Here is a 72,089-nt window from a genome sequence, read left to right as displayed (position 1 = left end):
TTTCAAGAACCCAACATCCCCTTGAAACCGGTATATTCAGTATTCGGAAGTTTGAAGGAATATTTCAGTGTCATTAAAGTGGGTTTATTTGGGGGCACTAAGTGTGTTACCTTATGGAGATGGCGGTCAGTGCAGTCACTATAAGGAGTTTAGGGGAGACGTCAGGGCTAGAAGAAAAACCTTTTTCATATATAAATGCTTTCACAAAACCCACGTATCCCTTTTATTGTACGCTAAACTGAGATTGTTTTACACAGCCTTAGTTTGCAGCTGCTTGACTGGGGGCAAATTAAAGTGGCGGATACAATCGCAGTTTAGTGTACAATTGAACCAATATTTATGTTTTAGGTTAGCATTTATATATGTGGAGAGAAAACGTATTTCTTCTGGCCCTGTCTACAACAGTACAATGCTGACTTCTGCTACAGCAACATCTCCACAAAACACATTATACTGACGTCCGCGCTGATCCCCATATCATTAAGGTAACACACTTACCATGCCTATACCTAAAACAACCCCACTTCAAAACTACTGAACTATCGCTATAAGGCTTCCACCTAGGTAAAGCAGTATTGACTGGGACTTTACCCATGCTTTCTGTTGTAAGCAGAGACAAGTCCCTCCATTGATCCTCTTGGGCTGATTAAGAGCCAACTCAGCAGTGATGTCATAATCCACAGCCTGACGCTTACATCATAGCTGAACCCTGATGGGTGGTCTCTAGTTTACTTGGCTGGCCCCTGCCCACCTCGGGTAATAGCTGATTCAAAAGAGGTGAAATCATAATAGGGCACTATAAGGTATATTCTCTTGATTATTATTTTTAAAGGTCACATATTATACAAATTTTAAGGTTCACAATTGTAATTCAGGTATCTACTAGAAACTGTTTTCATGGTGTGCTGTGCTGTTTATATGTAAATATGAAATAAGAGCCTGTCTCTTTAACCCCCCTCCAGCCTGCTCCAGTTGGCCCTGAATATTACTGCTGGTTAATATCGAAGTGCCTGTTAGAATCAGGGGTATCTGGGTGCATGGCTTATCACAGGTGGAGGCAGTGCTAATGCTGGGCTTACACTAGAGGACTTTTAAAAGACTGAAGACTGAAACCCTCTTACATCTAAAGACAATCAACTCACACCTGAAGACAACTAGTCATTAGTTTTCAGTCACAGAGTGAGATTTTGAAAAGAAAGGGGGTCTCATATTGCAAGAGTACAACTAGATTCCTTTTGAGATTAATATTATTTCTGATAGCATTTTAATTTCTAAACATTAATGATGTTATAACCCCCATCATTTAATGCATTTACTCCATGTAACTTATATAACCTAACTAACAATTAAGCACATTTATAATATGTTATGTGTATGTCGTAAAACTCTGTAGGGAAAGGACAGAGACAAAACACAGGATTGTAGAAATTATTTATGTACTTTCCCACAGCTTGAGGCTAAAGATGTATCCTCTTCTTCAACAATGGCCCTCTGTAAACTCTCATCAGCAGACCTGACCATAGGTTAGCTACACTGTTGCATTAGAAGGAACATCAGCAAGTCAGTGTAGGCGTCTCCGCATAGTGCAGGTCAAACCACCAGGAAGATACCAGCATATTGGATGAACGAGATGAATGACAGCTAAATAATCCAATGACATGTATAACTGAACTTGTTAAATATGCTCTGCTGTCCAGACTCGACACTCTTTTTGACTTCTTTTTGTCTGCCTGACAACTGCATAAGCTGTAATTGCCGACATCACTTTTTCATTAAACCATCCATTGTAACTTTTCATCCTCGCCTCCTCAACATTTTTGCATCCTCTAATTCCTTTTAAGAAACGAACATGTGTATTATTATTAGTTTTAATAATTCCGCAAACGCGATAGTAATTATTTAATAAAAAAAAGAAAATAATTCAATATTCCGAGCGGGGGACTTCCTTTAGTTATTTGACCATCTTTATTTGCTGATCTCGTCCCCCAATAACTTTAACTCCTAACCCTGTATTTGACGGTAAAGTGTTAAGGTTGCGCGGCTGTCTGTTGGTGCGAGAGTGTGACAGTGTTTACGTCATTTCGCTTGAGCCTTAAGACTAACGATAATATCAAACCCGTTTGATAATGTCGGAATGTCAAGATGGGAAATCGGGTCGGAAGACCACCTCACACCAAACGACTGAGATTACGGGCGTGCGCCACAACTCCAGCACGACTTCTGTGATTTCAGTCCGACATTGGAAGATTGTCTGCGACTGTCAAATCACGTGAAAAGTCGTGTAGTGTAAGCCCAGCATAAGTTAGGTTGATAATGATGGGGTGTGGCTTCTCCTCATATTACGTCGTAAGGGGTGAGCAATCTGATGGGGTTGTTAAAAAAAAGAAAAGAAAAGTACTTAAATTTGCCATGTTTTGTTGTACTTTAATATATTTTGATGAGAAGTATTTCTTTTGGGGGTAAATTATATCGGTTGAAATATAGCCAACGTTAGTGATGGTGTTACAATATTTAAAGTTAGTGTCTAGGGTTAAGGTTGATTCTTTATATCGTGCCACTCTGGATTACCATCTTCAATACTGGGTTGCATTACAGAAAACCTCCCACAAGTCAAAGATATTGGGAAGTTTTCATCCGGTTTGTGCTGCTCCAAATCTTGTAGAATGTGTATTAGAAGTGCAACCCTCTGGGGGTGTATCATTCAAGAACACAATGTGTCCTTTCATTTATACACCGATGATGTTGTTATCGCAATGACATTTTGTCTCTGAAGCCAAATTGATTTTAAATGCTGGTTGAAAGCAGTGGCACATGTTGTTTAGATGATTAAAAACAAAACTGTGTTTCTTTTCTCTGTGCTTTGAGTCTTTAGGAGGGAAACCTCAGGTTGCTACAGTCTTAAAGTACCGGCCAGAAATCAAAGTGTGATATAACTCCACCTTTCCACTCTTCACTGTGCATGGTCCGTTCACTTGATTGTTTCACTTGTCCTTGGCTCACGGGCTGTTGATTTTAAGGTTCTATCATGGTTTATGAAACCTTTCAGATCACGTAGAAAGTACATTGTTTGTCCATATCTCAATAAGGTCACGTAATTGCTGCAGCAAGTACATTGGTTTTCATTATCTGACAGGACAATGGTTCCAGTTTGGATACAGCATGTGTATAAAACATCACTTAAGCATAGCAGCATCAGCTTCCAGCCTATACAGTATACAGTATGTCTACACATGATGTGTTCAGGCAACGTATTGAACGTAGGTCACCCGGAGTGTTGGCAGAGAAACAAAGACACTGTGGTTACTTGCATTAAAGATGGAGTCAGCGATTCTGGAGAACGCTTGTTGTCAAAATCGGTGAATAGTAGTGAGTGTGTGTGTGTGTGTGTGTGTGTGTGTGTGTGTGTGTGTGCGCGCCTGTGTGTGCTGAAAATAATTTGGTGTTAATACACAGCCTAGGCTCTGTAAACGGGTATGTAAACAAAATGGGCCCACTGAAGCTATAGCAACATGCCCGTTTTGCCAACGAGCTATCCCTAGAATCGCTGACTCGACCTTTTTAAATGGAAGATAACAGACTTGAAGTGTAAGGATATGCCTCAGGTGACTGAAGCGTGACAGAGTGTGGAGAAATGTATTGATTCTAATAGAAGTGCATACGTTCTGTCACACTCGGGCAAGCAAGTGACAGAAAAACAAGGCTTAAAGACTTTGTGTGAGGACAAGCCATTACGGTAGGGACAGATCATTGTTAGGGTTAAAACAAATGTCATGGTTAAAATGAACACTCCTCAGAAGCTTTACCTTCTTTAAGTTAAAACATTGCTTACAGCCACTGTACTTTCACCTTTCGGTAACGTATGCCAATGTATTGCACAATTAATCTATTGTAATTTGAATGGTCTTTGGGGCGGCAGTGGCGAAGTCGGTAGGGAGATCGCCTCTGGAGTGCAGGGTCGGAGGTTCGATCCCCCGTCTCCCCGCCACATGTCGAAGTGTCCCTGAGCAAGACACTGAACCCCAAATTGCTCCCGATGGTTCAGAGAGCGCCTTGCATGGCAGCTTCTACCATCGGTGTATGAGTGTGTGTATGAATGGGTGAATGTGGTAACATATGTAAAGCGCTTTGGGGCTGAGAAAATCGGCTAGAAAGCGCTATATAAGTCAAGTCCATTTACCATTTACCCTTTCTTTCTTTCTTTCTTTCTTTCTTTCTTTCTTTCTTTCTTTCTTTCTTTCTTTCTTTCTTTCTTTCTTTCTTTCTTTCTTTCTTTCTTTCTTTCTTTCTTTCTGTCATTTAACAATGATCTGTGATTAACTAGCAGTGTACTTCATTGTTCTGCATCTATAAGTATAGTCCCTGCTATGTTTAACCAGTGAATGTACAAGTTGTTATAATCAGGCTACTTCTGCTACTTTAAATGGATGTTTTCTTAACCCCTTCTTTAAATAGTGCAGGGCGCATATTTAACAAGTACCAAAGAAATAATGGAACATGTTTTCATACTGTGGCATATAGCACGCTGCCCCTCATGGTTCTTGTACCCTGAAGCAGATCTCAGCTGAATCCTGGAACTCTTAGGGGTTTGTCTTTTTTCTCTGGCTTACAGCAAAGCATGAGGCATCTTCATGTGTTTTTTTCTGTCATGCTGGAGAGGGAGAGAGAGAGACTGAAGTCTTGGAAAAAAATGATAAGATGGCCTTTAAAAACAGTATGTCAATCTACTTTAACTCTCTTACGGTCTCACAACAGATTGGCCTGTAGTTGTATCGTTTGGTGGCCTCTCCTGTGTCTAATTATGAGGCTATTGTTTTAGTGAGCGGGCCTGCATAAAAAAAGCAGCCGATTGACGTGCTTTTCATACTGAGATGTGGCAGCACTGTTGGACAAATCGCAACCCTTTCAAAACTCCATTTTTCTTTTGATCTAGTCTCTGCTAAAAGCAGGCTCCTCTAGGATGTAAGCATAGCAGGAGAGAGAGAGAGAGAGAGAGAGAGAGAGAGAGAGAGAGAGAGAGAGAGAGAGAGAGAGAGAGAGAGAGAGAGAGAGAGAGAGAGAGAGAGAGAGAGAGAGAGAGAGAGAGAGAGAGAGAGAGAGAGAGAGAGAGAGAGAGAGAGAGAGAGAGAGAGAGAGAGAGAGAGAGAGAGAGAGGAGACCAACACAGGTTGTAAACGTTGATAAATGACAGGGGAAGATACAGCCAGGGCCACAGAAACGGATAAAAGAAGAAACAGCCTTGGTAAATCTGTCTGTGCATCTGGAAGTATCCCTTCTACTCCAAACATGACATGAGCCAGTGGGCACGGTTTCGGGGAAACCACTAAAAACCAGCAGGGCCCGCTGATTGATGGCGCCAAAAAAAAAATCCATGCAAATGCCCCTCGTATGTTCCATGTCCCCCCCCCCCCCCCCCCCCCCCCACGCAGCAGCTGTCCCATATTAATCTAACGTAATGAACAATAAACACCCCATCATGATCGGAATTGCAATTTAAAAAGTTTGCAGTGATCTGTTTTTTCTTCGAGAGGAATTACAACCACATGTATAGGCTACTCCTCCTCCTCCTCCCGTAAGAGAGTGGGAGAGCTGCGAGAAAACAACGAGTTTTTCCTCATGAAAACACATGTTGTTATTGGATTTTCTTTATTTTAGGGAGGGGGGGGTTTAGTGGTGGGGGGGGGGGGTTAGTGGAGTGTCTGAGTTAAGAGGAGAAGAATGATATTACACTCATGTTTGCAACGTGAATGCACAGCTACAGCCAAAGCAACCACGAGGGTCTTTTAACATGTTGTTTTTTTGTACAGTTATTAAGATTGCTGTGTTGATTAGTGTGCTGTAGCGGTATACTAGCAGAGATGGGGACTCCAGTCGTACTTAAGTCAAATACGCAGTGACCTGAGACTTGACTTGAGACTCGGACTTGAGCTCTGTAACTTCACAGAGTCTTAACACATATAAATAGCCTACTGGTTTTACTAATGACTCACCAGAATAAATATTGGTGAATATATACACCAGACAACACGTGGAGATTAATATATTACCACCTTTAATTTACAATTCAAAATCTTTTCATATTATAATTATATCCACAGTCATAGCCCACTAGAGCCCCATCACTCTTCACCAGCCCATTTTTGCTATCACGGCCTATCAGACATGGTAAGGGGAATTCTGGGTTGGCAAGGCAGCAGAGACAATGAGGCATTTCTTTGTTAACAGACCGGCCCAGGGCCTGAGCACGTCTCGTAGATATTATTAAGGCCGACTGACAGATCTAATTATCACCTCCCCACTTCTTCTGCTTCAAACTCTGATGAAAAGTGCTACGTTACACCAGCCATCCCTATGCCCTCAAACTAACTTTCACCTTTTGTTAATAACTAAAGAGTGTAGTTATCTGGAATGCCCGCTGAGGGGACATGCCACAGTGTAGGCATAAAGGGATTTGCAATAAGGCTGGATATATGAAAGGGGGAGACCACCATTATTCCAATGCTTGCTACAGTGACTGTGCAACTGTGCCCCCTATACTCATTTTCTTCCACCTTTTCCCCCTCTCCTCTCCGCTTTCAATGTTTCTCATTTTCTCTTCTTCACTTTACCTAAATTCACCTTTTGTAAAAAATGCAGAGGGTGTCACAGTCCTCACAAACAGACCTCAGATCAAGTGGTGTAATGTAACTAAGCACATTTACTTTTTGATTATTTAAGTTTGAGGCTCTTGTACTCTTTTCTTTCTATTTCTACTCCACTACAATTCAGTGGGAAATACTCTACTCTTTAACTCCACTCCATTTTTCTGATACCTTAAGTGAGTTGCTTAGGAATTAAGATTTTTGCTCACAAAACATATTTAGTTTATACAATGTCGTATACTACCCAACAGTATACAGGCCTATAATAACACATTCGATAAGTCGATTTTTAAGGTATTTCTACTCTCAAAGGAATACTTCACCCATACGGAACCGGTGTTCTATCATTATTAAATCGCTATTCTAATATGATGAATGAGGTTTTTTTACCATGTGTGATGTCACACATGGGAAAATGTAGGGTTAGACATTTAGGCCTTTCACACCGCAGCAAAATCGGAGCCGGTTCTGGGCTAGTTCGGAGCTAGAGACAGTGTTTTGGTTTCACAACGCCAAAGAACCGGCTCCGGCCTGTAAAAACCGGTTCAACTCAAACACCAGGATTGAGCAGGGTCTAAATCAAGAACTGCTTTTCCGCCAGGGGCAGGCGGCGGGGTTATCCTTACCTTCATGGAGGGATTATCCTGACCAACCAGACCAACTCAAAGCTCAAACCTCATGCCCGCCATATTTAAAAACACCGCTACTACGAGACGTAAACATAACATAATTACCGAACGTAGCGATCAAATTGACCGGGGAAAATACGCTGTATGGGTCCTGTTTGCACCAGATGTGGGACAAAGACTACGTTTGTGCGGGACAATGTCCCGTTTTTTTTTTAGCAAAATAAACTTGTGTCACCACCGGTAATGCCAGAGACACGGCTTTCTATATTAAAAAACACTATCTTTAGATCAGTGCGCAGCAGTTAAGTTACTGTTAAACAAATAGAGCATTAAGGCTGCGGCTTCACATTAAAAGCATTTCACTGGCTTCACATTAGGATTTCACTGGACAAACGTGAGTTGGCTTTTATTTTGAAGTAACAGGAAAGTAAACCCACTGAGCCGAGCAGGGCGACACAGACAAACGGAGACACACACACACACACAGACAAACGGAGAGACGCACACTCACTCACTCACACACACACACACACACACACACACACAAACGGAGACATGTAAAAATAACGTATTCGCCGCTGTTGTTGGGCTTAAAGCTAGCGGTAGCTTTAGCGTTAGCCACAAGAGCAGCGGCGTCGGGCGACGTACACACACGTTTACAGTGACGTCATGTTGTTGCTCTCTTGCCGGCTCCCTGGTTGGCTCTGGTAGTTGTGAAACCAACCGGTTCATAACTGGGATAAGGCTGTAACCAGTTTTGAACTGGCCCCAGCACCAGCCCGGAACTGGCTCATGGTTCTTTTTGGTGTGAAAGGCCTAATTGAGACCGTAAAACACTCTTTCTGCCTTTTTCTCAGGCTAGGATGAACCAATTTGTAAAATGTTTGCACATTTATACTACACATGATCTCAGAGTTCAATACACCTTCATATTTCCACCGGTGAAGTAGGTCTTTAAGTATATTGTTTTCAGGTTCTCTTCATACCACTTCTCTTCCCCTGCCTCTCTCTCTCTCTCTCCATGTTGTCCTGAGTGTGGATGGTATGAGGTTTCACGGTTGCTCTTTGTTAATGGCCTTGTGATGGGGCTCCGGAGGCTACGCTCAATGGGAGTTTGTGTTTCACGCACGCGCCAAGCAGCTCTCTCTCTCTCTCTCTCTCTCTCTCTCTGACAATACACACTACAGGAGAGCCACTCCCCTGACCTCGCCGATATACTCGGCATCTGCTGCCAGATTCTCTTTCACCTCCATACAAATCACTTAGGAGGCAGCCCTCCCCATTCTGCTGGAAGGGTTGTTATGTTGCCCCTGTGGATTGGTATACACACACATTGCTTACACCATTCTCTTCTATTATCACAAGAGTATTTATTTTTTTAATTTATTTAAATTTTTCTGGTACAGAATAGAAAAATCTTCTATTTCAGACTCAAACAGTTAATGACAACAAAATATATTCATTATATAAAAACTTTACATCACAACAATGTCATATAATAGTTTACATACAAATGTATCATTAAACATGTACATACATTTTCATAATCAATAACTTACAAAGCAGCTCTACAGTTGTACATGACGTCCCTTGATAGACCAAGTGTCCCCAACCTATTCTTGGAAGGCGTTAACTGAACGCAACCTCACCACATCTTCTTGAAGTTTGTTCTATGTTTTACCGCAAGACTTGTAGAGACATTTGTATTATTATATTATACTAACACTGTAATACTTTTCTGATGTCAATATTATATAACATATCATATACTCCAGTCACTTCCAGTCCTTACATTGTGTACATATTGCAGAACAATCTTCATACTAACTTAATTCTTTACTTCTTATTCAATCTTATTTTAATTGTTGGCTAAACCTTGTGGCATTAAGCACATACTGCCTCATGTAAAAACAAACAGAAGCACTGACATATGTTGTGCCAAGGTGTATATGGTTGATTAACAGGTTGAATCCAGGTAAAGCCACCCTAAAGTATGCATTATGCACTTTGAATGTTTGTTTTTTTTATCTTTTGTATTGTCTGTTTTTTGTTTGGTTTGGTTTTTGTCTTTTTATTCTGTCTGTCATTCTGTCTGTCAGTGTCTCAGTCTGTATTTATTTGTGCTTGTTTGTGCTGTTTGTGCTTATGTATCGTTTATGTTCCTAAGTGCAAGACAAATTCCCCTTGGGTCAATAAAGGTTTATGTCATCTCATCTAATATTCTTTACACTGGCTTTATCCCATGTGTGTTTCTATTCTTAACTGGAGCAACAACTGATTTATTGATACCCCCCCCCCCCCCCCCTTAATAAAGTATTTCTGATTCTGATTATCAGTCGACTAAAATGCTGCTCTGTTGTGTTGTCTCTGTGTGTCTCTCTGTATGCTTACTGTCAGTGGTGTGTCATCAGGCTAATGGACTCTGTGTGTGTTCTGTGTCCCCGTGCTTTACATACTGTATGCATCCGGACCATAATTCCTTTCAAGCTGTGGTTGTCGTGGAAACCTTGTTCCTTTCTGGTGTCCAGCTGCTCTTCAGAGAGTGAAGCATGCTGGTATATGCGGTGCTGGGGGGGGGGGTGTTGGTTAATCATCAGCCACTATGTCATATCTGCAGCCACGTGACGTGCATGAAAACACTTGTGTTTCTCAGACATGTGTTAGGAATTGAATAGGTCACATCTAGAATTGTGACAATACTGGGAAATTGGCTATACTGACATTTCAAATCAGTGATGACAGTGAGACAGCTAAGAGCAACATATTCTATCAAGTCATTCTGTATATAGTGCAGTCACAAAACGTCATGGAAATGAGCTGTAGATTAGTAATTATGCATGTGATACACAAAAACGTTTGGCAAAGCAAACAACAATATTATCAGAAACTAGTGTGCGGTCCTTTTGAATATTTCCTGTGGACACTGATAATGCCATGGAGCTGTGACTGAGCCGGAGGCGCGCTTGTCACTTATTAACCAACAATCCTCCAGTCTAAATGACAGAATGCAAACACATATAAAAAGTATGTATACCAATTTCAGATCTGCCATTTCTATGATTGAGGTTTGATAAGGTGTAGGCTTCTTATAGTCTATTTTAATGGTAGGGAATTAATGATTGTGTTCATCAGAGGTCCAGGGTTAGGGACAGTGTTGACCATTGGTGCGGGTTGGGGAACGGGATTTGAGTAGTCTCTTTTTGCTTTGCTGCACTTCAACAATGCAACCCTAGTGTAGGTGTGTTACAGCGAATGGCTTCTGCTGTCAATTGTCCGTTGACAATACACTTTGATACATTGAATCCATCCATATGTCTGCATCCTTTTTTTCTTGGGCAAACACCAGATAACTCTGAAGGAATTTTCAGAACCTATACAAAACAGAGCATAATAATACAGTATGTTGATGATGCTATTGGTATTAGCCATAAGCTGAAACATTGGAGGGAATGAACGGCACACAGAAAAACATAAACCCTGCGTTCCGAATCACATACTCTTTTTTTTAATATATTCTACATCCTACATCTGACGATAAAAATAATCTAGTTAGGATGCAGTATATGCTACAATTGGGACATACTTTTACATACTTATTTCATCATAACAGTGCGCCTTGATCTTGCCTCTTGCTTTTATATCCGCCGCGTCCCCGTTTGTTTTCATATGGAGGCTCTCGGCAATGTGACGTCACTGGATTATAGGTCAGAATCGCCCAAATAGAATGCTGTTTTCAACACTAAAAATCTCGGACGGATCTAGTAGTCATCTGGGTCTTTCTAACCATCCTAAATCTGGTCACAAGAATCAGGACATCTTAAATCTTTTTTTCCTACCATACTAAATAATAGAAAGTATGCGATTCGGAACGCAGGGACAAACATCTAACCTGCAAGCAAACCATGAGCCAGACAGCCATTATCATAGAGTGAGTTATGTAATGCAATTTTATGTACAGACTCTTTAGAGATGTACCACACAATAGTGTATTGCAGAGAGCACTTGCTGGCCAAAGGATGCTTTCAACTTTAAAAAGGTTAAGGGCAACCACAGGATGTAAAAAGGTTACTGTACAAAGGGAAGGATGTTCCAGCAATGCATTCACGTACAGCACCAACATCGAGCCAGGCAAAGGAAGTGCACTTCACTTCAGCTCTTCCTCTCGTGTGCGTCTGCAAGGTTACACGACAGGGCTAACGGTAAAGTCCCTCGTCTGATGTTGCTTCCTGAAAGATTTCTGGTCAGCGTCCAAATCAGTGCTCCTCTTAACAGTATTGTCCCTGCTGTTACTCCTTAATAACTATAAGACTTTTCTGTTTCCATTTTAACCTGCACTTTTTATTTCATTTAAATGTTCTATTTCTATTCATTAGCTTTTAAATGTTTTATTTCTATTCATTCGCTTTTCTAATGTGTATTATGTTTTTTAATCTTGCCCCTGTAAAGCACTTTGAATGGCCTTGTGTCTGAATTGTGCTATATGAATAAACTTGCCTTGCCTTGCCTTAACAATGATGTCAACCATTGAGATAGTTTTAAGACTCACCAGAGTTTATCGGTGATGACCTTTTCACAGCTTTTTGTCTGAATTGATATAGTTAGGATCAAAATGTAATCTCTTGTCCTTCTATGCTGTCAACTAATTATCCATACGCTAGATTTGCCTCACTCATCAAACCTAGCATTAGCCTACTGATGAATGCAAGATGGGATCTAATTTGAAAGGTCACATATTGTACTAATTTTCAGGTTCAAAATTGTAATTTGGGTTCCTATTACACTGTTTTCATGATGTAGTGTCCAAAACAACCTTTATATATCTAACAGTGCCATTGCTCAATCTCCTCTTTTCAGCCTCTGGCTGAAACGCTCTGTTTAAGAGCCTGTCTCTTTAAGCCCCGCCCAGTCTGATTGGCCCTGGATTTTACTGCTTTGAATCTTGTATCTGGGTGTGCTCCTATCATAGGGGAAGGTAGTGAATACATGTGAAGGTGGAAAAAAGAGATACGGGTTGTCCTTTCACAAACTAGTCATCCCTAACTCATATTAATGTTGGAAAACCATGTAAAAGTGCATTTTATATTTTATTTATTTGTATTTTATTGTTAGTGTATTGGCTCCTGATCCCGAACCAAGAATTTTTACAATTGTCTTCAGAGGTTAACCTCCCATTGTGCCATGTGCAATTTCCAACAACTATGTGCGGACCGTGTGTGTGTGTGTGTGTGTGTGTGTGTGTGTGTGTGTGTGTGTGTGTGTGTGTGTGTGTGTGTGTGTGTGTGTGTGTGTGTGTGTGTGTGTGTGTGTGTGTGTGTGTGTGTGTGTGTGTGTGTGTGTGTGTGTGTGTGTGTGTGTGTGTGTGTGTGTGTGTGTGTGTGTGTGTGTGTGTGTGTGTCTATGCAGCTCATTTAGCCAACCAAACCTTGAGGTTGCGGTCCTGTTTTCATTTTGATCAACATCCCGGGGCCAGCCTAGAGTATTTGTTATTCCAACCATGTTCGTGATCATTAAAAGTGACTGGGAGAAAGGAGAGATGTAAATATTATTACATGCAGGGTTTAGTACTTTAAACATAAACATGAATGTACAGGATCATGCAGTCAGTATGTTTATGTTCACTCAACCTCACTGTCCTCTTCACACAACGATGGTATCTGTCTTATTTCAGTATAGCCCTAAATGAGATGTATTTGCATTTTAACTAACAGAGTTTTCCAAATTAAAAGTGTTTTAATATACAATATTTATTTTCTAAATCATAAAGGACAAACTATAACTGATCATGCAAGGTAGGTAACCATGATAAAAATTGTGCCTGAACACGGCAAAGTACATTTGAAGGTAAAGTGAGCGTACAGTGATCACTTACTGTATATAGTGTGCATGCTTCATAACACAGGTTTCTCACCCACTCTGCATGTAATCGGCGAATAAACTTTTCTGGGATCCCACAACCTGATATCCAGTCAGAAGAGAGAACGCTACACACTTCTTTGTATAATGTGTATGCGCCTACAATGGCGGAGCAGGTAAAAATCCTTCCCAATATCTGTTTTGATGTTTTTATCATGTTTTATCACACTTAAGGATCTGAGATGATGCTAGATCAGGGCTGTACAGTGCGACAGTTTTGATCGCATTTGCTACTGAAATTGATCACGTGCGATGATGAATACAAATCCATTCGCACTCATGCGACAGGTTGATAATGAGGAGAGGCTGTCTTTGAAACACAGAGGAGCGCTGCACAACACTGCTTAGAGGGCTCTACATTAACACTGCGGGTAAATGAGTCTTAGGCAAGTAAGTTATTGAGTCCACCCTTCACTTTGGCTGGTGAAAGATATGTGTCCTCGCGATCTGTGCTCGTGCAGCGATTCTACCTATAAAAACTTCACCAACGGCAATTACCGGAAGGAGACGGCACATTACCGCAGTTAAGTTAGCGCGTGTACAAACAGAGCATTTCCTGTGCGCCTTCACATTAAAAGCCTGTTACTAGCCAAACGTGAGTTGACTTTTATTTTGAAGCCGGTAAGAACAGGAAGTTAGCGCTTTTTTCTAGCTTGAAAGGCAACTCATTCAGCTGCAGCGAGCAGTCAACAGTAGCCTAGTCTATTTACAAAGTTTTAAATAAGCCACTGAAAAGCTACTCCCAACACATTCACAACAACCTATTTAGGCCTAATGTATCCTAAATTGTACCAATATGTATACTTATTTATTTAATAGGCTATGTTTAATGTTTTAAAGTTTGGTTTTAATTAACAGAAGCAATTGGCAGGTTAGATTATTTTTTCTAAATTGCAATCAGTGCACCCCTATTAATTTTTCCATAATTATTACTACACACACACACTAGGATATAATATGAGTTGAGAATCTCAAATGAGACCAAGATGACAGGCTCAAAGGTAATTAGAGCGAAATGCAAGGGTTAAGGTTATGCAAGTTTTCAATCATACTTTGTGTGCTACCAAATTTATTTTTGTGCTACTGAATTTGTTTGCTTGCTAGCACCAGTGCTACCACCTAAAAAAATAAGCGTACAGCCCTGTAGATAACTCGCTGCTTGAAGACCGCAGTGCAATAATGTTGTGACATAGGGAGGAGAGAGGGGACTGACAGGAAGTTAGCTAAAAGAACTACTTCGCTCACAGCACCTTTAATTAAGCACTGACATTATTAACCGTTTTCAAGTACTCCTAATTTCCATTTCACTGGGAATAATTATACCATGAACAATACGAGCCATTATGTGCCTAACATATGATTGATTTAAAAATTAGGTTACAATCGGTGAAAGCTCTCGCAGATTACAGCAGCAATGTAGCTGACTTATACTAGAGTTTACAATAATCAAAATTACCTCCATCAGCTGCAAATATAAAATGCTTGCCTGTGGTTCAATGTATCCGTAATATTATTCCAATACTTTTATATCACTGAGTTGTGCCATATTGCAAGAGTATCTTACAGTACATTTTACTGCTTTTACTGCCCTTCACTACCAACCTAACTTAGCTCTCCCTCTACCTGTGATAAGCACACACACCCAAATACAGCTGGCAAAGGCACTTATTTGTGAAATACATTAAGATCTTTTTTTGGACATTTCACGATGAAATCAGTTTCTAGTAGAAAACCCAAATGTACAATTTTGAACCTGAAAATGAGCATTATATGTTGCCTTTAAAATAAATCTAAATTCTTCTTCCTCAATGGTGATACATGCATCCTTTTCATAAAGAAGAATGTACAGGATTATGCGGTTGGTTGTTCTATCTTCATTCAACCTCTCTGTCCTCTTCCCAAAAGGATGGTTTTATTTCGGTACACTCCCTAAATGATCTGTATTTGCAAGTTTAACAAACGGAATAGTCTTGTTTTCCAAATTAAATATATACATGTTTTAATGTACACAATTTTCTTTCCCCTTGTACACTCTATTGTTCATTACTTCTTCCCATTCAAATGTATCTCTTATATACAGTACCTCCCCACTCTTTCACAGTGCCATTATCATCTTAGGGCCAGTAGCTTCAGGCCCAAAGTAAACACAGTGGTGTCTGAGATTGAGGGGCCGGTGGTGAGGTCACCGCCGATACGTGATGACAGCTCAAGTCAGAGGGAGAGCTGACTCTCTGAGGGGTCACCCAGTCCGACTGCCAGGGGCCCCCCGCAGGGACATAAGGAAGTATGTAAGGTGGAAGAGTGAGTGCTGAGTGCAAAGAATGTGACCGCTTGCGACCCACTCTGTGGTTCAGGGTCCATACATAGCCTCAGCAGACCCGCTTTCATTTTTTTCCTAACACCACATTATATAGGGAAGTAGGTCTACTACAAAAAAAATTATATATACTATAACTAGTTTATGCCTTTTATTTATTCATTTAATGACTTGTATTGGCCTTATCTGCAGTGCCCTACTAAAGAGGTCTGTACACATCTTTGAAGTAGCCCATGCATAAGCCGAGTGTTTTGTTTATTCTCCTTGACCACGCCCACTTTTTTTTTTCTGTCGTGGTGAGCCCATGGACCTTTTATAAAAGGGTGAGCCTGGCGGTTTACGTGTTGGCAGAGACAGTGTTAACAAGCGCTCGGCCTCCAGACTCCACCTTTTTATGTAAATGCCGGCGGGGAGAGAGCGCTCAGTGAATGGGGAAGGGGGGGCGTTGCCTTCGCGGATGCGCTCACAAGAAGGAGGTGTGTGTGGATGGATGTGTGTGTGTCTGTGTGTATGTATGCGTGTATGTGTGTGGGTCTCCGTCACCAGTGTTTTGCATACATAGTCGGAGGAAAGAAGCGAGCTTTTTGGATGCGAACGTGCAATCATGTAGCGAGCGCTGCCCGTGGACTGTGCAACGAAAGCCTCCGAAGAATAATCCATCCCTATAGGCGATAAAGCGGACTCCACTGGAATAAAACGCAATGGGTGGCCAGATAACGCGAAATGCCTTTTACGGTAAAAAAAAAAATATTTATATATATTTACGTTTATTTGAGGCTGTTTTGTATTAAAGTGAACGCTGTGTTGTTCAGATGGTAGGATGTATGGTCCAGGTTTTGTTTATGTGGTTGTGAAGAATGGTTGAAGTGAATGAAGTGTTTTAATTCATAGACGAGTGTTCACATATAGCATAGTAGTGGGTGTGTTATCAGTGTTATCATAGCCCACCATAGCTCGCTCCACTATACCATTGGTTCACACAGTTACGTCACGCCGGTAATAAGAATGGGGGGGTCTAGTATAGCCTATACTATCTATGGTCTCGAGACGCGCAGCTGTGTTCACTTGTCTTTTGATTAATGCAACACAATACAATCATGATGTCAGCACGTCCTTGCGCTCCAACGGGGACTTGTATATCATATATTAAATTGGTAAGTGGTTGGCTATGGGCCGGGTTCAGTCAAGGTGTACAAGTTGTGGGGTTTCCCTTTTTGCTCTGTGCTATGCTGTGCTGTGCCGTGCCCCCCTCATTAATAAAGAGACACAGGCTGTGCAGCAGTGCTTTGCAATCGATAGCCCACATTGATTTCCTATTGCATTATAGCCCCCGTGTGTGCCAACAGTAAGGTCGAAGCATCCATCTCATCTCACGTGGTGATGTGTGGCTGTCAGCAAAACAGTAGGCCCTCTTGCAAAAAATGCTAAGTAGTTATGATTTGGTTTTGAAGAAGGGGGGGGGGGGGTGGTTCTGGCATTTATTGTATTGATTCTAGGGACCTTGTTTTGTGTGTGTGTGTGTGTGTGTGTGTGTGTGTGTGTGTGTGTGTGTGTGTGTGTGTGTGTGTGTGTGTGTGTGTGTGTGTGTGTGTGTGTGTGTGTGTGTGTGTGTGTGTGTGTGTGTGTGTGTGTGTGTGTGTGTGTGTGTGTGTGTGTGTGTGTGTGTGTCAATTCAAAAGGTGTTCAGGCCTTCTGAGGAGCTTCCGATGGGGCTTTGTGGTTTACTGTCAACAACAACAGTGTAGCTTATTTTGTCGGTTGATTCTCCCTGCTGTGACAAACAAAAATAGCCATCGTGGAAAAAATAATCCTTCTTCTTCTCTTTTTTTTCTTCCTCTCTCTCTACCACTGTCATAAGGATATAATCAACAATGCAGGAGATAGGATAGTGTGAACAGTGTCATTCCGAACTGGGCTCTCAATGTGTCTGTAGAATGATATAACTGGCATTAAAAGTGAATACGGGAGTTAAGCCGCGGCCCTGTTCCTGCCGTTGACCACCTGATTGTTCTAATTAAAGCCGACAAGATTAATCCAATTAGTTTAAAGAGGGACAGGCTAAGACAACAGGAGGCTACAGCTCCTTCACTCTGGGACCAAGGTCAAACACTACTAGTCATGTTATGTTGAGTGTGTGTGTACATTTTTGTGCATTTTTGCCGAATCAGTAACCTATTTTAAATCACTCCTTAAAACACATTTTTCTAGACTTGCTTTTACGTGATGCCGTCTACTTATTCTTTTTATTCTGTTCCTCAATGTCTATTTACCCTGATACAGGTATTAGGGTAATTAGGGTAACATTCATCTCATTTGGTTTGTTTGTGTGTATATATGAGTGTGTGTATTCATCATTTTGTATGTGTGTTTTTTATTTTGATTAGTTCGCATTTATTTGATGGTACTTGCTCCTGTGTATTTTGTTAAAGCACTTTGTGAACCATTGTTTCTAAAGGTGCTATATAAATAAAGTAGAGGTGGGCATAGATTATTTTTTTTAATCTAGATTAATCTAGATTAATTTTGGAATTAATCTAGATTAATCTAGATTAAAATGGCTCATTTGAATTCATTCATAATATGTGTGTGCTCCCTAAATAATGACTCAAAGTAAGTCTTTGAGAACGTGTTTCTCAAGCCAGGTGGCGCATCAGACCAGGGGCTCATCTCCTGTGCAGGTGCACACCTAATGCATCAAGTTAACTTGCGTGCAGAAAGAGGATGTCACGGAACTCATGTCCGTTAGCTTTTCAATATAAGACTGTCAAAATAAAAGTCCCGCAAAACAATCGTTATTTTGGGGATTAACTTCTCCGCGTGAGAAATTTGAGTTGTAGGCTAGCGTGTGAGAGTGTGAGCTGGTTGATATGAGTGTGTCTCACGGCCAAAAGGGTGAGACTTGGCAGCTCTGTCAGTTGTCAAACAAAGCGGACGGACGTGGTCTCTATAGCAACGAGATCAGCTGAGCTATCACTGATAAAAAAAAAGATTGTTTCCATAATGATTTCCATAGCCTTAAGCCATAGGCTAGCCTACATGTTGTGTAATTCAGTGATTTTCAACCTTTAATGAGTCGAGACTATGCATTGGCTTTGGCGATTTCCCTTGCCTCTTTTTTTTCTCTCCACACAAAGCTCTCCCATTGCACACACGCATGCCCCGGCCGCTTCCGAGAGCACAGACTGTTAGAACTCCTACAGTAAACCAATTCCGCATTGCACAAGGTGCAAACAACCTTGGTCTTGTCGAGGTTTCCATTGGGAAGCTTCTTAAAAATAAATTTTCCCTGAAGCAAACCCGGCGGCTTCCTAGCTGCATCCATGTCAGCACGTTACGTTTGATGTGGTAGGCTACACAGGTGCGAAGTCGGACTCGTTCTGACTCGTGCACTGCAGTGCAATTCGGCCAGGTATACATCCGCGCTAAAATAAGAGGAACAAGAGATTAACGGCGATATTTTTTTTATCGCCGATAAGAGTCTGGCGTTAACGCAGCACGTTAACGCCGTTATCGGCCCACCACTAAAATAAAGATATTATTATTATTTATATTTATTTTTAAATCTATTATTACCTGATAATTACCATGTAAACATTACACATGAAACAGGTGTATTCACACAGGTGAATAGGGTCAAATGTGTTGCTTAAAGTTATGATCATGAAACTTTGCCAGTTGATGACTGACATTACAACGATTTATTTTGTATTACAATTTTTGTAATACAAAATAAATTGTGTTAGATAATATGCATATTTGGCATTGTGTAACTAATTTTGGTTAATAAGCATCTTTTTTTTAAATTAAATCTAGATGTTGGATAAAGCCAGAGTTAAAATATGTATTTCATTTTGACCAGAAGTTAAGTGTCCAACATTTTTACCAAGCCCCAACCTCAGCGATTTTTACCAGCATCCAATAAGGAAGTGACCACAACTGTAGTAACCGGAAGTGCCACTAGGGGGTGGTACCAAGACTGAGCAGTTTTTCTTTGACTCACTTGTTAGACAAGCCGTTTTCAAAGTCGTATTTAAACCTATTTACAGCCTGGTCCACAATACCATTTTAGTCTGCATGTTTAGGTCATATCTCCATGACAACACTGAGGGGGGTGAAATTTTTTGGACCACGCTAGTTTTTATTTTATCAGAGGTTAAAATGTATTGGCGCGATCTCTTGAGTGACAGCTCTCCGCCCGTTGTCCCTCACTTTGCCTCGGAGGTATACGTCAGCTATCTCCCTCCCCCCGACGTGAGGCGGAGTAAAAATCTCACAAAATGGCGACACACACAAACCAGGATTATTGGATGCCGTGTGAATTACTGAGGTCAGCCCGGATGCTACATACATATTATTTACTATCTATGGTTTTTACAGAACAGATTTTGGATAGAGGCATTATTTATGTTAGAAATTAAAGAAAATAAAGATACTCTATGCAGGTCTTAAACATGTATTTTCCAGCATGTTTTTAAGAACAGAATGTATCATAAATCAGACATATAACAACATACGAACAAATCCTTCTGTTACAACCTACTGAATAGTGCTAAGAATTATAGAAAGTTTAGTTGATGTAAGCGCTTAAGAAGTTGAGATATTTGGTTCAGAGTATTGGAGGGGAAAAAATGGAGGCTGAGATGGTTGTACAGTATAGGAGAAATAAACACAACCCGACCAGGTTTAGTCTAATAAACACCTAAATGTACATGTTGGACCCGTTACATATACTAGTATGAAAAAAGAGCAAAATAGACAAAGATCCCAAAATTCACCTGTGCTTGAAAAAATAAAAAAATGTTCTTGCCTTCAGAAGTGATCTTCCTGTTGTCAAAACAAGGCTAAAACTGACTTCACTTTGGAAATTATTTAGCCAATTTTTTCACAAAGTCTAGACACCATTTTCACATCAGTTAAGTGCATCCCAGTGTGTACTATTATTGGCACGACCTCTGAACTCTACCCTTAGCCTACCTCTCTTTTTAGACACAAAACTAAATCTGGTCGGAGGCTCATGATTAGGCTTTAGGGAGAAAATTGTGGATGTTGTAATCTTAACCTGACTTGTGGTCTCACATAGGTTTCTGGCCACCATATATATCATGGTGTATTTGTACAGAAGATGAAGATCTGAGCCACTACTGTGCCAGTGGGCAATTCCAACTCCTAAGAGCATAAACATTGTAAACTGACCACATTTTTCTCCCTGGTTTAGTCTACTGCGCTAACACCTATAATAAAAAATTTAAAAAAACTTTGACGTCAAGTCGTTTGGTTGCCAAATATCGATGTCTCGGGCCTCCCTGCTTCATTTCTCTCAGTTTTTCAATTGACGGTATTTGCTGTCACTGTCTGCTCGGACACATTAATAGAATGGATTAATTTCTAAGACGAGCCAAAGTGTCTATAACCTTGCCTTGTTTTTGGCTTAACGAAGAGAGACCTTTAACATGGTTTAATATTAAAGTACTGACGTTGCTGACAGCGATAGAAATGCCTCAGCTGCTTCTTAATAGTACTGAGAAGAGCGTGAGTATTATAGTTGAACCCTTGCAGTGATATCTTTCTCTTTCAGGCAATTAACTCAACCTAAATTAAAATCCATGCTGAAAACTGTTATTATTCTGTACTTGACGGTTTGCACATTATGTCCGAGGTGAGGAAGTTGCAGCACTGCAGGCTGTTATAATATATCTCAGGTGTGAAGCAGTGGAGCACATCCAAACACAGTTTTTCCTCAGCGTTTGGGTTGCATAATAGAGTCTGCATAGTGTGTGGGAGAGCTCCACTTGTGCCGCTCTCTCTCTCCCGCGAGTGACTGAAAGTGGGCCAGTGTCTGAGGCTTGTGATTTGATGGAGTGTCTGGGCTCCGTTCAATGTAAATTAGATTCAGTATTCCAACGCAACGCGCCAGGGACTGAGCTGAAGAGGTGTCATATGTAACAAAGTCAAGTTTCTTTTTTTAACTTCGTACAAGTTGCGTAGTGTCGTGGGATATAATGCGGCTTATAGAACGCCAAATGAAGGCAATGGATTAGTATATACTGCCTGCAAGTCACCCTGCCACTATTGACATTTTTTCCATTTCCTCTTTTGCTCTTTGTTTTTTTCTTTGTGGGCATCAGAGCGAGAACTAGAAAGAGATAGCTTTAAACCTGCCTGCACAGTTGCTATGGAGTGACACAAACACATGTCCCATTGGTCAGGTAGTGTGTGTTCTGGAGCAACAGTCTCACACCTACATTAACACACACAGACCCACAGTTAACCTTTCTATCTGTTCAGCAAGCATGCACAATTGTGTGTGTGTGTATGTGTACTGTATGTGGGCGTGTATGACTCATCTTGTGGGGACATGTTTCTGTTCACACAGTGATATTGTGGGGACCCCCATGACATAAATAATTACATTTTAGGGGGAAGACTTGCTTTAAGGTATACTTGGATTAGGGTTAGGCAATTAGTGCTTATTGTTAGGGAAGGTCTCCAGGAAATGAATGTAACTCTTTGTAATGTCCTCGGAATTGATGAAACACGACTGTGTGTGTGTGTGTGCATGTCTTTAGCCATCCCTTTCCCTTCTTATCCTCACGACAGGTCACCTTCAAGGCAGAGCCCTACATAATGACTTAGCAGCCAGCCACTGAATAGAATCGTGCCTGCTTCCAATCGATACACACACTGCATATCATTAACACCCTCTCCCACCAGCAGCCTTCTCTCTTTCACTCCCATATAGAAGCATCATTGGATTACAGTGTCCTCCATTGTATGCTTCCTTGCGCTATGATGACTTATTAATTACTGTTGCGTAAGCCTGCTCAAGAGGAGAATGCAGTAACAGTGGGCAGATTAGTGGCCCCGTAGTGGGGTGACGTCAGACAGACTTCCATCATCTCCAACTGTCTCACCTTTCTCTGTCGGGTCGCCGCAGTGTGAATTATTGAAGCAGTGTGTCTTAACAGTAAAGGCCCAGGCCTAGATATATTCATTTAGGTAGTAGATGCCAGTGAGTTATTACTGCTCCAAGCCATATTTAATTGTGTTTTATGTATATATGACATTCTAATAATGTTCAGGGCTGTGTTCTTCCTTTGCGAACTGACAATGACATGCGTGGCACACCAGCGGTATTCTCATGATCCACACAGATTTATGTTCTCTTTATTTGCCTGGTCCGAACCCAACATTCATATCCAATGCTTCCACAGACTCTGTAGCAATACTGCACGTTCCAACAAAGAAGAGCAAAGCGGGCGGCACAGTCCGTGGAAATGTTGGACTTGAATTGTGACTGTGTGTGTGTGTGTGTGTGTGTGTGTGTGTGTGTGTGTGTGTGTGTGTGTGTGTGTGTGTGTGTGTGTGTGTGTGTGTGTGTGTGTGTGTGTGTGTGTGTGTGTGTGTGTGTGTGTGTGTGTGTGTGTGTGTGTGTGTGTGTGTGTATTCTGGGCAAAAAGTAGACATCTGTGAGATGATGAAAATAAATTCCTTTGAAAACCCAATCTAATGCTGGATGACAGATAAGCTAACATGAAAACAATGCCAGGACGAATCAAATGAGGTAGAACATAATGCCAGGTCAGTCTTATTTTTGGAACCTTTAAAATATAGGTTTATGGCAAAACTAGAAATACCGCCTGGTGGTTATGTCAGTCGACATTTGTGCAAACCTTAAAGGAACCCTAAAACATGTTCATGGGGTGTTCACAATAATGTGAGGTCACACTGACCATTAATATGTCAGTTTATCCTTTAATCAATGTGTGAGTTTGTGCCATATTGGACAAACGTCTCTTTAAGCGTCGTTGAGATATTACTGTCATGAGGAATGAGGTCACAGTGAACTTGACCTTTGACCTCTGAAATCTGATCACTTCATGGATTACAATGGACATTTGTGCCAAGTTTGAAGAAAATCCCTCAATGCATTTACTCATGAGATATGGCGCTCACAAGAATGACCTGGACAAACGTACAGACGGATGGAGGGAAGACCCCAAAACATATTGCCTCCTTCATTTGGCTATTGCCAGCGCGTAGGCATAAAAAAGCTGCCGGCACCAAATAGCAGCTCTTCAATACTAAACATTTCTAGATTACAGAATCGCATGTTGCTGCTCTGCCCCGATGTCGTTATGCTAACTCCCCCCCCCCCTCCCCACCATTAGACATCACCATGGGCATGAGTGCATCAACTCTAAACAAATAGAGTTGTCATGGTGTTACCTAGCAGCATGTTAAGGAGTGATGAGTGTTTAATGAGCGTCCCCAGGTAGAATAGCAGCTATAGCTACAGTTACTGTTAGTGCCACCTCTGTCATTGAGACACACACACACACACACACACACACACGCACAGCCTATTGGGTTTCACACACTCCTGTATCTGTGTAGCATCTGCCACACGTGTAACAGTGCACATGCAAAGAACTTTGGAAATTCAATCCCCTACGAACTGCACTGTACATGACAGCATACCGTCTATAAGCTGCTGTAGTGCAGAGTGTACGTAAAGCAATCTTGCCCGAGCTGTATTTGTAAGCATCTCAGCCTTAATGATAACGCGTGTGTGTGTGTGTGTGTGTGTGTGTGTGTGTGTGTGTGTGTGTGTGATTAATCGTCACTATTATTGCATGATTCATTTGTTACAGTCGGCGCTACATCAAGCCGAAATGCCATTTTGTCAAGAGTCAGTGGGGTTGTATACATCATTCAGACAGTGCTCTGTAAACATCATTAAGGTGCTGTTTGTCATTCCCCTTGCGGGCTTGTTGGCGGTGTCAACACCGTCAAGAGATCTACTGAGCAAAAAATCAAATAAAGAACAGGAGAAGGTAGTAGTAACATTTTACACTGGTAACCTTTGTAAAACAGGAGACTCTAGCTTTCATCTCTCCTGAGCTGGTAATCAGCGGTCACTCTCAAAGTGAGCACAGAGTCCACAGGACATTATGCCAAATGTGTTTTCTCAACAACCCGCTCTGGTGATTGATATAAAGTACACTAATGGCTTAATTTGTACAAGATTTCACTTGGAACACAAACATGAAATAATTTGTTTTTTTATGTTACGCACCACATTATCGTGTGTGTGTGTGTGTGTGTGTGTGTGTGTGTGTGTGTGTGTGTGTGTGTGTGTGTGTGTGTGTGTGTGTGTGTGTGTGTGTGTGTGTGTGTGTGTGTGTGTGTGTGTGTGTGTGTGTGTGTGTGTGTGTGTGTGTGTGTGTGTGTGTGTGTGTGTGTGTGTGTGTGTGTGTGTGTGTGTGTGACTGACTGTGACTATTTCGGGGAGAACCAATCTGAATGGTAGACCTTAGGAGTGAGGACATTTTGGCCGGTCCCCACTTTGGGACAGGCCTTAGAGGTTTATGTCTATATGTTTTAAGGTTATTGTACGAATTAGGTTTAGGTTTAGGGTTAGTGTCAGGGTAAGCCATTTAGTTGTGATGGTAAGGGTGAGTGTAAGAGGGCTAGGGAATGCATTATGTCAATGAAGGACCTCACAAGTATAGATATACAAAAAGTGTTCTCTCCTAAATCTCACAGGAGGAGTGCTAATCCTGGCTTTTACATGGGCTACCTGGGCTTCAAAACTCTGCTGCTGGTGTGACTGAATGCTACCATCATTTCATGGGCAGGGTTTGCTGCTGAGAACAATAGAGCACAATGCAAAATTATTCTTTACACTCACTCATGTTACAGTGTATTCAAGCCCAAACCCTGCAATACAGTTTAAGCGTTACCTTAGGAGAACATGTGGAGAATAGCCCCTTTTTGAATTGTTCCCGGAACGAGTATGTCATTTGCCTATTATAACGAACACAGAGCAAATATTTAAACAGGTTTCTCCCTACCTATAAAAAAAAATCCTATTTGCATGATAAACCACTCAGCTGATGGTCGGTGAGTAACGGCTACACAACTCTAGATCAAATAAAAAAGGTCCCACTGGTTCGCACACACACACACACACACACACACACACACACACACACACACACACACACACACACACACACACACACACACACACACACACACACACACACACACACACACACACACACACACACACACACACACACACACACACACACACACACACACACACACACACACACACACACACACACACAAACACAAACAGACAAACTCAAGCTCTCAATCAACCGCTGTCAGCCTAAATGAACTGCTGAGAGATTAGTTTTACTGCTCCGCTGGGGGATGTTCACTGGCGTATGACAGGTATTAGGCCTCACACACACACACACACACACACACACACACACACACACACACACACACACACACACCTGTGTTTTTAGTGATGAGCGATCGAGCAGTGAGTGTTGTTCTAAAGTGGGATAAAGAACTATTACACTCCAGGGCAGAGCGGTAGTACAAGCTATTCAACCCCTGTTTGTTCATAATAAGACATCCTTGACCTTTTGGCAAATTTGCTCCGCTGAGGCTGTTAAAGCAGCTTTTAACCCCCCACGCCCCCCCACCCCTCCCCTAGATAACACGCGCATGAAGCTGTTTGCCCGGACTTTATAAGAGGCAGCTGTTGGATTGATGTTAACAGGAGCCCATTTTCTTGTGTACATCAGGGGGGTCACATATCGGGCTCTGTGAACACGAGCATATTACTCCGGGATTTGTGTTGCTCTCGCAATAATTGGAGGACTGAGACCCAGCCGCTACAGGGCCCCGAGGCTGCTTCAGTCTGTTTTTAACAGCTTCAAACTACAAGCGTGGGGTTTAAGAGTAAACAATGAATCTTAAACAGTAAAACACTGCTGTCCTGAAATGTTCCCACCCGTAAAATTATATCTTGCTCAAATGTCTACAGAGTAAAAACGAGGCTTAACTCATATCGTAGTTGACATAGTTGTCACGTATAGCCGTACTGTAAGTTCATGTTCAGACAGACGAATAGCCCCCAGGTAAAAAAACACCATCTTATGGGGTGGTGTTGGTGTTTTGCTACAGGGTCTATGAGACGATAGCTAGGAACCAGCGGGTCTGGTTTGAAGGCTTATCAGTTGCCTCCCCAAGGTGCGACTTAACTCTGGAAAAGTCTCATACAAAAATAATGTACCTGTCAACCTCAACAAGTTCAAGGCGCAATTTTATGACAAAATAAATAGGTAAAAGTATGTCTCAGTTGTATGCCTACTGCATGCTTATGTAGTATGTAGAATAGTAAAAAGAAAGAGTGTGCGAATTGGAATGCAGGGCTGCTGTAGACTTAACACAGGCACACTATTACCTGTGTTGTGTAACATACATGTGTGTTACATCTAGAGCTGTTGTGGCAACGGTTGCCTAATTACACGTCCAACGAACAGGGGCAACATTAGCATTTATTAGCATTCCCTTGTCTCTCTGTCCACCTGACTAATGTATATGTCCAACGACGACAACAACGTGTTAACCAGCGACTCATTAGCTAATTGGTGCCTGGCAGTTTAAAGGAAGTGTTTCCACTGAACACACCCTCTTGCTCCAGCTGGAAACAGGTTACACACACACAAGAGGATGTTCACTTTATTTTGCCAACAAGGTAGAACTCCCTATTTAATAGGTGACACACATCATTTAAACAAACCTTTCACTGTAACAGTTTTTGCCCTTTCAATGGTTTGGCAGTGGCGAAGTGGGCAGGGAGGTTGCCTCTGGAGTGCAGGGTCAGAGGTTCGATCCCCCGCCTACCCGCTACATGTTGAAGTGTCCTTGGGAAAGACATTGAACCCCGAATTGCTCCCGATAGTTAGCTTGCATCTTGCGTGGTAGCTGCTGCTGTCGGTGTATGAATGTGAGTGTGATTGAGTGAATGTGTACAAAACAATGTAAAGCGCTGTGAAAAACCAGGGAATAGCGCTATATAAGTGGAGTCCATTTACCATTTTCAATGCTCGAGTGCTCATTAGTTAACAATAGAACACAACAACAATTATGAATGGTGTTTGTCAGTTTTTGCTCGCAGACCTCGGTAGATCAGCCTATGATGGTACGTGCGTGTGGGCGAGTAGGATACGGCCAGTAAAAGCCAGATGAGGTGGTGACATCATTATCTTGGGGCATTCAAGTTTGTTTACACTGTACGTGTAATGTGATCAAAGGTACAGTAGGAACCACACTCTTTCCTCTTCCCATGCATGTTACCTTGGACAACAGGAAGGGCCCCGACATTTCCAAAAAGCACTTGAAGACACTTTGATCCATTCAAATCTGGCGGCTTGGCTGCTCAGGAGTCAACCCAATTGTTACAGGGAATGAATCAGTACATCCTTCCGCTGACCTTCAAATACAAATATACCTGTAAAGCTCTTCGAGTAACATTTAAATGCTCATTTTCAGGTTCAAAAATGGTAATTCTGGGTTTCTACTAGAAACTGTTTCGATGGTGTCTTGTAAAAACCTTTGCATTTATCACAGTGCCATTAATGAATCTCCTCTTCTTTTCAGCCTGTCTAAAACGCTCCATTTTAGAGCTTGTCTCTTTAAGCTCCGCCTTCCAAAAAAGTCCAGTCTGCTCTGATTGGCCCTGAATCTAACTCCCAGTTAGATAAAGGTGTATATGGGGGTGTGGCTTATCACAGGTGTTGCTAAATTAGGGTGGTAAGGGGGGGGGGGGGACGTGGCTTCTACCCTTAACCTGACTGGGGTTTTTGAACACATGTTTTCAGAAAGGGGGATTTGGTGAATAAGAGACTATTGTCTTTTATCATGCTTTAGGCGTCTCTTGTCACACCGGGGACCCATATTTAAGTTTACTATAACCATGAAAAAGTTAATTTTGCATAATAGGTGACCTTTGAGGATATATCGTTGGTCCAGTATAGATGTTAAAAAAGATGTTGGCTTTGCTCTCTAGATGGATTTCTTCCCCTTTGTTTGAACAAAATGTAGAAAGCTAGAATCTAGAGACTATACATATCATTATGTTGTGTCTGGGGTAAACAAAAGGAATCTGTCGTGTCCGATGCTAGATAGACACCTAGTGAAACAGTGAACCGATGGAGACCTTTTGATAGGAGAGGGGTTGCTAAGAAACATGATTTGTGTTTTTTCTCTCTCTTCAGCAGCTGCGACCTCTTTACAGCCCCGCGGTAATGCATTCAGCTCAATCTGCCCAGGACCATGTGCACCACAGCATTCAACAAAACTGCTCTCTTGTGGCCTCTGCCTAAGACAAAAGGGCCTCGGCGATACAGCTCTTTAGGCTGGGGCCAGATTGCTACGGTAGACACGCGCTTACAGGGAGGGAAAAAAAACTGGAAGGGTTGTTACTAGATAAACATAGACGACGGGGGGAGAAGAGGTGGACAAAGACAGAGAGAATGCCCAAAGCGTGCGGTCGTTTAGGACTAGCCATGCACACACACACACACAACCTCTTATCAGAACTCTACAGGACATCTGCTGCTGCTGCCACAGACAGAGTCAGCTCTCATCTGTTTGTTTGTCAAACAGTCCTCGCTTGATTAGAAGAGTGGGTCTTTTAGAGTGAGTCCAGACTAGCACCATAAACTGAATTTGAACTGTAATTTTACCCTGACATTTTCAATTTTAGCCATTTATTTTTGTGAGCGATCACCTGTCATCTAGGTTGGAATGAAACTCCAGTACTCTCTTAAAACAGTGTAATACTGTTGGAAGCAGAGACATATATGTCATCTCGTTGGCGGATGGTCTACCTTTTTTTTTATTCCGGAAGATAAGTGGCCAAACGTTTGGTATTGAAACACAGCATAACTCGTACTGGAGTTGAATTGGAGATGTATGATGGTAAAGGTTTTGCTGGTGACTATGTTGATGTATCCATGGGCGTAGGTTTAGCTTTAAAAATGGGGGGTGGGGGGACACACCATAAGCACACCGGAGTCTGGACATTTTCATTGGCTTGCACAAGGCTGTTGAGAAGCAACTATTTATAGGTGGTTACAGGTGAGAAGATATACAAATGATTTCACCACCTGGACTGTTTATTTTTACCTCTTCTGGGGGAGAAGGGGGTTTTCTATCATACTTTCTTAGGGGGATGAATTTACCTCTACTAAATATTGAGTGGGACAATATCCCCCCCCCCCCCCCCCCTACATCCTCCCAAAAATCTAAGCCTTTGGATTGTATTCAACCCAACAGATTTAAAGAGATGGCGTTTTTTTTTTCTTTTCTAGCCAGTAAATCACACAGGGATTAATCAATGACAGAAGGAGACAGATGGAGCAATTTCTCCACTGACGGTAGCTTGCATAGTCGGTAATGTAACACAGCTGGGAGACATGTATTGTGTTGAGTCAGGAATGGGACTCTTATTTGTCAACCTGCAATCGCAATTCCTTTTCCTACTACTACTGCTTTCAGGTCATACTGTATATAAATTAATAAGAAGCTGTTAGAAGGTGAGACCAGTGAAGCAAATGAGGTTCACTAACTCATGAAAAAAGTACACCAGACAAGTTGAGAGAAAGTGGGCACTACAACAAGATAAATGAAACCCCCCCATGACCGCTAAGTAGTGGAATATGCTAAACACAAACACTGCAACTTCTGGAAATAATTTAACAATCCCAGGGAACGATGATGATATAAAACATCTTGAAACAGTATCGGATTGTGGAATTTTCTCTAGGATTTCTCTGTCTCAGTTCAGCTCAGTTCAGCCTCAGAATACTAATTTAGCAATTGATAATCTGGCAGTTACCAGCTCTCTGGGACTACTGTGACATTTCTCCAGTACATGATGTTTACTAGTAGCTCCTCAAGTGTCGTGATCTTCTCCTTCAGCCAATCTCACCCAGACTCAATTCACACACATATACTGTCCATAATTATCAACAAAGTCAAAGTCAAAAGTTTCTATAGCACATTTAAAAACAACATCAGTTGACCAAAGTGCTGTACAAGATACAATACAAGATAACATATATGATAGATGAAAAAAAAGTTAGGAGTGTCAAAGTCTCAACTTGTGTTAAAGCTGGGGTGGAGAATTTGGGAAGAAAATAGCAGTTGGGCTAGAGATTTGAATCCCAAATACCTCAACCGCTCCACTTGTTCTCTTTGGTCCCTCCCTGACACGCTCTACACCAACAACGTCGGTGCCAGAGTGAATGGACAGTCCCAACAACCAATAAGAACTTTTTTTTTCTTTTTCTTTTTTTTTAATCGGAGCCTCGCTCTGATTGGTCAAAGTGTATCGCTCATGTTAATTTTGAACAATCAGAAATCACATACCCCAGCTTTAAAGGCCAATGCAACAAAAATGAGTCTTCAGCAATGTATTAAACTGTTCAACTTTACAGGGATCCAGGTTCTATTCATTCACACACAGTCATACTGGTCGATCCCTCCTCTGGAAGACTTTTTGACTATTGGCAAGCAGCTATCGATGCAAGCATCTACTGTATGCTAGTTTTTGGGATGATGCACTTGACATGAATTGGTCATTTTCTAATGTTGATATTGTGAAATAACTATTTGTTTGATTAATATGTTTTGGGTCATTGTTTTGTATACAATAATGACGGGAACAATTTCTTAATCTCAATTGAGCCAAAAAGCGAATAAAAGCTATATAATAATATAATAATTCTGAGTAATTAAAACAACACTGTCAGGGCATACATGTGAGAGAAGCCTTCGGTGATCGCGCATGGATTGTATACCTTCTGCTGTACGTCCAGGTTTTTTTTTTTTAACAACTGCAATATTTCTCAAGCGCTTCTTGGGATTTTGCTGAGCTCCTGCACCAGTTTCAGGGGGGAGACACCAGTTTGTAAACGCTGCCATACAGAGAAATACAGAGAGAGTTTTGTGGCGCTGATAGGGCTTAATCAACTTTGTGTCAACTCACGATGGATTGAATGTAACCAACATTCATTTATATGGAAAGGTTACGCCCTAATAGCTCTAATATGTTTTGTTATGTAATGTGTTGAATATGTATTATACTGCCAGCCAGCACATGGCTTCTTTTAAAGACTTGTGGATAGATCAGTCAAATGGCTCACTGTCAAAAGTCTTTCCACAAACCAGGCTTTTTTGTTTGGTGAACGGTTCAGTTTGTGAATAACTGAAGAGCATAATTTTGGACTGGGACATATGTTGCAATCTTGACCTGTGTGTGGAGATTAGCTTTTTCACTCCACTGCAGGGCTCCAGCAGTGTGATTATGGCTGATTAAAGCTTTTTTTTGTAATACTCTGTTGCTCACAAACAATCAACAAAGAACCCCAAATGCAAGAACTCAGAAACCTTTTAGATTATGAGGTAATACCTCATGTTATTTTTCTGTGATGCAAAACGTTTTCTTCAGATTTTATATAGCAAACAAAAAAAAAACACTAATTCCAGCGACTGAACACCCAACCTCCTGCTTCTAATGACCAAATACCGTGTTTGTTTCAAAATAAAAGCTCATCCCTCCCCTGTACCTCTGTCTCTCTCTCTCTCTCTCCCTGACTCCAGACTCCCTCGGTGGGCCCTTCCCGTCCACTTCGCACCGATGTCACCACAAGCCCAAGAGGTGCCTGCCCATCCAGTGTGGCAGCATCGGGGGGCCTTCTCTCCCCCTCAGCCCGCTGCTCTTCCATCCAAACGCCAAGGGCTCCCAGATCGTCATGGACCCCGCCCAGAAGACGGTCAAGAGGCAGGCCAGCTTCTGCAACGCCATCACCTTCTGCAACCGACCCGTAGCGCTGTACGAACAAGTCCGCCTCAAGGTAATCTACAGTTAATGTTGGGGCAGAGAACTTGATCTCCTAAAAGAGTTTGTAATACTGTCACAACTATTTTTACTGTTTTTATCATAGGGTTAGGGTTACACCATATTTTAGCTGCATTGGAATGAAAACCATGCAGTCAAAGATGATGGCCAAGTTGACAGTATTGGGGCTTAAAGGTGCTGTGTGTAAAGGGAATTGGCATTTTCTTTTCAAAACAGACCTTGTAGAAATGGAATATTATATTCATTAGTGTGTTTTAATTAGTGTACAATCGCTTGAAAAATAAAGGATGATGTTAGTTTATTACCATAGAATGAGCATGTTATGTCTACATAGAAGCCGGGGCGAGCCTCATGTTGCTAGCATGTTTCTACAGTAGCACAGAACGGACAGACTTATGCGTTTGAAAAAAATAAGTGGGCGTAATACCTGTTGGAAGAGATAGAATAAGTAAGTAAATACATCTTCACCTCATCACTTGATATTGTGGAAAGACTCGAGGCAGTGGTGGATGATGCCATCATTAGTTACTAGCTTCTTGTCCTTGAAGGCCACAGTAGCTTCTGTAAATTCGTATAACAGGACGAGTAGACACAGAGCGTTTCAAGCTAGAACTTTCACCCCAACATACATTTTATTACACAATGCACCTTTAACTACAGCCTCATTTCAAATGACAGTTTGAACGGTTTACATTAAAGTTCTGGGGATTAACCTTTTTTTTCTTTTGCCAATAAAGCCACATTTGGTTTTTCTTCTCCTTCCAGATTACTAAAAAGCAGTGCTGTTGGAGCGGGGCGCTACGTCTGGGCTTCACCTCCAAAGACCCGGCCAGGATCAACCCAGAGAACCTGCCCAAGTACGCCTGCCCCGACCTGGTGTCTCAGAGCGGCTTCTGGGCCAAGGCCCTGCCCGAGGAGTTTGCCAACGAGGGAAACGTCATCGCCTTCTGGGTGGACAAGAAAGGCCGGGTCTTCTACCGCATCAACGAGTCCAGTCCCATGCTGTTCTTCAGCGGAGTGCGCACAGCTGAGCCCCTCTGGGCCGTCATCGATGTTTACGGCCTGACCCGCGGAGTGCAGCTGCTAGGTAAGATGGGTGAAGGAGCATACAATGGAGAGATGCATATCCCCTGCGTTCCCAATCTCATACTCTATATTCTTTTTTTTCTAATCTACATACTACAGCTGACCATAAAAATAATCAAGTGAGCATGCAGTAGGCATACAATTGGGACATACTTTTACCCTATTTATTTCATCATAACCTCGCGCCTTGATCCTGCCTTTTGCTTTTATATCCGTCGCATCCCCGGTCGTTTGGGCATCGTCGACGTGACTTCACTTCCGGTGTGCACCTGATTGATGGTCCAACCAACACTAAATAGCAGAAAGTATGGGTATTGGAACGCAGGGGAAGTATAGCCAGGCAATCATAGTGTATATCCATGCTAGAAAAAAGATAGCAAACAAGATACAATGGTTTGCGCCTTCATGTTTCTGATTCACATGATAAAATATAGAAGATAAGATTTTATTATTTAATTTTTTACCTGGGGCTAATTATCCAACACAGCTGATACCTTTGTTTCTCAGCTAGCATTGTAATTTGGGATCACGGTGCATCCAGGAACATTTTTACAACGAGACGATAGTGTTCATTGCCGGTGGGTCACATATTGTAATCCCTTGCAAAGCGCGTTATGTGCTATAATGGATTTACTTCAACATATGGAGGGGCTTATCTCTTCCAGTTGATTTTGGGGGAAGATGAAATACAGTCTCCAGAATGACACTCCATGGACACATCCTTTTTCCAAGTCTGGTCATCAGGAAATTCGTCCTCGTAAAATAGTTTGTGGGATCTGCCATTGTATGCGGATGGTTGAGTTTCCTTAGGAGACAGTTTAGTCAGAATCATACACGTAAAAAAAAAAAATTGAAAAACAGTGTGCGCAGAAAAGTGGGCGGTCAGGTCAGCTAGCAAGTTGTTTTGATATATAGATCTAGTCATGATGGCCTATGTCTAGCTGGCTACTTACTGTCTTTACTCGGTCAAACTCATACAAGCTTTTGAAGTGATACATGAAACATAGTGTTTATCTGGTAAGCTCTGTGGAGGCTTTCAATAGATGTTACCAGATTCAAGTAAACAAGAATTATACATCTTGTACAGGGGGCCGGTGAAAAAGATGTGCTTTTAATAGATCAGATGTTTTGGTTAATATTATAGTCACATGGTGCTTAGCTTATCACCAAACTAAATTGGGGAAGAAAAGGGGCTCAATAGGAACCCACAATCCACTGTTCCCCAAAGCCTGAAAGTGTGTTAATCCAGTCTTGATTCTGTGTTTTTTTCAAGAATGATATGAAACTGGTGTTTGGCTTATTTAGCTTACAACAACCTTACAATCTTGTCTCCAATAACACCATGACATTTGTACTGCAGTTTGCTCTCATTTTCCTTCTCGTTACTCATCCCATCACTATGTTTGGTTCATTGGAAGCCACAGGATGTTTATGTATGGTTATATTACCTGAGGGTTTGGTACTTTCACTTTACAAAGTTCTGCGTCTGATAAAGCAGCTGGTCTTGTGTCCTCTTGTTTACTGTAAACAGGTCCTTTTTTTATAGTGTTTACCCTTCCTGGCATTGTGTACAGTAAAGCATTCCATTTAAGCAATCAAAATAACAATGAACAAAGGCTATCTATATCTGACCAATATTCCACCCCTCGCGTTGACCCCCGAAAGCGGCAGGCAGAAGAAAGCCAAATGCTGCGCTGCATTATCAAGGTATGCTTGGTTAGCTTAACATGGCATACCACAAAAGGCATAGCACGCGGGGTAGTATGGCCCAGGCTTTGATGTAAGGGAGAATGAATGCAGATATTTCTTTTCCCTGGAAAGTCAGTGCTGTCATCCCCCTTCTGTTGTTGTAAAAATAGACCAGGGGATCAAATGTCCTATAGATAGCCCGATTCTAATCATGCACTGAGTTGATTGACATTGGTATCTCGCAGGGTTAGTGGGGGGTATAGATGTTTACAGTCTTGGGAAAGAGGGAATCCATACTCTTTGTTCCCCCCCCCCCCATCAGTGTTTGCCTTTCCCCCTTGATGACCAGCCGTACGTTATGGTTCATAACTCAAAGTCCGGTCTTCCACAGGCAGAGTTTAAATATATTACAACATATTAGTTAGTTTTTAGATAACAGATTTTGGATACAGCCCTTTTCCCATTTTATAAAACAAAACTGACTATGTACAGGTCTAAAAAAAATCATTCTCTGCATGTTTTTAAGAAGTGAACGTATAATAAATCAGACAATTAACAATAGATAAACGTTCAGCATAGTCCATCCTGATAAATGACTGTTGGCTGGATGAAAAAAAAAAAACTGTACCAGATAAAGGGACAAGCAGAGAATGGGTGAACTATCATATGGCAGAGGCCCACCAGCTAAGCTTACCATGGATGGAATGCATACATTTTTGAGAGATATCTGACCCCCTTTGAAACACTGCTCCAAGCACCATTTCAATCAAAAAAGCGGACTTCTCCTCAGCCCTACTTCGATACAATTTTAATGTCTTTTTTTCCAATTGGGCCACATACGAGAACAATGTACTCATTTTATGATAGATAAAAAACATAATTCAGGATAACATATCACCACTAACCTACAAAATGAAGAGAGCATTCTAATAGCAGCGTCGTTGTCACTCACAAACAGTCAACAGCAATTTATGATAACGTGCTGACGATTTGCCAAAAGATTATGCATTTCTTATTCACGAAAAAAGTAGCCTACAACTTCAGAAGATGCTCCACGTTCCTCATATTAATGCAGAGGTAATATCACAACTTGTGGTCTCGTAAAAGTATGACTTTATTATCAATTTTTATGGCCCTAATACTCGTAGAGGGTCTGCCTACAGAGTAGTGCTACTGTTCCCCGGGGGGCTTGACTGACTGACATCTGCCCCCACAAACAGTGGCCTGTTCATAGGGCCGGAACACTACCGAAGGTCGAGATAGATATACATCATCTAGACCAGACATGGCCCTTTTGTGATACTGAATGGCCGATTGAGTCAGCTCTGTGCATCACGTATCTCTGTGCGACGCTCCACAAACCTTCCCCTATCTTCGGATAAGCCCTGGGGCTTTCACATCTGAGGTCTTTCCCTCGCTTTCATTCCTTATTTAATCTGGCATCTGAGGAGAGGTGTCTCTTTTTTTAGCCTCTGATTCTAGATTGAAACCCATAATATGTGAAGCAACAGACAAAGCAATATAAGTGGTTATAATGCATTAGTCTTAGTAGGTTTTTATAGGCTCAGATGTGTTTAATTCCTGCAAAGTCTTCTCTTAGGCTCTACATAAATAGCCATCTCTCGAAAACATTTAACTCTAATAAGAAAGATTTGTTTTGTTTTATTTTTGAAGCCCCTTTTAAATTGAATTTAGACATTCTCACTCAAAAGACAGTTATCCCCAACCCACACTCTATGCTTTGCTGCACACTCTCAAAAATAAGAATACATCAGGGGTCCATTTCTGTCCACAAAGATACAAATAACACAGATGTACCCCAAAGGAGAAGTAAGTGATATAGTCCTTTTAGCTACTTTCCTGTCAGTGGCTGCAGTTAGCAGTCCCCTCCCTCGTCCCTGCTTCAAGGAATCGGCAACTTCAACTGCTCCACCATTGTAGCCGATTCAGCTCTGCACGTTCAGGGGCACAGAGACCCGCCTCTTTATAGCACTCTGTCTCCTGAAAAGAACAAGCGGGACACTCAAACTTGTATCTGGCTATTGCTGCAAAGCTGAATGACTGGGAGACCTGTGTTATGAACTGTGCATACTGTTGAAGTGATTGCTGTATGAATATAGAGTGATTTAACTCGTATATTAAAAAAAAAAAACGTACTTCTCCTTAAATTATTGTACCTCAACGTAACTACACGTAGCCTTTTTAGGGCCACAATGGTACATACAGTGTATGTTTCCAAGCAGTTAAAGCTGCATAGTTGTACCATTTAATTTTTTCACGTTTGTTAGACTAAATAAATAAAAAGTGTTAAAACATACATTTTTACTTACATTTGAAGGATTTACTGTTTTATTAATGTACTTATGGTTGATGTTTAGTTGAAGGCTATGTTTTTTTTTTTTTTTTTTTTTTTTTAAGATTTTTTTTTGGCATTTTCAAGCTTTATTAGATAGTACAGAGTTGAAATGGGGAGACAGAGAGAGAGAGAGAGAGGGGGGATGACCTGCAGTAAAGGTCCACAGGTCGGATTTGAACCCGCGACCACTGCAACGAAGGCCGGAGCCAATATGGTACGCGCTCTATCCACTACGCCACCGGAGCGCCCCTAGTTGAAGGCTATGTTTGAGTGGCTCTGAAATAAAATAAATAGGAAAAACGTTTTGTGAGAAAATGTGTGGATGTGAAAGACAAATAAGTGACCAATGTAAAAGCTACAGATGCTGACAATTGCCATTGTACCCCAAAAGGTTCAATCATGTCCTATATTATCTGAGAGTGTGCTGTCATGACCACATAATCCTTTTAGGATCCATCCCATTTACATTCTCTCCATTTCAACGTTTTTCCACAGCGAAGTAAGATTGTTCATGTGTGTCCTCGGGAATACTTTAATCCCTTTGCTAAATTAAGATTGAATTAAAATTATTCGGTGGATTACATTTTTCTCGCTCAAAGCCATTTTGTACAGCTTGTGTATTTAGGCCCTTTCATAATGTAAATTACTAGGGAGGCCTCCGGTAGTATCTCCATTCCAACAAAACTAAACTAAAATTAACACACAAACCTTCAAAACTCAGTTTGCGCAGCCCTTTTCAAATCATCCACTCTCTTCATATCCATTTATGATTCTCCTTCCAAGCGGTTACATCATGTTGCTCTTTCCATGTCACTCATTTTACTTAATGGCTCCTGTGAAATCACTCTGCTCACTGTCAGTATATATTTGGAGTAGGGCATTTCATGGACACTTAGCCGGCTGCTTCGCTTTATATATCGTGACTAATGGTTAGACAAGTGGAAGGCAGGTCTCGCCAGGTAGTTATAGCTACCACCTCCTGCTCTTAACAACCCACATAACATTCATTTTATCCTTCTTTTTTTTTTGTCAGTCACCAAATACAATATTGATACAGAGCTCACAACAAGCCATATATTAACATTTAGTTTCTGAAGCATGAGTTGACTGGATACTAAAGCAGACACAGTGATTTGGTTGTTTTAAGTCCTCATGATGAATATATTGGAACATCTAAAAACCCATTGGAACAGCAAGAGACAAAGCTGCAAACATGCTGAGATACAATAACAGTGTAACAATTTGATATGGCTAACTTGTTATGAAACAGTTACCTATCAGCACATCCAGTAGTTAAGGAACACCATTAGCATTAATTAAGATGCATGTTTTTGGTCTCCACCACCTCCTGAATAATAATTTGCACGTTAATGCTTACATTTTTTTTACAAAGAAAATGCACCCTAAATCAGACAATGAACTGAACAAATGCTTCTGTTATAACCTTCGGAATAGTGCTAAGAATGATTATGGAAAGTGTAGTTGATGTTAAGTGCTTTCGAATTTGAGATTTCTGGTCCAGAGTATTGAAAAAAAACTGATGTTGAGATAATGGCCGTTAAAAATGTCGCTATTCAAGAGAAGAGAGATGCAAACAGACAAGGTTTAGTCAAATAAACCCCCCAAATGTAATTTTTTTTGTATCTATACTAAAAGACATGGAATGGAAGCACAATAGCCCAAAGCAATGATTTGACCTGCATGGGACTTGCCTGTATGGTGTGTATGCCTGCCTGCCAAGGATCTGCCGAGTCAAAGTGATAAATCTCTGTGTATTTGAATCTATAGGAGATGCCTTTAACATACACATAGTTATACCCATTTCTAATATAAAAATATGGATTAGTGTAGCTTTAATCACCGTTTGGCTTTTGTAAATATTGAGCATGTTTAATCAGGTTAATGCAGTTGGTCATAAAAGTCGCCCTCTGCCATACCACACCAGTCGATTGTTAATATTAAATCATTGATTATAGCCACTTTTAATTAAGCTTTCTATCTTCGGAGTCATGGGTTTTGCATGTGTCTTGGAGGCGACATTTGGAACGCCTCTGATGTAGAACGATTGAAATAGGAGAATGGCATTGTATCATGTGATAATCCGCCCCATAGGAATCACCACAGGGGATATACTGGATCATGCATGACAGAATCATGGGGGCAGGACTGATTTAGTGGTTTCACACCTCCGAAAGCACAATGGTTCATTTAAGATTTTTACCCTTCCTTCCTTCCTATTTACTAATGATGATGACACATTTGCAGTAACTCCACAAACTAATGCATGCATACTACAAATATATGTTATGTGTTCTGCTTCCTAGAAAAGGTACAGAGGAGGAGGAAGGCAACTGGAGAGGAAAATGAATAGGACATTTTTTTTTGCTTCATTATGCACTTTGAGAAGAAATATGAAATGTTCAGTGTAAATTTGAAATACATTGTTGAGAATAAAGTTGAAATACAATGTTTGTGAATGAACTCGACAGTTCAAGTCTGTTAATTTGGAAAGATCATGACACATTCGAACTCCCGGGATCAATAATTCAAAAGCAAAACATTATCTTAACACAAACAATGCATATTTGCATCAGAGTGGCCTTTTATTGTGGACAGTCTAAGGCACACCTGTGCACTAATCATGATGTCAGATCAGCATCTTGATGTGGCACACCTGTGAGGTGGGATGGATTATCTCAACAAAGCAGAAGTGCTCACTATCACATATTTAGACAGATTTGTGAACAATATTTGAGAGAAATGGTAATATTGTGTATCTGGAATGAATTTTAGATCTTTAAGTCCATCTCATGAAAAATGAGAGCAAAAACAAAAGTGTTGCGTTTATATTTTTGTTGAGTGTAAGAAGGCAGACAATGGGCTACAACCTATTTTTTTTTACCAAAGTCAATCATCCCCTAAGCTCCATCAATAACTGCACTGCACTGTATCAGAGTGAATGTCTTGAATATTTTTCTCTTCAGTGTTGCCCTTTGTTGACGGTCCCTGTGCTCTCGTCTCACAGCCCCCTGCCCATAGAGAGCAATGTAATTAGAGGGACATCTGGTTAAAAGTTGATAGCAAAGATGCATAGTTTGTGTTTTAATAACATTTTACTTATGAGTTATTGATCCCAGAAGTTTGCATTTGTTAATATTTTTTTACCGCAGTATTGAACTGTCCACTTTATCCTTCACATTGTATTTCACCTTTAATCTCCATATTTTTCTCATAGTTCATTCTGAAATGTTTTCTTTTCTCTCCGTAAAAAGCCGTTGTATGCGGTTACATCTTTGTCTGACGTGTCGGTTGATTGAATGGACCTATAGCTTTGAAAAGGGGCGACTAGAATATGAGAGCGGTTTGGCAGGATAAACTTTGGGGGCAAGCTGAAGCTCTCCACATGTATAGGCTTTAAATCCAACACGCTAGTAAAAGGTTGTTCAATATACACCAGTGTCCCTCTTCCTAAGGTAAGCTGTCACTCCCATATGCACACACACCCACACACACACACACACACACACACACACACACACACACACACACACACACACACACACACACACACACACACACACACACACACACACAAGCACTTGCGCGGCACTGGAGAACTTTACTTGACATTGGGGGAAAAGGAGGCTTGAGTAACTGAGCAATTCCAGCTGTTGTGAAGCCGGCAGGTCTCCCGATTGTGTAAGTCAGTCACAGTGGAGCTTTAATCAAGAGGGGGGGGGGGGGGGATGGGGTAGGGGGCACTCTGTGGGGAGTGGGGACCTTTCCTTAAAGGATAGGAGAATGAAGTCCTGATTGCAAACAAGCCTTGAGGCTACAAACACCTCTCAACCCAGGCAAAAAACAAGAAAAGGGATTTGGCAAATCTAGCTGTCAGCGGTAAGAAGCCAAAGCACTTAAGTTTACTTCATACAAAAACATAGTGTCCTGGAAAGAGAGGCTATCTCTGTATGTCATCAGGAAAACTATTGAGTTCCCTGGCATCTGCTGTGTGAAATGAGACACTGGTCCTCAGGTGAAGGATCAAATAACACGGTAGCCCCTGACCGGAGAGTGACGTCCAACTGCTAACCATCAGGAAGCAACACTCCTGGCTGTCACTCTCAATGATTGGCGGCTAAATTATATAAAATGTTTTAGGTTGGATTAGATTTCAGATTTTAATTTTTTTTTAATGCCAGTTTTTCATCAAATCAGACTAAATAGCGATGCAATGTGTATTTCAAATGTAATCTGATACTAAAAGTTGTATGCTCTTGCTGGGATGTATCTGTATCTGTATGTATATATACAGTACAGGCCAAAAGTTTGGACACACCTTTTCATTCAATGCGTTTTCTTTATTTTCACGACTATTTACGTTGTAGATTCTCACTGAAGAAATCAAAACTTTGAAGGGACATATGGAATTATGTACTTAACAAAAAAGTGTGACATGACTCTTAAATAGGTCTTATATTTTAGATTCCTCAAAGTAGGCACCCTTTGCTTTTTTGACAGCGCTACAAACCCTTGGTGCTCTCTCAATGAACTTCATTAGGGAGTCACCTGAAATGGTTTAGCAAAGAATTCCACATGTGTTCATTCAAAGTTTTGATGCCTTCAGTGAGAATCTACATTGTAACTAGTCATAAAAATAAAGGAAACGCATTGAGCGTGTCCAAACTTTTGGCCTGTACTGTATATATGATATCGCCATCTGTCGTAGAAATGTGCTATTGTGTATAAAGATGACAGATGTGCTGCTAGGTTTGAAAGGAAAAGCGTCCCGGAGACTAAAGTGCTTGGGTGTTGAGAGTTAAACAATGCGTGAAGGCTTGATGGATGAAGGCACGGTCACAGCAGTACTCTTTGTTTACGTCCTTCACTACACCGGTAAGGAAGAGCGGATTTATCTTTGACAGCGTGCCATGTCCCCGTCTCAACCGTTCACAACATGTCAGTGCAAGAGTGAAGGATGCCATCACTGATTTATACGGCATGTCTACCGTGCCCAATGTACTGTAGTATTTATGACAGAGTGGCTTCTACGCCCCACATGTGCTCTGAGGATTGCCTTCACTGATTTCACACAGGTGTAGGGAATGGTGAGAAAGCACCATGTTTTTTTTCTAAGTGTCATTACAAATGCAGGACTTGGCCTGTCAGCATGTAAGCGATGCATATGTTAAAGCAACACATCTAGTCTTAAACGAGTCAGGACAAAAGTAGGGGAAAGTCAAAATCTGTTTTGGAGTTTCTTCTTGCAAGTAATATTACAGCATTCCCTTCAGAACCGCTCTCAAACTTGATTATTGCATATTAATGATATTTGGACAGTGTAGCCCTCCTGTCCCCCATGTTTGGTCATTGTCTTTTTATGTTTCTTGGCGGGGTTAACTGTAAATAGATTTGTCTTGCTCTGTGACATGTGCAATGACAAAATAGAGTTGATTCTTCTTGATTCTTATCATTTTGTCTAGTTCTGGCTCTCATGTAAATGTGATGTTAGCTCAAGTGTAAGAGCTTTTGAAATGTTAATGGATTCTAAACGTATATATATGTTTAAGTTTAGGAGGTTTCTTGGGGTACAATGCAATGTAATGAAAAACAAACAATAACTTGGAAAACTTCTGAAAATACTCCTGTGTTTTTGTTGTACTTTTGCACAGCGCCCGTGCTTTGGCTTTCTCTGTGCTCTATTCCCTGGCTTCACTCCTAGGTCTCCACTAACATGAAGTCATCTGGAACGACTATCGTTTGGGAATGTTTGTAGTGCTATCCAGCGATCAGAGAGAGAGAGAGAGAGAGAGAGACAGAGAGAGAGAAGAACCAGGGTTTGCGCACTTCAGGGAGAAACCGATTTTACTTTCAGTCAAATGATGATTTGATTATCGTGCGCACATGACTGGCACTTGTGTTTGACTTGGCAGGTCTCAGTTAATAACAGCCCCTCTATACAAAACCCTCCAACAAAAATACACGGAGCAGAAAAAGCTGGTGTAAATCTGACTCTTTTTTTTTGTTGTAATGCTCATTTAGGAAACGTGGGTGAATTCAGTGTTGTTAAAGACATCAAGCAAAGCTCATTTAGCAATGGTTGTGTTCCTTGGCTTAAATATGCTCCGGATAATTTATGATGGTTGTTTGGTCAGAGAGCTCAAAAAGGCCAAGAAGAGTAAAGTGTATTTGTATGATTTGGCATTTGGTATCAGTTTTAAATTGCTGTACCTTGGCCGGATACTTCGGTACAATCATTCCCGTCTTCAAAGAGGCCGATCAGAAGACATTAGTAAATGTCCATTTGAACGTTCACAGTATAGTGAGGAATTCAACAGGCCACTTTTTTAATGGGGGTAAACCAGAGGTAACTCTTCCAGATTGTATGCGGAGTGTCCTGTTCTTCCTCAACTATGTGTCTCTCGTGTGCTCAGAAGAAGTTATTTTACCCCCCAGTTCAATGCCTTATGTTCGGGGAAGATCCTGTGAAACATCCAACAACCAACACTGCTCGCCCTCTGAAGCAGTGCCAAGGGAATCAACACTGTATTTGCTTTACTATATGTACACACTGTTACAGTAACAACAGGACTACCAGGACTTATGAACACAGTTTAAGCAAGTGGATGACCGTATGTGTGTCAAATCCCAGACTTTACTCCAATTTGGCTCATGTTTTCTTAGTTTTGGCCATCATTCCTTTAGGTAATCAAAACATTGTATCATGATTCATGTATTCATCAAACAAACCCTGCGATGTCGTCATACGTTTTTGGACTGGTGATTATGGACATTTAGGTCATACTCAATGTTGTTTTTACATCCAAAATATGTTTAGATTTGAGCTACAATGGACAGTCGATTAATCAATTTGTCGATTTGTCAGTTGATACAAATATACATCTGTAAATATATTGATACTATATGCCTCTGTTATTTTCCAAGCCAATCATTATCTGGAAGGGGGTAGTGGGGGGGATAAAATAAAGGTCAAACGGTCCTAGCAGTGTCTTTAAATGCCATTACGCATGTGATAATCACTCCCGCTTGCCAACATTTGTTTTTCTGCATGAGTAGAGGGAGAGTGAAAAAAATCAGGCTATTTGATTGGTGGAAATCTTCCTCTTATTTTGCTTATGGACGGCTACACACTCATTGCCGTAGACTTCAGTACTGGCACACTTGCTCAAACTTACCAATGCGTCACCACAGCTTTTTGCCTACTTTAGAAACACAAATCATTTCACAGCGTATCCGTCAAAATGCGTACATGTTGGCACGTGTGAAAACTTCCTTGGCACTTAAACCAAATTCTGGTTCTGATCTTGATTAATCGAGAGAATAATCTGCAGATTAAATTGATGATGAAAATAACTGTTGGTTGCAACCCCCTAATCTAGAAAGATATGCATAAACTCTTGGTTTGTTTCCAACCTTTCTGATTGTCTGGCCGCTATGGGCTTTCATGAACCATTGCATTGGATTCTCAGCTTTAACACATTGCTGTTAGAACTGATTGAAATAATTGCCAACGATGCTAACTCAAGTTACTCAATACAACAGAGACAGAGACATGCCGTCTATCTTGCCTAGGAATTAATATTTCGCTGAATATTTGGCCTTCCTTCGTGCATGAGCGGAGAGCTAATACTAGGCAGGGCTTTAACATAAGATCCTTATGATGGAGGGTTATTAGCGCCGAGGCCCTGGCATGCTGATTGGCATGGAAGGGGGGGGGGGGGGGGGGGGTGGCACACGCACATGGCTGAATGCTGCCTATGACCTAAGGGACGGGGCTTTTTGTGACTTAGCGGGCACCGTGCCCGGGCTCTTTGTTACGGGACCATGTGTTGCCCGCGGGAGCCTGCTGCTCTTTCTGAAAAGCCCTGGGTTCAAATCTGCCCAGCTCCTCCGTCTGATCGGGGGGGAGGGGGAGGGGATTGGCCCTACGCCAGGGAATAAAGAACATCCAAAACATCTAATACAAAGATCCCCTCTGACTCCATCTCTCTCTCTCCCCCTCTACTTTTTTTCATAGCTCTCACTGTCTCTCACTCGCTTCTTAATCGGCGGTTCAGTCACCGAGCTATACACTGACTCTTTCTCCCTCAAAGGCTCTGTTATGTGTTGTCAACCCAGACTTCCTGCTTTATCTGTTACCCTATAGCAAAAACCTCCATGGAAATCCATCTCTAACCCTCTGCCCTTTGCAGCTGATCCATGGCCGAACCGTTTCCTTTACATCTTCTCTCCTATTTTGCTCTCCATCTGTTTTCCTCTCCTCTCCTTTTCAAATGGTTATATTAAACGGAGAAGCAGTGCCATGTTTAGGTAAAAAAAAATTAGATAAATCACGAGAAGTCGTAATGTTACAAGAAGAAAAAGTCATAGCTCAATAAAAACGACAATAACGTTTTAATATTACCAGAATAAAGTACTAGTTTTAGGCTGTTTGTTGTTTTAGCTGAGAAATATTGCTTTCGCCTGCATTAAAATGTGGAACATCTTCTGAAGTTAAAGCCTATTCTTTCACAAAATCAAATAAGGAAACACTTTTGGCAAATCAGCACCAGGTTATCATAAATTGCTGTTGACTGTGAATGGCACGACCCAAAACCTGTGACTAACAGTGGATGACAGGGGGTGCTGCCATTACACTGCTCTTGCCATTGTTTTGCACCTTACATTGTATTTTTTTGAATTATGTTTTTTTCCTGCTCTTAAATTATTATTAATTTCCCTTGACCTGGCCCTAATACTTGTTCATACTATAATCTCTCTCTTTCTTCACATTTGCCAACATCAGATGAACCCTTCCAGATAAAGATAAGCCCTGTAAGATGGATTGTGTTTGTGAGTAAATCCTCCTCCCTCCCTCCCTACCTCCCTCCCTCCTTTTGCAACGCTGGCTCAAACCCCTGGCACGTTTCTGTCTGCGCGGGTTGGCTAGCAAAGCCACTAAGCCAGTCTCTGCCTCCATCCACACAGCATTATCTAACCTGCTTTGTGGCTATTCCCTAATCAAATACATTTACGGTGTGAGCCAATGCCTGGTGCAGGGGGCCAAAGAGACACGCGATAGATTTGCCCCCAACTGGTGCTTAATTATACTAATAAAAAAACAGAGGAGGAGCTTGGAGCAAGCAAAATGGGTTTTCATTTTTAAAAACGTCCAATGAAAGAACTGGAACCATAACTCTCACTCTCCCCCCCATTATGTATGAATGAATGAATGAATGAATGAATGAATGAATGATTTAGTCCAACAGGTGCTACATTTGGTGAAGAATCAGGTGATGAAGCTCTCCCTTATACAACACACTCTAGGCTCACAGTGTCAGCAGCTGCATCTTCCATGGCCCCCATTACAATGTCTTCCTACATGAGAGAACACACACACACACACACACACACACACACACACACACACACACACACACACACACACACACACACACACACACACACACACACACACACACACACACACACACACACACACACACACATACACACACACACACTGTTTAATTCCCCTTCCAAAGTGCAAAATCCTGGCCTGGACCAATGGGAGAGTTGTGGATTTGAAAGGGGAGCAATAGGACAAAGAGATTGTATCAGCTAGAAAACGCAGGTGCGCCATGATTAGTGCATGGCAGCAGCTGGTAAGGTCACAAACGGACACGGATACACACACACACACACACACACGCTGTTTTTCAAAACACACAGTAAATGTTCTACAGTCCTTTCATTCCCCTTTCCTGTCCTCCAAGCTGGCAACAAGCTAAAGGAGCCAGGGGCGGATTGAGTCTTTTTGCGGTCCAAAGTGACCAGAAACATGTACTCAAGGTCCCTTGTCCCCCACCCCTCCCCCCCTTGTTCAACTCTTATTTATCCAAGAAAGAACTATATATTTGTTCAATATAAATAAGAAACACATTAGGATTTAATTCAACATTCATACATTCACATTCAACTACTGAGTGTATTATTTTTGTGCCATAGTTAATAATAATGTGATTGACCTTATTTTCTTCTGTCTTAACTCTCACTTTAGTAACACAAGACACAACGATCTAAAGTCTATATATAAATATAGTTGCAATCATGAATGAACTCAGGAATTAAGCGATGTCATGTTAGTGTGTGGATTCTTAGAAAAGTCATCATTATTAAGTCAAAAGTTTAAAAAAATAAAAATAAAAATAAAAACATCTCTACCATAACTTTATGGGGCCTCTTTGTAGATTGGGGCCCAAGGCAAGTCCTTCTCTGTTAGGAGCACTATAGTACAGCAGTGTCTCTGTCTCACCAGCCTTTGATGAATAAGGAAGCAAAAAGAATAATACAGGGCTCTCTCTCTCTCTCTCTCTCTCTCTCTCTCTCTCTCTCTCTCTCTCTCTCTCTCTCCATCTCCATTATTGGTTTGAAATGACTACTGTTAGAAAAAAAGCGAGAGAGGAAGAGGATATCAAAAGGAACATAAACCCCCCTCGGAGAAACCTTTTGAAAGTAGCTGATAGAAGACTATATATTTTAGAGGAATGGATTTTGTGTGTGTATGAATTTGTGTTCACACATCGTGCTTACACACACACACACGCACACACACACACACACACACACACACACACACACACACACACACACACACACACACACACAGCAAAATGATGTGTGGTTCTTTGAAAGCCTGCGTAGACTCCTTTCAACATAAATCCAGCCTTGTCACAGACCTCCATCCATCCCTCCTTATCCTGGATTTACCTCTCCCTCTCCCATCCTCTGTTATCCCCCTGAGACAAGTCATCCTCCTCTCCGTATGGCTCATGTTTCAGAGGTCTCACAGCAAACTCTGGCCCCATCCTAATCCAATTTAGGGATGGAATGATGGGCAGGGGAGAAACGGCCAAGCTCGAAGACGCTACACACACACACACACACACACACACACACACACACACACACACACACACACACACACACACACACACACACTCACACACACACAATTCCATTTTGGTGATGTCATTCAAGTTCCCCCGGTAACTCTGAGCGAGTGGGCATCTCAATCAGTTTGTGCTTGAGCAGTTACCAATGCCTGCTTCTCACTCTATAAGGCCAAGAGGAAAAGGCCTTTCCCCTCATCATTTGGAGAGCGACATTTTGAGGCCCAAGCCACATTAAGGTTTCTCCACCTCATTAAAATAAGCCTCCTAAAGGCCTGGGACACACATCCTGAATCTACTGCGCGTCTGCATCTGACTTTTTTTCAGCGACCGTGTTAACACACTACAGCGGCCAAACATCCAACTTCCGACACCCTGCAGCCACGCTCGACTTCACCTCAGAAGGCTCGCCTATTTTTTCGTAGAGAGGCGTCTCTCTCTCTCTCCCCCCCTCTCTCTCTCTCTCTCTCTCTCTCTCTCTCTCTCTCTCTCTCTCTCTCTCTCCCTCTCTCGCCTCTCTGCTTTAACTGATAGAGAAATACTCTGTTACTCAAATTGACTGGTGACTGTTGACAGTCATATTGACGTCATACCAGCAGCTTTTGCTGTAGTTTCACCATTTCCTGGTGTGTCCCTTTCGGTAACACCTTATAATAACTATCCGTTGTAACTCGTTAATAGATCATTAGTAAACTCTTAATTAATGATTTATTAATGATTTGTTAAGTGTGTGTTAGCAGTTTGTTAAGGATTTATAACAATGGTAGATAGTTAATAGCTTAACTGATCACGTCACGTTCAAGTCCATGGCATGCACAGTGTGTATTGAGTTTATTTAAAAATATTTGAAAATGGGGCTGCCCTCAGTTGCCCATGCACTGTGTATAGTCTATAGCCTATTTCAGCCTCGTCGGTATCTCGGATTACCTCCCAGATGAACTGATTCAATTATTAAGCTATTAACTATCTACCATTGTTATAAATCCTTAACAAACTGCTAACAAACACTTAACAAATCATTAATAATCATTAATTAAGAGTTTACTAATGATCTATTAACAAGTTACAACGAATAGTTATTATAAAGTGTTACCTCCCTTTCAATATAAAACCTCCAACAGGCGGAAATGTGAAATGTATATATATATATATATATTTAGAAAGACAGGGCTTTTAGAAGCAGCGCTGCAGCAGCTGGGATGTCGCATGTGTGGCCGCAAACGCCGAAATAGACGCAGCAGTAAGAGACGCAGACGCCCTCCAGAGGTAGACGCAGGATGTGTGTCCCGGGGCTTAAGCAAATGTCTCTCTCCATCTCTCTATGTATCTCTCTCTCTCTCTCTCGTCTCTCTGTCTGAGTAACATGGCGCTGAATTATGAACAGGGCAGATTGAGCCGTTCAATTCCAACTTCACAACCATAAGTTTTTGAAAAAGGGCTCTGTTCATTTCCACCACAGCCTTTGTCCTCTTTCAAAGTCCGGGGCGAATTGATAGCAGCAAGTAAAGTAGATGAAATCCCAGCTGGCATGCTAGTCATCTTCGGCTATAGCCTGTGGGGTTGGGCTCTCACAGTTAACAGCTGCACTGAGAAGAGAGAGGTGTTTGATTTTACAGTCTCGGGGAGTCTTGTGCCCCTGTGCAGCCATAGGCACCGTCCTCTCCATTTTATTATGTCTCTCTGGAAAAAATCAATTAGCACAATTAGATGGCTTGCAGTCCCATTACATATTATTCAGAGATGGAGGTGCTTAAGGGTTATAGCGTAGCGTTAGTTGACAGCTGACATGACTTTAAGAGTGTGTGTGTGTGTGTGTGTGTGTGTGTGTGTGTGTGTGTGTGTGTGTGTGTGTGTGTGTGTGTGTGTGTGTGTGTGTGTGTGTGTGTGTGTGTGTGTGTGTGTGTGTGTGTGTGTGTGTGTGTGTGTGTGTGTGTGTGTGTGTGTGTGTGTGTGTGTGTGTGTGTGAGGGCAGACAGACAACATTTCAGTGATCAGGCAGAAAAAGACAGACGTTACAGAAAAAGTTTGTGGTTCAGCGAAACAAGATACCGCGTAATGTCAGCCACTGTCTTTGTAGATGATAACAACACTCGGGTTATTGTCAGATGTGGTTTCAGTTCAGCTGTGGATCCTGGAATGATTGTCTGTAGGGCTGCATTTGAATACTACTTTTCCTTTACAGATTTATTTTAAAAAGATAGCATAGAACACTACTGTATTTAAATGGAACTTCTTCCCACATTATACTTGTTAATTAAAGGTCACCGATAATGCAAAATGCAATTTTCTCTGTTGGTTTTCCTAATTAATATGTGTCTCTGGTGTGACTAGAGAGACTCCCAAAGTAGGAGAAAAAACAACCATCTATTTCTCCACCTCCGCCTTTCTAAAAACCTGTGTTCAAAAACCCCATGTCCATCCCCTTATGATGTCGCAAGGGGAGAAGCCGCACCCCCTTTAAATACCAAGCTAATTTAGCACTACCTCCACCTGTGATAAGCCACACCCCCTCATCCCCATTAATCGAACCGGCAGTTAGATTCTGGGCCAATCAGATCGGGGCTGGGCTTTTTGGAAGGCGGGAAGAAACATGCTCAAAACACTTTTTCAGGAAGTATAATGCTTGCTTTTCATCGGTGCTTGGGTCCCGTTCAGCTGCGGGAGGTTCATCATACTAGGCTTTAGCTGGTGTGTTACAGTCAATGGTGGGCAGCCTGTCTGTACCACAGAGGCCCTGGTAATTGAAGCTAAGAGGTTTATCTGGGGGTCAGGCCCTCAGGTCCACCGGTCTGATAGAAGCTGACCAGGGCTGGACACACTCCCCAGTGACACTCCATTCTCCACCAACCACCCCCACCATTTTGTTTTGTCTCAATTGCTCTCCTCAACCTATTGCTTTCACAGAGGAGGGTCTTTCAGTATCTTCATAGTTCCTCGTGTGTGTGTGTGTGTGTGTGTGTGTGTGTGTGTGTGTGTGTGTGTGTGTGTGTGTGTGTGTGTGTGTGTCTGTTTATTTTCTCCATCTCTCGTTCCCTCTGTCCTCCGTCTGTCCCACAAATACACATGTGCATGCATCACCCACACACACCCCAGACAGCCCACCCATACAGCCCACTACAGAGGAACAGGGCTCTCACTCAGGACGCCAGGCTAATTATACCACTACCAGACGGACAGAATGGGAGGGGAGAGGAGAGGAGGGGGACACATTTAGAGGTGACACGCTGTCCAGTCGTATGTGTGTGTGTGTGTGTGTGTGTGTGTGTGTGCGTGCGTGCGAGCGAGAAATGCATCGGCTGATATTAATGGCTGTGTGTCGAGTGATACTGTACTATGGATTGCAAGGAATGTAAGCAAGCATCACACCCACCCACTCACTCACTCACTCACTCACTCACTCACTCACTCACTCACTCACTCACTCACTCACTCACTCACTCACATGCACATCCACCTCCACACATGCATACGGTTGTGTTTTAGGAGAATAGTTTCTTCTTGCTTGCTGACACCTTACAGGCATTTTCTTTTGATAAACTCACTGACTCAGCGCTGTGCAGATAAAGGAGCAAGCGACTGCCTTCTTTCATTTATTTTTCTTTAAACACACTTCCTGACAGTCTCATTTGCTGCGGCGTCTTGTAATTAGAAAAAGCCTTCATTGCACTCAACTCGTCCCACTGAAGTTAATTTGCTTTCTCTGTTTTTTTATCATTATCTTGCTTGTCAGAGTGGCTGCAGATTCAGCCATTTCTAAGAAACCGTAAGCCCACACTTGGGATTCAGCTGACTGCAAAAACCCCCATGGCCACAGGCCTCGGCGCAAATTGCTAATCAAAGGAAAACACTATTAGAGATGCGCTATGTAATGTTGGGTGCGTCAGAGAAGAAGTGAACATTTTGTTGTTGACTGAATGAACAGACTTTCTTCCCAGTAAAATTAGATCCCTGGAACACTATTCAAAGTTGAAATGGTAGTTGCTTTCACTGTTGTTGTTTACAACAGCAGGGCCCACAGTTTAGCTCCAGCTGCCTCTAAAATAATTTAGTTTTCGATTTGTGGTAATAGTATTATTGAATACTAAGAATAACATATGTCAAAATTTGTTTCGTCAACTAACTGCGGGCTCTGCAAATGTAAACAAACCCCCCTCCCCTGAAACTGTATAGTGCACCTTTAATTCCTCGGGAAACCTGGTCTTTAATATTACAAACCAGATGTCCAAAGTTGGGTGTCTCAATAAGCTTTTACAAAACTCTGATTGAAAATAAATGTTCGTTAACATGATAAAACATAGTAAGAAAAAAAACATCTTTTCTATTCAGTTTGACAGGACTGCGTGGGCATGGCCGTATCAAATGGCCTCCATGGCAGCAGTCCTTGTTTTTTATAAAACGTCCGGGCAGAGAACTACCGTGATTGGTTCAAAAATACCCATTGTGTAAGAACCACCGCCCGCCTACCTACTTCCATTCAATTTTCATTTCCCTTCAGTAGTCAGTCTGGGTCCGTTGCATCTTCACGGGATTTCTCCTGCAGATGTTTTGCCTGTCCAATCAGCGAACAGAGTGAGTGGCTGAGAACAATGACATGGCAGCGTTTGTCAATTGAGCGATTCCAGACCTTATGTACAAATGAAATGAAGTACAATGGTCTGGTAGGACCAGGCTAAAGAACCAGAGCATAGCCTGCCTCATCTTAACATAATTGTGTGTGAACTTTATCAAATTCAAATGACAATACCTTTTAATTTAGATCTACAAATATGCCCTTACTCTTTTCAGATGCTTACTATCATGCAACCAACTCCCCCACAATGACATAGTTAGAAAGGGTTTTGTGGATTTGGTGTTTACAGTGGCTTGGACTATACTGCCTTAATATGTACATCCAGTTGGTTGCATATTGCACATTGTAAATATTTTTCATCACATTGCACATTTCAATTGAACTGATCTACTTTTTACTTTCTATGTTATACTGTTCTATATTGCACAGAACATTCCTTTGCACTACTTAGTATTTAGACTTAATCTTATGTAAATAAATGTTGTTGATGTTTCTCTTGTTTATCTTATTTAACTCTATATTTTTTTTTATTCTATCGTTCCAACTGCACTGTGGGCCAGAGATGAACGCCATTTGGATCCTGATGTATGTCTTGTCTTTTTCTCCCCAGACAGTGAGATTGTTCCTGCGGACATCCTTCGCCCGCGCTCCTTCACTACCGGGCGCTCCTCGTCTCTGCGGCGTGAGGCAGACGACTCTCGCCTGTCCGTCTCATTGTGCGACCTGAACCTGCAGCAGGAGGACGGGCGGCCGGGACACACGCACACCCCCCACAGACACACACTGCACCTGGCCACAGCCTCCTCGTCCTCGGCCTGCCCCATCCCACAGAACTCCCTCAACTCCCAGCAGTCCTCTCTGCTGCCCTCCTCCCTGGAGAGCGACCTGCACTTCCACCAGCTGCGCGGCGCACACATCAAGGTATGTTAAGGACACTGTTGATGGTGAACAGTGTATAACATGTTTTTACTTATAGATTGAAATTGTGAAACTTTCCCAGTTAATTACTTAAAACGATTAGAAGATATTAATGTCCAGAGTTGATGTCAGTCTGATAATGGCCGTTAAAGATGGCTTCATAGGAGAGCTACACAGATGCAAAAAGACAAGGTGTATAGTCAAATGTATATTTTGCAGCTTTGATTAATACTAGTTTGAAAGAAGAAGACACGTTATGGAAGCAAAGTTTCTAAAAAAATCTCCCAAAACCGGCCAGTGCTCGGTATACACTATAATATTCTTTCCCCCCCCCCCCCCCCCCCCCCCCCCGGTCCCCCCCTTTCAGACGCTGGACGAGCAGACGGTGGCGCGCTCGGAGCACTCGCGGGAGGAGCGCACCCTGGTCTTCACCAACCGGCCGCTGCGCTCCGGAGAGACCGTCTTCATCAAGGTGACCAAGTCCAGCCCGGCGCGCTCCTCCGGCTCGCTGTCGTACGGCGTGACGTCGTGCGACCCGGCCGTGCTGCGGCCCAGCGACCTGCCCTACACGCCCGAGGCCCTGGTCGACCGCAAGGAGTTCTGGGCCGTGTGCCGCGTGCCCACCCCGCTCCAGAGCAGCGACATCCTGGGCTTCCTGGTCACCCCCGAAGGAGAGGTCATCCTCAGCCACAACGGCGCCAACGTGGGCATGCAGGTGTGCGTGGACAACTCCCGCCCGCTCTGGATGTTCTTCGGCCTGCACGGGGCGGTGACGCAGCTGAGGATTCTGGGTAAGTTAAAAGAACATGAAGTCACCACTGGAAACAAGGGAGGGAGAGGACAAATGATAGGGGCTGGGTGTTGAGGCGAGGACTAGACGATCGCATCACATTGGGTCGTGAGACAATATGACACGATACATTGCCTGAAATGTAATATTCCACATAATTCACTTTACAAGGTTACTTTCTACTACAATTCCACTCCATATATATCTGATCAAAGTGATATAAACTCATCTACAGGATCCCTATTAAAAATAATTGTTTATATATATTTTTCATTGGCACAGCTGTATTATTACTTGATTTGAGTCCAGTAGGATTTGAGTCCACTTTCTGTGGTAGATCTGTAGTTTCCGAGCTCAAACTAAGGCGGGCTGAATGGTGTTGGATCTGATGAGTAAACTGATCACTGATACTGACGGAGTGCCCCTTTAAAACTCTAAAGAAAGATTGTAGTTCAAAACACAACCCTAGTAAAAGTAGCAGTGCATTTAGTGTTTGAAAGAAAAAAAACTGTTATTGTAAATTCCAATGACAAAAATAGGAAGCAGGTACGATTTCAGAAATGATAAGACAGAAGAAGAGCCTTAAATATGAACATCTTGCTTTGACATTGCGGTGTGGTTCACTTAAAAAACCTTAGGTCATATTTCATCGGGTGTTAAGATGTGTGTTATCTCCCTCCTGGAAGTGTTGAGGTGAGGGGGAGTAATGTGCACTCATTGTTTTTTAGACAGCACACTTTATCTTATGTATAACCCCCCACTTGAAAGAGTCATCTATGGTGGAAATGAGCATCCTTTTTTAGTCCAGCCATGTGTCCCCCCCCCCTGGGGCCAGCAACTTACAGATCAAGATATTGATCTGTCATGTGTTTTGGGGCACACCGCTGGCTGAGACCTTTGTTGACTTTCCTCCCTTGGTGGTTGAAATCTATTTTTTTTTTAACAAAGTGCTGATTGCTCTCATGGTCACTGGGGCAGACCATGTCCTTTTTTTTACAGAAATTACAGCCATGGTCATGACCAGCACCAAAGGGGTCATTATGTTAACGGACGGCACTTTATTACCCTGTCACAAATATTTAGAGAGAGAGAGAGAGAGAGAGAGAGAGAGCAAGAGAGAGAGAGAGAGAGAGAGAGAGAGAGAGAGAGAGAGAGAGAGAGAGAGAGCAAGAGAGAGAGAGAGAGAGAGAGAGAGGAAGCATCTACACACGTTCATGTGATTAGTGAGACAAGTAGATGCTCTGTCACGACCCCGGGGGTAGAGGAAAAACAGGAAGCGAGGGAGCAGAGGTGGAGAGAGGGAGGGCTGTGACCTTCACACAGCGGGGACAACAAGCTCTCCCAGCAGGGAAGGACACTTAGCTTACCAACGGTGTGCCCGGGACACCTGAGGGTTTTATTTATCCTCTTTTCTAAATGCTGCTTAATGACAGGTGTGCGTGGCAGGTCTGGGCCCCGGACACTTAGTTTTTCAACCTGCCAAGCACATTGCCTTTCTCACAAGCTGCATGCCGCTGTGGAAGGGGGGTGGGGGGCACGAGAAAGGGACAAGTGGAAGACAGGCTATCTTTACGAATAGGTCCGGAACGTTTGTGTTGTGCAAATAAATGTGTAAACTTGGAGTGCTGTCCCTTATCTTTATTTAATATGTTCTGCTTGTTAAGGATCAAGCACAGATTTGATTTGTATTTTTGTATTTTCTTTGTGAACTTTTGATTATCTATTTTAAACGGCAGCACCAGCAAAATTGACAAGTGTCTTGAATTTTTTGTACGCTTTTACCCAGTGCTAGCAAAAGGGTTGACAGTGAAAAAAGGCCATGTCCCAGGCAGCGGCTGTATAATGCAAATTGGCGTGTGCAGCAAAGGAAGCGGTCGTCTATTAAGGCAGCTGCTACGAGGCATAGCAGCCAAAAACAGCACCTTCCTTTTCCAAAAGTGTTTGTCTGTGGAGGAAGAGGCATCTATAAATACATCCGCTTGTCTTCAGCGACAGCAGCGGAAAAGGGAAGCCGAGGTTAAACCAGGTTAGAGGGGGAACAGTCATTGCTGGAAGTAGCATTGTTAAAGAGAGAAAGACTGGTGATAAGTCTTATAAGTCAAAAGTTTCGAAATTCAATGTTCAAACACGCACGTCACTTTGGGGGACTTGCATGTCACTTTGGGGGTATTCACTGTGGTCACGTATAGGCTGATGTTGTCCTATGGTAGCTTGACCCACTTAAAATTCCAACTGACATCAAAGTAACCATGACAGCCATGTCAATACAAATCAGAGTGAGCTCCATTAGTTTTGATGTGGAGAGAGAGAGAGAGAGAATAGCAGTGATTTTTCAAATCAGCAAATGCCCCAACATACCAGATAATATCAGCACAAGTCTCCCTTTTGTAACTTAAAAGCAATAGCAACCCTTTCTCCCTTTTTCCATTGCATAGAGCAAGCCAAATGAATGTATGCTTACGTGACTTTTGCTAGATCCTGTGTTATCACCCGGAGATCACCTGCCCTTGCTGTTAAAATTGCATTTTGGCTCGGCGACCGTGCATGAAAAAAGGACCACCTGGCTTCTGACAATCATTAAACTGAAAGCAGGGGGAACCTTGACAGTACAGCAAAACAGGAATAGCAAGAACAATGAGAGCGGACTTATCTGACTGAGATCTTGGAATTTCCTAGCGAGGTGTGAATCATCTTTACATTCCAGCTGCTCTGAATTAGGAAGCACCTCTTCACTCTGTCTTGAAACTCTTTTGATGTATTGCTTGGTGTCGACTGCAGATGCAATGCCTATAGCTTTCATTTAAAGTTGAATTCAAGCCCCGTGCCTTCAGCGTCGGAGTGAGGGATGTTAAAACTTGAAAGCATGGCTCTCTTCCCTGGGGGCTCGTTTTCTCTCCAGGATGGCAAGATAAAGGAGTCATCGCGGAGGCCTTTCACTTCAAACAAAGCATGAAGTAATGGACCTTTCTAATAGGAACAGGCATACCCCCAAACAGACACTTCAGCTCGGCCTGGAGTGCACAGAGAGGGTAATGGTGTGTGCGTGGGGGATTGATACTACATTAGTTCTAGTAGTAATGGCAGCGGAAGTTATTAGACATACTTATTTTTCGGAGCAGCCTTTGCAGACAAGTGGTGCAAACGCATGTCATTATATCGCACCATTGTTGGATGCCATTCCCCGCTCTCTCTCCCCTGACTTTCCTTGTCCACTTCATGAAATCATAAGGGGGAAAAGCCAGGCCCCCTCATTACCAACCTAACTTAGCACTACATCCACCTGTGATAAGCACAGCCTTATACCCCTGCATCTATAACTGCCAGTTAGATTATTGGCCAATCAGACTAGACTGGGCTTTTTGGAAGGCGGGGTTTAAAGAGACAGGCTCAAAAGCAGAGCGTTTCAGACAGAGGCTGAATCAAGCATATTTAGCAATGGCACTGTGAGAAATATAAAGGGTTTTTAGTACAAACCCAAATTCCAATTTTGACCTGAAAATGAGCCTAATTTGAGACCTTTAAAGGCAAACAAATACCAAGTGTTAACCTCCATCAATGCTGGTTAACTAGTGCGTCTCAAGTCTGTATAGTCAGAATTGAAGCTACATTGTATCATTATAATAGTAAAATTAGCATGTTACATTTTATCATTGACATGATAGAATATGACCCTATCATATTCATAGTCAAAGCGTCAGGAGTACACTCATTCAAAACTATTTAACTTCTGGGGTAAAATAAAGTGTTTATGCACCAGTAGCATGCGGCCAAAACACACCCTTCAGTCTCATAACAAAAACTGACTGAATGTGTGTTTGTTTTCTAAGCTCTGCATGCCAAGACATAGCACCTACAGTTAGACCCACAGGGATGATACAACAACTCATACTGCACTGCGTGTTACCACCATAGTAGCCTACATTATTTTTTTTCTCTTTTGCCCAAATATCTCTCAGTCATTAGCATGATCATATCAAGCATAAAAAATGAAGCTGAAAAAACAGGCCCGGCTGACAGCTGAACTCTGACAGAGAGATATTGAAGGGACCCTGTGGCTCGTGGCGTGGAAATAGGACACCCATCCAGTGACCCACTTCACATGTATTATAGATTCCATTAAAATGTCAGCGAGTGAAACGTCTCACCACCCACATCCTCATACTCTGCAGCTGCCACGCTCCCCTCTCTCACTCTCCTCTCTCACTCTCTCTCTTCCCAACTTGTGTCTCCTCTTCTCTTTCAAATATATATCAATGTTCTCAATCATTGTTTTGCTCCTCATATCTGTATTTCTGTCCACCAAATGATGACAGATGTATGACAGTGTCTGACAAACATATACACAAACACTGCTATCTGAGATGACCATATACAGCACAATGCTTTTATAATACTTGCCCTTTTCTCGTACATGTGCATGGCTCCACTTGAAGGTAGAGTCAGCCATGATTTTGGAGAATGTTTTTCGCCAAAATCCGTGAATATCTCCTCACGATACGCGACCTGTCCGCACTGTGTGTGCAACGAAATAAAAATCTGGTGTTAAAACACAGCCTAGGTTCTGTAAACGGGCATGATGCAGTGTGCACCCCTTTGTTTACATACCAGTTTACATAGCCTAGGCTGTGTTTTAACACCAGGTTTATTTTCAGCGCACACAGAGTACTGACAGGTAGAGGATCTTGAGGAGATATTCACTGGTTTTGACAAAAAGTTGTTTTGCATTCTTCAGAATCACTGACTCCACCTTTAGCTATAGTTTAGTATATGTGTCCATACTGTATACTAGGCAAAGTTAAAGGTGAAGACAAAAGCTCTCAAAAAACGAACAAATTAAAATGGAAATAAGTTAATGGTATATCCTGCATTTATATATGCATGATGAATAAATATTGTATTCTCTTCTTTGCTGCCTCATATGTAACCGATTATAAAGCATCTTTTTAAGGCAATTTATAAATAATAAAACACGTCAAAGAAGAGTGTTCAGTGCTATTACATCATTGGGGCTGGCATAAATTCACCAATAGGAGTGTAGGTCAGAAGCCTAAGAGGTAAAAAACTGGGCAAAGCAAAATAGTGTCCCAGTCATTTCTTAGCATATTAACTTAAGGCACAGTAATACTAAAATGTCTGCAGCAGGACAGTATGAAGATTATGTTTGGAGAGATTCTAGTGATGAAATCTATCTGAACTGTGTAAGTGATGGGGGCTGGCGAATTTTCCGCCCTTGGTACCAGGGCGAGAAAATTAACGTTCATGTCTTTTTCCGCCTGTGAGTTGTGATTAGTATTGATGAGATTGAGGTATGAATAGTGTGTTGCATAATGGCTCAATTATGGAATTTGTACCAAGATTAAATTTATTTTCCATCCCGGGAAAAAATGGCTTGTTCATTTTCTGCTTAAGTTGCTCCTAATTCACTTTCCAACACACAACTTTTTATTTATTTATTCTTATTTTTTTCAACCCTCTTTCTCGGCATACTGTGTGCATATGTATGGCGACACACACACACACACACACACACACACACACACACACACACACACACACACACACACACACACACACACACACACCACACACACACACACACACACACACAGTCTCCTCACTGCCACTGATAGAGATAAACAACTAGGGATGCGTGGCCGACTGTGTCCTGTTTGGTCTCTTGAGATAATATCTCCTCCACCAGACTATTAACATTTTATGCAGCGGGATACGCTGTGACCTTACACTACAACCTTCTGAGCTGCTTTTTCTTTCATCCCATCTGAACAAACAGAGAAAAAAAAGGCACATCTCCCCCCCCCCCCCATTTTTGCCTCCTAACAAGACATTATTTTGCGATGAAAATTTACGGCCGCCCATAAACAGGTTTGTGTTTGAGGATATCAATCCACCGGGGGGGGAGGGGGGGGGAATGTTAACGTAAACTATCTGCTCTGGTCCTTCCCCTCTTCTCCTTTATTTCACTCACTTTTTCCTTTTATCGTCCATTGTGTTTAGAGCAAAGCGAACACTTATGCCGGTGCTTAAGTTGCCCTTAAGGACCATAGACACAAACACACAAGCAGATAACAGGGGGGACATACATACGTTTGGACGTTCAAAGAGAAAAGATTTATCGAGGGGGGGGGGAAAAGCTTCATGCTGTCTGTAAACAGGCCTGGAGATTTGCCATTTAACCGCTTTCCTCCCCTAGGGTTGTATTGTAAAAAAGTGGCCCAAATCTGTGACTCACACTATAGCTCTAAGGGGTGATCCTCTTATACACACACACATACACGCACGGCACGGCACACACACACACACACACACACACACACACACACACACACACACACACACACACACACACACACACACACACACACACACACACACACACACACACACACACACACACACACACCCTGCGGTCTCCACTGCTCTCCCTCAGCCCCAGCCCCACATCACAACATACTCTGCATGCCTACCAATGCTTTGGTAGGGCTAACTCCATAGATGTACTTGAATGTGTTAAGGATGGATGGATGGATGGATGGATGGGTGGATGATTGGATGGATGGAAGCAGAAAGCACATAGAGATAGATGTGGCCTTGGCTGCCTTGGTCACAGCTGTTCACAGGTTTGGTTCTAAGCTGGGTGGTGAACAGGCGGGATCAGGGCCGGGCACCACAGATCCTCTAGCTCTCAGCTGCCAGGGGATGGGAGGTGCCCCCGCCTGCCAGGGGGATTAACAGGGAGATATGGACAGAATGAGAGAGGGAGGGTGAGAGGGAGGGAGAGCAGGGGTGTGGAGAAAAACAAGATTCAGTTTAAAGGGATAGTTCAGTGTTTCTGAACTATCCAAAACTATCTGAAATGATTATTCTGGCCCTGTCTACAATGCTGACTTCTGCTACGGCGAAGTCTCCCCTCAAACTCCTTTAAAGTGAAAGCGCTGTCAGTCATGTCCATTAGGTAACACACTAACTATACATAAGCACCTCATACAACGCCACTTCAAAAATACTGAACTACCCCTTTAACTGGGGAAGCACTCCTGTTACATTTCTGCAGGGCGATTGGGAGAGTTATCCAATGAAAGATGGAGAATGATGAGTAGTGCACCTGGTTTGATTCTGAGCCTTTCTGTACATACAAGCTCACACCTTGTATAACGATTCATATAAAGGTTCTAGTTAGTTTAGCTAGTTTTATTCGTCACATACAAAATTGCACAGGGGCAATGCGCAGTGAAATTCTTATGTACCAGTCCGGCTGTAATTCAACTATATAACGTGCAAGATTCAAATAAAAATAATGATTGGGTGGTGGGCTAAGTGACATTGTCAGTCTGGTTTAACAGTCTGAATGCCTGGGGAAAGTAACTCCTCCTCATCCTCTCTGTGTTAGCCCTCAGCAGACTGTAGATGTATTAACCTTAAAGCTACAGTGGGTAACTTTTTCATATAAAATGAATGTCGGCTTCATTCAAGCCATCGTCAAACGAGTTAAATCAAAGTTGGTTAAGCCTCACAGCTCCACAAAGCTCTCTCTGTATTTCTCAGTATGGCAGTGTTTACTGTGAGAGAGTAAACAGGGGTTCAAGCCCTCTTTTTTTTGTCCTTCTACACTGAATTCTCACCATGAATGCTTTGAGTGACTGTAGGAAAGGTATGCATTATCCCCCTTCGAATGGTTCATCATGTGTCACTCACCTTTATTATGGCAGACTTTTCCCCCCATGTGGCAATTTGGAAGAACGATAGGACGTTTAGATGTGAATTGGACAATAAATCCTGCAACCCAGTTCATTTCAACCATACTGAAACTTCTATTCATAACTATAGTTGTACTACTGTTGGTTCTTCCGCCTGTGTGATTGTTTGACCACTTTTACTTTTTTTTAACATTTTGAATTTTTTTTGGTGAGGTTCCTTCTTTCGAATATCTCAGCAATTGGTGGATACATTGTTAATATCAGTGAGACATCAAGTGAAACATCTAGTGGCTAGAACGACAAAAGTAAGACTCAAGTTGTGATGCCTTTTATGAAGAACAATATTTAACAAGATTTACCACAGAACACAACATCCAACATAATACTTCTACATAGTTGGATCTTGACAATGATAGTTTGGTATGCTCTTGCCATGTGGATTAGAACAGTTGAGTGTTTGCATGTGAAGTATAGCAGCAACCCGTCAATGGTGTTGCCTTGCCTAGATGTCCACCAGAGTATGCTTATAGTTGTGACATGTCTTGTGTCTATACTTAGATGATGTTAAAGAATCTCATGCATACTTCCTGAATAAGGAGTGTGATTCCCCTGTTAAGAATGTGGGTGCTCCAGGTGACCTGTTACATCATGGTACATGCCGCGCATTAAGTCCAAATCATACACACGCCAGATAAGAGGGCTTGGGAGCACCAGGGTAACCCCCGGTATGCTAACAAACGCCCTCTCCCTATACCCTCTTGATGACACACCAACTGTGACAAAAACACTTGGTAAATTTGTTGTCAGTAGTTAATAGAAAAAATTCTGAATTTTCATTCTACTCAAACATATACAGTAGGCTATAAATAGTCAAACGAGAGACACTGAATAATTGGAGTGGTCTCTTACTTTTTTCCAGAGCTGTATATATGAGACAGGGGCTGCGTTCCAATCCCCAAAACAATATGTCCCTGCTATTTAGTATGCTAGAAAAATATTTAGGATGTTCCAAAACAAATGGTCAAATTCTGCGATTCTCACCCACAATCCAGCTGTTCTGCAGAACAGTTGAACTAGTACAAGTTCCACAACAAGATTCACCACAGCTGAGTTATGCATTTAAGGCGGAAGGCGACATTCAGCATGCGTTGTCGGCTGGCCTCGCGGGCCTGACGTTGCGCTCCTCATGTGAAGTGACAGGCGGAGGAGCGTGGTTCTGAATTTCAACCATCGCGTATGAGAACGTTAAACAGTATTCAACTAAACCAACCGCTCTAACGGGCGTGCGCATGCGTTTGACAGTTCCACAGGAGTGTGCCCGCTTGCAGCTCCACCTGACAGAACGCATGCCTTCTCTCGCCTCTCTATTGAGAATGCATTACCAGGCGGGCGCGGCAAACCCCCCCCCCCCCCTGTGAAACGGCCTTTAGTGTGCCATTTCTTGACAGAAAGCTATAGGGAGGGTAATTCCAGTGATCTGCATTAACGTTTAGAAGCAGCAGAGCATTTGATAGGACTGCTTTATTGATGATTACATGCTTGCTTTGCAAGGCAGCTCATTTGCATCTTTATGTGTTATGGGTATTTGGTGTCTCCACCCTACCTTTGCTGGTAAACTATTAAAGTTATTTAAGAATGCCCTTTTGGCTGAAATGAAATGTTTTAGAGCTTCATGAATGTCTGTAAAGCTGATATAGCTAATATGTTTGCAAATACTTCTCACACATCAAACAGACACAAATAAATGATAGCATCATTTAGAGGTGGATATCAGTCTGGCCACATGATAGATTTTATCCCAGTATAATCTTTTTCAGCTCTGTTTTGGTTTACATCTAGCCTGGTCCAACCAGACCATCGTACTTCATTTCATTTGTACTGAAGTGAAATGAAAATTGAGCGGAAGTAGGTAGGCGGGCGGAGCCAGGCTAGTTTCCATCAACCCCTGGAAAGAATACCTGGCTGTTTGAGGGTTAACCTTGTACTCGTTTGCAATAGTCAGCCGCTAACTGTCTGCCTGCTAATTGGTGCTAGGAAGGTACAGTACTCGGTCTAACAGAGCTTCATCACTGAAAACAACTGGCTATTGTGGATGGAGAAAAAGCACTGAGCTTGATTTGTTTTTACTACCAAAGGAAAGTTAAAGGTTAAAAAATGTTAAAATGTTAAAAGAAGTAAAGAAAAAAGAAGCTCCTTAGAACCGCATAGCTTATTCATAATTCTCGACAGGTCCATCACTACACACACCTGCTTTCACATTACACATATTGAATCCATTGTCCTTGTAATAATTGTCTAAAATAGTATATAAATATTGATTAGTGCAGCTTTAAAGGTACATATCCAACTTGACTTTGAATCCTCTCTGTCATGTCAATCATACAACAGCAGCGGTCTTAACCTGTATCTCTATAGGCATCATTGGCATCTCAAGCATTAGATAATATATGAAACATGTGTCTCAACATGTGGTCCATAGTTCTTGGAAATCCCATTTGTTTCGCCATACATCATGTCATTTTAGAATTTGGAAAGAATGCAGGAGGCCTACTCTACTCTGGAAAAAAAAGAAAGAAGGGAAGGGATCTTCTCTTCTGTCATATGTGCACACTTCTAAAATGACTGCTCTCATATATCCGCGTGCTCTCTCTCTCTCTGTGTTCCAATGGCTTTATATGGAACACCTGGATAGTGAGGTGAAAAAGTGAATCGTGCTCTAGTTCATTGTTAAGAAACAAAATATAAAAAATGTGTTGCAGTAAAAGGGAAAAATTAACTCTTTCTATTGTTTAAGGTGAGATACTGCAGGTGAATAGGTTATTTAACTCATTAAATGTAGATGTGCATCACTTTAAAAAAACAAAAATCTAAATGTTGGACGAAGCCAGAGGTGAAATCTTAATTACATTTTAACAACATATCAGTGCACAATATCTGTACAGAAAAAACTATTTTGGATACAATCTTTTTTCAGTTTATAAATAAAATAAAAATACTATTTACAGGTCTTAAAATGCATTTTCAGCAGTTTTTATGAACATAATGAATCGTAGAACAGACAATGAACAACATATGATAACTATTGGGAACTTTATACTAGTATGAAAAAAGACCTTTTATGGAAAGATAACCACAAATCTAAAAATGTACTTGCCTGCAGGGTCTCAACGGTAATTGTAAATGGACTTGACTTATATACGCTTTTTAGACAATTTTTTTCAGCCCGAAAGCGCTTACCACATTCACCCACACACTAATACCCCGATGGCAGTAGCTGTCATGCAAGGCGCTCTCTGAACCATCGGGAGCAATGTGGGGTTCAGTGTCTTGCCCAGGGACACTTTGACATGTGGCGGGTAGGCGGGGGATCCAACCTCTGACCCTGCAATACAGTGGACGACCGCCCTACCTACTTTGCCACTGCAGCCCACACTGTTAATAAAGCATGGTAAATGCAAAAAAAATAATAACCTATCACATCTATCTGCTCTGTCTAGGTTCCAGTCATGTGGGGGATCCGCGGGCCACCTCCAACCCCAGCTCCCCCTCCTCCTCCCCGCCCACACCCCCCAGCGCCCTGGGCAGTGGCAGCTCTGACCCAGTGCTGAACGGAGGCCTGTGTTCAGCCGCTCATTGCAGCTCAGCAGGAGGTATGTACTACAGATACTGCCACGCAAGCACACAATCAATCACTCCATAGGGGGCTACTGAAGGAGAGCCATTACAGGATAGTGAGCAGATGTCATCCTGCAGTAGTTTTGGAACAATGGCCACACGGCTTCATGGTCCCACCGCTGCTACAGCTGCATCTGGATGTGATAAAAATATTCAGCACGTGGATGTCATTCGTCACATATTAGCTTTTTTCTTCTTGGGTGGCATGAGGTACTTTGTCATTTAGATTTACTAAAGGTGTCTGATAATAATGTTGGTGGGATGGATAAGTCACTCACTTTATACTGATTAAGGCTAGTGTGGTAGCTAACATGTAATGCCTTGTTTCCCCCCTGAGCAGTTCAGTTCGGCACGGTTTGGTAACGAATGGTAACCTTAGATCCGGCTTGTGTTTCCACTGTACCTTTACTTGGGTTTATCCCAGACGGCATTAGCCACGGTCAAAGCATATACAGTCTACGTGTTGTGCCATGCCGACACCAAACCACTCAGTTGAAATTAAGTTTAGCTGGCCAAAATATGCTTCAGTGGCAGTATCTAGGAGCGACTATTAGAAGAAGCTGCTCCATCTTATCAACACTCATCACCCCTTTTTTGACAATTTTCATTGCTATTTATCTAGCTTAGTAACTCCCTTACGATATACAGTAGTGTGTTTTTTTACTACTGAACTTTTCCCATCTTTTCCCCTATTAAACGATTCATTTGAATTTCATCACAGGAACGACACCCAATTCACCTGACAGCCTCCCCAAGTCGCCCACGTTCCCGTCCGGCCGCAAGCCCTGGTCCGAGGAGTGCTCCATCTGCTACGAGAACGCGGTGGACACGGTCATCTACGCCTGTGGACACATGTGTCTGTGCTACGGCTGCGGCGTCAAGCTCAAGAAGATGTCCAACGCCTGCTGTCCCATCTGCAGACGGCAGATCAAAGACATTATAAAGACCTACCGGAGCACGTAAAAAGGGAGTTACCATACGGTTAATGGACCCACGAAAGGCAACATCCCAGAGTCACAGGGAACTAAATGTTAAAAGTTCAGGGAATAATGAACTGTGGTACTTTTTTTTTAAAAAGTGGTATTTTCAGACGATTTGTGTGCCGGTTGGTTCTCTCGAGTGACCTTTTTTATCCAAGCCGGGAATGCTTTGCTTTGCTTTGGGACCGACTCTTTCACTGTTGGGAAGCCGTCGAAGCCTCCATGCAGACAAAGGCGGCACTTGAAGTGGCTAAGGGGAGGGGTCCACTGAGAACCTTATTCTTTCCACAAGTTGTTTGCTCTCTATCCTGGGATTTTGAAAGACATTTTGAAGGAGAAGAAATTGAACCGATTCCAACATTATTTCACTTTGTCGAGTCATGTTGTAAAATGTAGGGACTGCTCAAATGAGTGACTTTGGGGGTGGGGGTTGGGGGGGGGCAGAATGTCTTGATAACAGTTCTCTTAGGGGAGGACTGATGCTCTGGAATATGTTTTCGACCTGATGCATATTTCTGACATAAGCCCAGTCAATAGGAAAGCACACCCACACACCTGGTAAAGGCCTCAGTATAATGTCACAACTTGTGTCTGTGTGTGTACTGAGCTTTAGAAAAAGAGAAGTCGTAAGTGGTGAAGTGATGGAGTGATGTACTTGTCGTGGTGATAATCAGTGAGTGACGTGATGCGGCGGTGCTGAGTATATTGCGTAGGATTGTTACACCCTCTCGTGTACTCGTATAATCTATAATGTACCTTTTTTATGGTAGTTCCATTGCAGACGTTGGTGGTAGCTATGTTGTCGTGCTAGCTAGCTATAGCTGCTTGCTCTGCCATGTGGTGTGTTTCACTGAAATTGGTCTTGTCCTCTGACGGAGACAGTAGAGAAATGTTAACTTGTTCAAACCTTTTTACAAACAAGATCCGAATCTCTGAAAGAAAACAGTACAGTAAGTGGGATACAAACAGTCATTTAATAATCTCCTCAGGGCCAGCGATCTTTTTTTAAGAAGACTATTTTCCCATAATTTACCTACAACCAAGCCTAGTACACTGTGAGCGCTAGTGATGAAATGTACTGGTCCTTTTAAAATAGTTCCCATAACAACACATAAAGTCAAAGGATTGTTGCTATATGGTATCACAAGCCACCACTGGCACAGCTATAGCCTCCTGCCTTAACCCCACAGTATAGGGTTCATTTGTCACATGCAGATGTATCATATTCTGTGGTTTTACGTTTTTTTCCCCCTGGAAAATGACCAAATAACACAAAATGTTCACTCAGAGGAGACAAAAAGCACACACATTTAAAAGTTATTTTTGTAACATAAATCCATGACATTTCCAATATTGAAATATTAAAATGTTTGATAGCCCTTGTGACAGGCCTTTCACCAGCAGCAAAGTTCCTTTACAGGCAAAGGTTCAGCGGCAGGAATATATAAAAAGAAAAGCTCATATTTTGAATATTTCTATTATTCCTAAATTCCCTAGTTTCCATACAAAATGTCTTGGCACATCCACCCCCACCCCCAGAAATGTCAGCTGTAAATACTACAACTCTGCAGAAAGCTATAGCTTATTACTATAATACTAGCTAGCTATAGCTAGGACACCACTCGAAATTGAGATGCTGTTTTTTTTTTTTTTTTTTTTTTTTTTTTTTATAAATGGCACTTCATTTTGTAGATAATTGCCGATCGTGGCTCAAAACTTTTGCTGCTATAGTATTTGCCAGCTGTTATTTCTGGGCAAAATGCTGACAGTGATTTTTTCACATGTCCCCTTCTCCCACATTACAGTCTGATAACGCTACTGCTTGAAGTGTTAATTCACATTTGAATGTTAACTTATGTATTTAGAGAGTTTATCGATGACTTTTATTGATGTGCTTGAATTTGAAAAAAAAGAGGTTTGTTTTTGTTTTAGTTTGTTTTGATTGATAATCATGATTTCTAGATTTGTTTTTCTTGTTTATCCAAAACCATTAGAATCTCAATGTATTCTCGTTTGTCTGATAGTGATAGTACAAAGGGGTCGCTTGTACCTTGCCGCAATAAGAAATATTGCAGCACACAATCAAAACCTCATCGCTTTGGGGGTGCAAGATATAGTCCCTGAATTTCAGGTGTTCTTTTTTTTTGTAATTTATCTTCTTGCTTGTAAGCCCGTGATAGTGAGCCCCTGCTACCCATTCTGTATTTATATATCTTGTTATCATGGTATATAGTATGATAACCATCACTGAATGGTATGGTAGGATAAATGTCACTTTATAAAGCTACTGATTGTAATCTTTGTTAATGTTTTAGGACAGTGCTGCTCTCTGATTCACAACCATGCCGTTTTTTTTTATTATGTGCAGACCACTCCGACCAAATCAAAAAATAAATAAAACATTTTCATACATTGTCTAAATGTAATTCCCTTAGTGTAAAGCTCTGTATTAATTTTTTGGCTATTTGAAGATTTGCGTCCCTCAGTTTTTGGACCACATTAGTAAATTAACACAAAATTATTGTTTGTACTAAAACAAAAACAAAAATTATTGGAAATCTCATCCTGCCTTTTTTATTTTGGAATTTAATTCTTGCATCCAGAAAACCCCCACAGGCTCCTTGAATGTTAAAGTTCCTGCAATGTACTATTTATTGATTCCTTTTTTTTTTGCGTGTGTTGCTTTCTTTTACATTGCCAGTATACTTTTATGACTCCTGCGTACTGTCCGGCCAATCTCACAAAAACACATTTAGACATTTCTTTCTGTACATCTTAGTACTTTCTGTCATACACGAGTAATGTGTTCACCCTTTGTGAACATCGGGACCAACAGTAGACGAGCACCATGGCGGAACACTGTTAGTTTTCATGTAGACTGGAATTCGCGTCTATAAATAATATGTGTGGCCATTGTTGTGACACAGCAGCTAAAGTACAAAAAATCTGTCTTTTTCTTTTCTTTTTCATTTAGCACAACAAGTGATTGTTTGTTTGTGAGCTCTGTTCACTGTGAGTCGGATGATTGTGGTTAATAAACTTTCCAGATGTGTTTGAGAAAGGTTTTGTGTTTTGTTTCATACAATGGAGTAACATTACTTACTACTATTAAAGTTAAGTTAAGTCTTTATTTAGTCAATTACACACACATGCAAGGTGAGTGACACACACATGGCAATCGAAATTACATTCAGCTTACCCCTCCTACATATCTAAACACACACATGCAGTTCTACATATAGGGGATCATCGCTCAGGGGTCTTAGACAAAGGTCTGCAGCGCGGCCGCCCCTGAAGCAGTTTTTGGGGTTAAGTGTCTTGCTCAAGGACAGATGATAGAGATGGTGGGCACCGTATATGCAATACCAGCCGCTCTAGTGTTACAAATAACAACCTACTGTCTGGTGCCGGGGTTCGAACGAGAGACCTTATGGTTACTAGTCGGCCCCCTTACCTCTAGGCCATCCAACCCAAGAAGTGTGCAGTTCATCAAGCTTGTCTGCTGAAAAAACAAAGGGAAAAGGAGATGAGAGATTCATCACTACACATGATCATTTGATCCATTGTTACCTGGTGCAGCATTTCACTGACAGTCCCAACAGCACAGCTTGTGCAATGACTCATTGCAAATTGCCAGTCCTTAGGTGACAGAGTCGTGCTGGGAGAAAACACCTAATCAAGTCATCTTTAAATAGCTACCGATTTAAAGCTTTAGTTACTGCAAGAGAGTAAAGCCTGATTTATACAACTTGCTGTGGCTTCTGTATAGTAACTCAAATGCGTTGTCCTGGATGGCAACTCCCGGAAAAATACTGTAAACCTCTGTGTCCTAATAGACAATAGACATTCTGTATCTATGTTCTAATCTATGTTATTCTTGCATTTTAACAAACGTATAGATCCGATTTCACATAATTAGTATTCCTAGTATGATGCAGATATTTTACAAACGTTTTTATACATATTCTGCTTTATATTGTATAATGCATATGTGTACATTCTTTATTTGTTATACTGCACTTATGTCATTAATTGGTTGTGTATTGTAGTGTAATGCACATATATTTAAATACTTCATATTTTTCTATTTCTTATCATTTTCCCTATTCCTTTATTTGTTTCAATTCCACAATGGAAAAAAACTGCAATGATGAGACCACAATTGAAACTAGAAATCTCAGTGCAAGTGCTGAGTGAAAGCTGTATTTCATATCATATAAGACACAGCACATATGAAGCAATGCACCAGTGACTCTGTGTTACCTGCAGAATGTTTGCCTCAAACAATTGCAACATTCCCTCCACTTCACATTGTTTTGTCTTTTGTATAATATTGGACATAATAGTAATTTGGGTTTCTACTACAAATGGTTTCAATGGTGTAGTGTCCAAAATCCCCTAAATATTTCTCAGAGTGCCATTGCTGAATCTCCTCTTTTCAGCCCCTGTCTGAAACGCTCCATTTAAGAGCCCGTCTCTTTAAGCCCCGCCTTCCAAAAAGCCCAGTCCGCTCTCATTGGCCCTGAATCTAACTGCTGGTTTGAATATAACTGCCAGTTAGACTCAGGGGTGTATGGGGATGTGCTTATCACAGGTGGAGGTAGTGCTAAGTTAGGTTGGCAATGAGGGGGCGTGGCTTTTCCCCTCTTGACATCACAAAGGGAGATAAATCTGACTGGGGTTTTGGAACACAGGTTTTCAGAAAGGTGGGGGTGGAGAAAAAAAAGGATTGCTTTCTTCTTATACTTTGGTAATCTCTAGTCACACCGGAGATCCATATTAATGTTGAAAAACCAAAATTAAGTTCATTTTGTATAGGTGACCCTTATAGTGTTTATATGCACTCGATCTTTGACACCTAGACAAAATGTCTCTGTGTTGGCTGTAACACAGATGTAGCCATCCGTGCCACTTTGAGGTCCAACTGAAACGCAATGCTAAGTCATTTGGGAGTGGGGGGGGGGGGATCTGTTACATTATGTACTATGGCCTCTGTCCCAGCCACAGCTGCCAGGGGGGCGCTCATGGGGACAGGTATGGGATCGGGAGATCATTGCGGGATACTTGTGCCCTACTTTCAAACTTGCACTGTCGATGTGCTCCTACTAAAATGACTGCACTATAAA

At 41.9% G+C, this 72,089-nt stretch overlaps 1 protein-coding gene across 1 annotated transcript; it reads left to right on the top strand.

Moving 5' to 3' along the window:
* Positions 1-16,198: 16,198 nt before the first annotated feature.
* On the top strand, positions 16,199-66,946 carry neurl1aa (neuralized E3 ubiquitin protein ligase 1Aa; the record flags this gene model as incomplete). The annotated part of the gene is made up of 7 exons (XM_080028998.1): positions 16,199-16,232; positions 31,977-32,230; positions 33,001-33,322; positions 53,496-53,806; positions 54,171-54,594; positions 65,806-65,958; positions 66,705-66,946. The coding sequence occupies 7 exons, from the start codon at positions 16,199-16,201 to the stop codon at positions 66,944-66,946; spliced, it is 1,740 nt and encodes a 579-aa protein (XP_079885124.1).
* Positions 66,947-72,089: the final 5,143 nt, after the last annotated feature.

Source organism: Ammodytes marinus (assembly GCF_949987685.1).
Source record: "Ammodytes marinus genome assembly, chromosome: 6".
NCBI classification, from domain to species: domain Eukaryota; kingdom Metazoa; phylum Chordata; class Actinopteri; order Uranoscopiformes; family Ammodytidae; genus Ammodytes; species Ammodytes marinus.
Note: the sequence above shows the minus strand (reverse complement) of the source record. Positions and strands in the feature narration are given on the sequence as shown.